Here is a 72089-nt window from a genome sequence, read left to right on the forward strand (position 1 = left end):
ACTCTTTTTATCTTGTTGGTTCTCTAGAGATTTTGCAGTTGAATCTGCCAACTTTCATATCAGACAACAAGTGGAGTTCCTGACAACAAGTAGAAAACCAAGCTATTAAAAATTTCCTGGTGAGTTTTGTAAATTTTGCTTTACTATAACCCTTATCCTGGCTGATCTGCAGTCAGAATGTTTTTTCTTTCTTTCATTTGTTGCTACACTGATTGGTGTGATGTGTTAGTCTTATATTTTTTAATTTTGCAGATTTATAAAAAGCAAATTTTTGAATGCTAATGTGGTATTATTGATTTCAGAATTAATAATTGTTAGCATTATATCACAGCTGTTTCATATTCTTTCTATTTTCTTCAAAGAAATTGAATATTAAATAGTATTTTTCATTTGAATACTATTATTTTTTTCTCTTTCTAGTGGTTATCACTTTAGCATATTTAAACATGAATAACTATAAGCTTAAATGCATTCCCACAAGGCACACAGGTAACTAGTGGCAATGCAGATTCCAGAGCATGGATCTCTAGAGTCTTGATGTACTGTTCTGTTTATAGGACCATTGGTCTTTTACTGATTGAATTAAAAATGAAATCGTATTAATAAGTATCATGATTTTATAATCTTTCAGTTAAAACCACATGATACTTGTGTTTTTAGTGCAGATTTAGAAAGCGGCAAGAGATTTTAAAAACCAAAATAAGCCAGATAACTTACAGAATCTGGCTTTTAAAACCCGTCAGAGATCTGAGTACACAAAAAACATAAAAAGAACTAAGCTCCAAGAGCAATATGTACTTAGTATGGAGGGAGACTAACATAGCTGCTCTCATCTCTGATGTAGTGGCAGGATGAAGAGGAATCTGCAGTATAAAAAAATGGAAATACTAGAATGAAGACAGCATGATAAGAAACTGTTAATTCACCAAACAGATTTAGGAGCTTAGAAACAGTAGAGAAAAGGATAAATGAACTTAAAGACAGGTCAATTGAAAATATTAGAAGAATGTTTGTGACTCTGCCCAACCTCCCTGCAAATTCATATATTAAAATTCTAATCTCCAGTGTGGTGAGAAGGAGATGGGGCTTGTGGTAGGTGATTAGATCATGAAGACAGAGCCTTCATGAATGGGATTAGTGGCCTTATAAAGGAGCCTCCTGGAAGCCGTTATAAAGGGCTTCCCTGGTGGCTCAGAGGATAAAGTGTCTGCCTGCAATGCGGGAGACCTGGGTTCAATCCCTGGGTTGGGAAGATCCCCTGGAGAAGGAAATGGCAACCCACCCCAGTATTCTTGCCTGGAGAATCCCATGGACAGAGGAACGTGGTGGGCTACAGTCCATGGGGTCACAAAGAGTCAGGCATGACTGAGCGACACACTTCAAAGGAACCTCTGGAGAGCTCCCTTATCCTTTCTGCCTTTTGAGGCCATAGTGAGATGATGCTTTTCTATGAATTAGGAAGCAGGCTCTCACCAGATATCAAATCTGACTGTTTCTTGAGCTTGGACTTTCCAGACTCTAAAACTGTGAGAAATAAATTTGTTGTTGATAAGTCATGCTGTGTGTGCTATTCTGTCTTAGCAGCCAGAATATACAGTTGACCCTTGGACAGTTTGGGAATTAGGAGTGTTGATCCTCTGTCCAGTCAAAAATCCTAGTATAATTTATAGTTAGCTCTTTGTATGCCCCGTCCCTTCTTATCTGTAGTTCTGCATCACTGGATTCAGCCAACCACAGGTCATGTAGTACTGTAGTATTTACTGTGGGAAAAAGAAACCCCATGCGTAAATGGAATCACATATTTCAAATCCCTGTTGTTCAGGGATCAACTGTACTAAGACTTATGTATGTGTTTATGTGTGTGTAAACATGTTAATTTATACACACACATATATATCCCCCTCACTCCAATATGATAACAAGTTTGTTAAGTGGCTAGAAACAACCGGGATGTAGAAAAACTAAGAGGGGCATAACATTTTTTATGTGTTAAAAAGACTACATTACAATTAAATGATAATCCATCAGGGTTCATTTGGACTGTCTTCTGGAAGTGGAGGGGCACGTTCATAAAAAAGTCCAGTGCAATTTTTAAATCCTTGCACATTTTCTAAATCCTTACCAACTCTTTAGTCTTTTTCTTTATTATAATTTTGCCTTACTGTTCATTTTGAAATAAAACAGACTTATTTTGATGACAGAGGATAATTATTACCACTCAGCAGTCAAAAGAAAATAATTGCTGAAAAGATTAAGACTTTGATATGCCCATGTAATAAGTTCAAGGATAGGCAATCCAGTGATGATGTTTCGTACAGGCTTGTGATCTTTCTGACTTTGTTCAGCCATCTTCCTTGTATGTGAATATCTATGGATATCAGTATTTTAGGCAGAAAAAGGAAGAGACAGTGCAAAAAGCAGGTACCTACTGAAATAATGTCTCTCACCAATGTCCCAGTGAAAGGATTTCTTTTATTTCTTTTTAACCAGCACTGTGTCTCATGACCACCTCCATAAAGGACATAGGAAAATGTGAAATATTTGCTTACAGGACTTGTTGCCAAATATAATAAAGTGGGAGTTCTTTCAGCAAGTAAGAAAAGTTAGGTATCCTCTTAGGCAATTGTTAGTAACTTGAAACTAACAATCTTGGTCACAGCCAGTTTTAGACATTTTGACTTCTCAGCACAAAAATGGCATTATGAAAATCACAATTCCTTTTAAAATTTTTTAAAAATCATAATTTACTAAATTAGAAAACATAGTAGCACAGTGTGGGTTGGTTAAAAAGAAAATAGAAGTGATATCTCTGAATAGATAGCATCACTTCTCAGCGTTTTGGCTAAAATCAAGTGTGAATAAAGACAGCAGGAATTTTAAATGCAACTAGCAATGGATGGTTTACCTGAAGAGACATGGAAGCAACAAATTATTATCTAGAGAGAAATGGAAATGATACTATTAAAGTACACAAGATTTGCAGTAAGCTAGTAGTCAGCACTCTAATTTGAATAAAAATGAAGCTCACCTATACATTTTGACTAATTGTGAAAGATGCTATCTTGGGAGATGAATTTTTTTGTCACTGAAAGTGATCAAGAGTAGGATAATGACCAGTTGAATGGAATTTAAGCCTGGAATATATTGTTAAACTAGACAATTACTGTGATCATTGGGATCTATTCCTTGATTACAGAGAAAGAGGACAAACGATGACAATCAGCCTAGTATGTGATTTGCTTTTTGACCTTTTAAGCAAATTAGAAAAATATATTTTCTCTTTAAATTACTCAGTAGATAATCTAAGATAATGTAATTAAAATTTAAAAATCATGAGGCAGAATACTTCTAGCAACAGAAATATTTGTTAGAACTATCCTTATGAGTTAAGGAGATGTATAGTTCTGACTGTTTAACTTAGATAAAATCTATCTACAATGACAAATTATAAGGGAATTTTTCATATAGCTTAGGAGTTTCAGACAAATAACTTCTCTAGATATGGTTTGAGCACGTCTCTGGTCTACTCTGTGTTGCAGTTATATCTTCAAATTGGTGCTTCTCAAGGTGGCAGGCAGCCTGATGAAACATCCACAGATCACATCATTAAATGGGGATTGATACGTGTCTCCAGAGTTCTTTTCATAAATACCAATTTGTGTAATGATTGCTCTAATCTTCAACTAACCCCAGTGGCCAGAAAATTGATAGAATTTGTCTGAGATGTCTAGAATCATTTGCTCTGTTGATTACTGTGGCAAAAGGGGCAGTGAAGAATTTGAGAATACCTCAGTGATTACAGAACACTCAAGATATACCCAGTTCCAACCAACCCTCATAGCTACTTCATGATGAAGAATTTTGGAATGATTGTTGAGGAGATAACCGCAATGTCCATTCTTACAGTGAAAAACATTCCAAATAGTTTGAAGTATATGCAAAAACACATTATTTTATGGTCTCAATTTCAAAGGTTATAAAAGATATTAAAAGTTCAGAAATGGACATTGTCAGTTCTAGAAATGTTTGTTGGCAAGCACCTTATAATTATTGCATTCAAAGTTTTGAAATTTTCAGTGATAGAGATCACTGACACATTTATTGTGCATTTGTGAACAAAGGTAGCCAATTTCATTGTAATTTCAAAATAAGTTATGAAACTACCAAAGACTCAGTCTGATTTTTATGCACCTTGGAAAACAGATTCAAATGTCCACTGCTGTCTATGGCCACAGTAGCTTCCAAAGCTACTAGGAAAATAAACAAACCTTTTTTTTTTTTGACCAAGAATTATCTTTCGATAAGACGCTGTTAATCCTTAAAGACAAATACCTTATTTGGGATTTCTGTCACTGCAGAACATGAGTTTAATTTCAAATGAATGACTTTAACTGACACACACTTTCAGAACCCTTCTTGAAGAAATTACCATTGGTTCTTCCTCTGTCTTTCTTGAGTCACACACAGATTGCTGCCAAGCGACAAGAAGAGAAATACAGGAACTCAAGCACCTTTGTACAGAATATATTTTGTATATAAATTAGCTTTGGAGAAGGAATTATTATACCCTATTCCAGTAATAGCCCAGAAAATTTAACTTTCGTTATCAAATGGTAGAAAGCCATAAATTGTGTCCTGTGATGACACAGTTCTTAGAGGAAGTGTCAGTGTTTCATCTCAGCATACATCTGTGTTCATCTAGTGGTTTGAAATTTAGAAGCATATATAGTTGTATCATTCCATAGTATTATTTTCTCTTTTACCAATATTTTAGATTTTATTCAAATGATTATATATGTATATATAAAATACATATTTCAGATATGACGTGTAAAAGTTATGATGGTAGTAGAAAAGAGTAGGAAGCTCTAGATTAGATTTTAGCTGTAGCATTTAAGGTCAAGTAAACTTAAGTAATCCACTTAAGTCATTGTGGAACCTCAGGCTTCTCATGTGGAAAATTGGGCAGTTCTCTGTATGCATAATGTTGCAGTGAGAATCAGTGAGATAAGTAATGAATCACAGGGTTTATTAGTTTTCAACATGTCAGTTCTACTCTTGGCGTAACTTAAGAGGGTTACTGTAAGAACACAGAAGGAAACTGGGTGTCCCAGGTGATGCTCAGTTCAGTTCAGTCGCTCAGTCGTGTCCGATTCTTTGCGACGCCATGAATCACAGTACGCCAGACTTCCCTGTCCATCAGCAACTCCTAGAGTTTACTCAAAGTCATGTCCATCAAGTCTGTGATGCCATCCAGCCATCTCATCCTCTGTCAACTCTGAGTCAACTCTTCGCATGAGGTGGCCAAAGTACTGGAGTTTCAGCTTCAGCATCAGTCCTTCCAGTGAATACCCAGGCCTGATCTCCTTTAGGATGGACTGGTTGGATCTCCTTGCAGTGCAAGGGACTCTCAAGAGTCTTCTCCAACACCACAGTTCAAAAGCATCAATTTTTCAGCACTCAGCTTTCTTCACAGTCCAACTCTCATATCCATACACGCCCCCTGGAAAAACCATAGCTTTGACTAGACGAAACTTTGTTGGCAAAGTAATGTCTCTGCTTTTTAATATGCTGTCTAGGTTGGCCATAACTTTCCTTCCAAGGAGTAAGCATCTTTTAATTTCATGGCTGCAATCACCATCTGTGGTGATTTTGGAGCCCCAAAAATAAAGTCTGACACTGTTTCCACGGTTTCCCCATCTGTATGCCATGAAGTGATGGGACCGGATGCCATGATCTTAGTTTTCTGAATGTTGAGCTATAAGCCAACTTTTTACTGTCCTCTTTCACTTTCATCAAGAGGCTCTTTAGTTTCTCTTCACTTTCTGTCTTAAGGGTGGTGTCATCAGCATATCTGAGGTTATTGATATTTCTCCCGGCAATCTTGATTCCAGCTTGTGCTTCTTCCAGGCCAGCGTTTCTCATGATGTACTCTGCATATAAGTTAAATAAGCAGGGTGACAATATACAGCCTTGACATACTCCTTTTCCTATTTGGAACCAGTCTATTGTTTCATGTCCAGTTCTAACTGTTGCTTCCTGACCTGCATGTAGGTTTCTCAAGAGGCAGGTCAGGTAGTCTGGTATTCCTATCTCTTTCAGAATTTTCCACAGTTTATTGTGATCCACACAAAGTTCACATATTGCTGAAGCCTGGCTTGGAGAATTTTGAGCATTATTTTACTAGCGTGTGAAATGAGTGCAATTGTGCGGTAGTTTGAACATTCTTTGGCCTTGCCTTTCTTTGGACTTGGAATGAAAACTGACTTTTTCCAGTCCTGTGGCCACTGCTGAGTTTTCCAAATTTGCTGGCATATTGAGTGCAGCGCTTACACAGCATCATCTTTCCGGATTTGAAATAGCTCAATTGGAATTCCATCACATCCACTAGCTTCATTTGTAGTGATGCTTCCTAAGGCCCACGTGACTTCACATTCCAGAATGTCTGGCTCTAGGTGAGTGATCACACCATCATGATTATCTGGGTCATGAAGATCATTTTGTACAATTCTTCCATGTATTCTTGCCACCTCTTCTTAATATCTTCTGCTTCTGTTAGGTCCCTACCATTTCTGTCCTTTATCAAGCCCATCTTTGCATGGAATGTTAGCTTGGTATCTCTAATTTTCTGTAGGAGATCTCTAGTCTTTCCCATTCTGTTGTTTTCCTCTACTTCTTTGCATTGATCGCTGAGGAGGGCTTTCTTGTCTTTCCTTGCTACCCTTGAACTCTGCATTCAGATGGGAATATCTTTTCTTTTCTCTTTTGCTTTTCTCTTCTTTTCACAGCTATTTCTAAGGCCTTCTCAGATGGCCATTTTGCCTTATTACATTTCTTTTCCATGGGGATGGTCTTGATCCCTGTCTCCTATACAATGTCACGAACCTCCATCCATAGTTCATCAGGCACTGTCTATCAGATCTAGTACCTTAAATCTATTTCTCACTTCCAAGTATGGGCATAAGGGATTTGATTTAGGTCATACCTGAATGTTCTAGTCGTTTTCCCTACTTTCTTCAATTTAAGTCTGAATTTGGCAACAAGGAGTTCATGATCTGAGCCACAGTCAGGCTCCCAGTCTTGTTTTTGCTGACTGTGTAGAACTTCTCCATCTTTGGCTGCAAAGAATATAATCAGTCTGATTTCAGTGTTGACCATCTGGGGATGTCCACGTGTAGAGTCTTCTCTTGTGTTGTTGGAAGAGGGTGTTGCTATGACCAGTGCGTTCTCTTGGCAAAACTCTATTAGCTTTTTCCCTGCTTCATTCTGTACTCCAAGGCCAAATTTGCCTGTTACTCCAGGTGTTTCTTGACTTCCTAGAAGTCAAGCCGGATGCTTGACCTAGAAGTGCGCTGGCTGGGACGAACCGCCCAGAAGCGTGCCGGTGAGGAGCTACCCCTCGCCTGAGGCCAGGGACGACGGCCGAGAGGAGCTACCCCGCACTCGAGGTCAGGGGCAGCGGCCTAGAAGAGCAGCCCCATGTCCAAGGTAAAGAGCAGCGGCTGCACTTTACTGGAGCAGCCGTAAAGAGATACCCTGATGTCCAATGTAAGAGAAACCCAAGTGAGATGGTAGGTGTTGCCAGAGGGCATCAGAGGGCAGGCACACTGAAACCATAATCACAGAAAATGAGCCAATCTGATCACAGGCCACAGCCTTGTCTAACTCAATGAAACTAAGCTATGCCGTGTGGGGCCACCCAGGACGGTCGGTTCATGGTGGAGAGGTCTGCCAGAATGTGGTCCACTGGAGAAGGGAATCGCAAACCACTTCAGAATTCTTGCCTTAAGAACCCCATGAATAGTATGAAAGGGCAAAAATGATATGATACTGAAAGAGGAACTCAACAGGTTGGTAGGTGCCCAATATGCTACTGGAGATCAGTGGAGAAATAACTACAGAAAGAATGAAGGAATGGAGCCAAAGCAAAAAAAATACCCAGTTGTGGATGTGACTGGTGATAGAAGCCAGGTCCGATGCTGTAAAGAGCAGTATTGCATAGGAACCTGGAATGTTAGGTCCATGAATCAAGGCAAATTGGAAGTAATCAAACAGGAGATGGCAAGAGTGAATGTTGACATTCTAGGAATCAGCGAACTAAAATGGACAGGAATGGGATAATTTAACTCAGATGACCATTATATCTACTACTGTGGGCAGGAATCCCTTAGAAGAAATGGAGTATCCATCATGGTCAACTAGAGTCCAAACTGCAGTACTTGGATGCAATTTCAAAAATGACAGAATGATCTCTGTTCGTTTCCAAGGCAAACCATTCAATATCATGGTAATCCAAGCCTATGCCCCAACCAGTAACGCTGAAGAAGCTGAAGTTGAATGTTTCTATGATGACCTACAACCTTCTAGACCTTCTAGAACTAACACCCAAAAAAGATGTTGTTTTCATTATAGGGGACTGGAATACAAAAGTAGGAAGTTAAGAAACACCTAGCCATCTGTATGTCTTCTTTGGAGAAATGTCTGTTTAGTTCTTTGGCCCATTTTTTGATTGGGTCATTTATTTTTCTGGAATTGAGCTTCAGGAGTTGCTTATATATTTTTTGAGATTAATCCTTTGTCTGTTTTCTCATTTGCTATTATTTTTTCCCAATCTGAGGGCTGTCTTTTCACCTTACTTATAGTTTCCTTTGTTGTGCAAAAGCTTTTAAGTTTCATTAGGTCCCATTTGTTTATTTTTGCTTTTATTTCCCATATTCTGGGAGGTGGGTCATAGAAGATCTTGCTGTGATTTATGTCGGAGAGTGTTTTGCCTATGTTCTCCTCTAGGAGTTTTATAGTTTCTGGTCTTACATTTAGATCTTTAATCCATTTTGAGTTTATTTTTGTGTATGGTGTTAGAAAGTGTTCCAGTTTCATTCTTTTACAAGTGGTTGACCAGTTTTCCCAGCACCACTTGTTAAAGAGGTTGTCTTTTTTCCATTGTATATCCTTGCCTCCTTTGTCAAAGATAAGGTGTCCATAGGTTTGTGGATTTATCTCTGGGCTTTCTATTCTGTTCCATTGATTTATATTTCTGTCTTTGTGCCAGTACCATACTGTCTTGATGACTGTGGCTTTGTAGTATAGTCTGAAGTCAGGCAGGTTGATTCCTCCAGTTCCATTCTTCTTTCTCAAGATTACTTTGGCTTATTCGAGGTTTTTTGTATATCCATACAAATTGTGAAATTATTTGTTCTAGTTCTGTGAGAAATACCGTTGGTAGCTTGATAGGGATTGCATTGAATCTATAGATTGCTTTGGGTAGGATAGCCATTTTGACAATATTGATTCTTCCAATCCACGAACACGGTATGTTTCTCCATCTGTTTGTGTCCTCTTTGATTTCTTTCATCAGTGTTTTATAGTTTTCTATGTATAGAAGACATACAGATGGCTAACAAACACATGAAAAGATGCTCAACATCACTCATTATCAGAGAAATGCAAATCAAAACCACAATGAGGTACCATTACACGCCAGTCAGGATGGCTGCTATCCAAAAGCCTACAAGCAATAAATGCTGGAGAGGGTGTGGAGAAAAGGGAACCCTCTTACACTGTTGGTGGGAATGCAAACTAATACAGCCACTATGGAACAGTGTGGAGATTTCTTAAAAAACTGGAAATAGAACTGCCATATGATCCAGCAATACCACTTCTGGGCATACACACCGAGGAAACCAGATCTGAAAGAGACACGTGCACCCCAGTGTTCATCGCAGCACTGTTTATAATAGCCAGGACATGGAAGCAACCTAGATGCCCATCAGCAGACGAATGGATAAGGAAGCTGTGGTACATATACACCATGGAATATTACTCAGCTGTTAAAAAGAATTCATTTGAATCAGTTCTAATGAGATGGATGAAACTGGAGCCCATTATACAGAGTGAAGTAAGCCAGAAAGATAAAGAACAGTACGGCATACTAACACATATATGTGGAATTTAGAAAGATGGTAACAATAACCCAATATGCAAAACAGAAAAAGAGAAATAGAAGTACAGAACAGACTTTTGAACTCTGTGGGAGAAGGTGAGGGTGGGATGTTTCAAAAGAACAGCATGTATATTATCTATGGTGAAACAGATCACCAGCCCAGGTGAGATGCATGAGTCAAGCGCTCGGGCCTGGTGCACTGGGAAGACCCAGAGGAGTCGGGTGGAGAGGGAGGTGGGAGGGGGGGGGATTGGGATGGGGAATACGTGTAACTCTATGGCCGATTCATATCAATGTATGACAAAACCCACTGGAAAAAAAAAAAAAAGAAACACCTACAGTAAAAGGCAAATTTGTCCTTGGAGTACGGAATGAAGCAGGTGACGCTAGAACCTGGTAAAGAGCCTGCCTTCCACTGCAGGAGACATAAGAGATGCCTCCTTGATCTCTGGGTTGGGAGGATGCCATGGAGAAGGGCCTGGCAATTCACTGTAGTATTCTTGCCTCGAGAATTCCATGGACAAAGAAGCCTGGCGGGTTGCAGTCAATAGGAACACCAAGAGTCAGCCATGACTAAAGCAACATAGCATGTGTGCAAGAAAGAAACTATGTAAATAAGAGTATATGAAGATAATTAACATTTTATTAATAATATTGCTCTACCACTATTCTCTAAATCAGTAGTCTCCATTACAGTGAAAGGTGATTTGTTTCTAAAAAGATAGTTATTTGAACTTTTGTATGGTTTTTGATTTCGGATGAGAAGAAAGTGTCCATATTGACTTGTTTAATTTTTAAAATTCCCTCAATTTGGTTTTGAGTGTGGAGAGCAACATTTGACAAACTCAGAGCTAATATTTGTATCATAAACAAAAGAATGACGAAAAATGAATGAAAAAGATATACACATTGTACACAGAAAGTAAATTTTATTTCTACATCAAAAAGGATAACTATTTCTGAGCTAAGGGGGTGTAATAGGGATGAGTGAGGGAGGAAACAGAATTTAACCACCAGCGTGGAACTCTATTCCTATCAGCCTCGACCACCACCACCCAGCAGTTACCCAGTAGGAAGGATGGAAACTCCTAGTTGTGAGAGTCTGTGGACAGATGTGATATTTACCCCAGACCCTGTCTGGAACCTCAGGAAAATTCATCATTGTGGAATGTTCTAGCATGGAATCATTGCAATGGAGAAAAAATGTTAGCAGTGTATAGGTAAATAGAAAAAGTCCAGAGATAAGTCCCCCTCACTCTTCAGATTTTCCTACTGAATATAAAAGAGATATGAAAATGTCCACAGTAGAGTCAAGTATGAGATAAAAAGCAGTAAAGAGCTGAAGACACTGTGCTCGCCAAGGAGTTGGCATAGTAAGGGATGAAGAGCTTTATGGTCGCGTTTGTGGTTCTGGAAGCCTAATTGGCTTCTGCAGGGAGGATGTGGGACATCAGGAAAGAGATGAGCTGATAGGGTGAGCCTGCTAGGATCCTCTGAGTGTTGCACTGCCATCCCTGCCAGGTAGAATGGAAAAATTAATCAGTGATGGATTCCTGAGTGTAATAGTGGGATTCAGAACATGCTACCCCCAAATGTGGCATCTTGGCATATGAAATACCATACACGAAGGAGTTCTTAAAAGGTGGCAGAAGCAGGAAGGTCACTCTGACTCCTCACCCTCTCATCCTTCTTCTCTGAAACAAATTATAAAACTCTCATGTGAAAGATACCTCACTGTACCAGAAGGGGGAAGATAATCTTGTCATAAGGATTGGGAATTTGGGGTCAAACAATGCTTGTTAAATCAGCTCTTACCTTCCTAGTTACTTCTTCATTTGCTATCCTTGACCCAAACCCCTTTGTCTTGTCAGTTCTTCACAAATATATTGTTTTTGTTGTAAAGGTATAAAAGCTTCCCATTCTTGTCATTTCTTCAGAATCTTTATTCTTTTGTGAACACCCGTGTATATGTAAAAATTCAATAAAATTATATGCCTTTCTCCTGTTACTCTTTCTTTTTCAGTTTAATTTTCAGACTCAACTCTGGACCCTAGGTTGGGAAGATCCCCTGGAGAAGGGCATGGCAACCCACTCTAGTATTCTTGCCTGGAGAACTCCATGGACAGAGAAGCCTGGTGGGCTACAGTCCATTGGGTTGCAAAGAGTTGGACAGGACAGAGTGACTAGCAACAGGGACCCTAAGAGGGTTGAGGATCTTCTTCCTCCCCTATAATAAGTATATGCACAGTGAACCCTCCTTCCTCAAAGTCACAACAGTCAGACTTTTAAAAACTTTTTTACTTAATTGTATCATTTATTCCCAGGCCATAAGTTTTTGTTGCTTCAGTTTCTTCTGGTATATCTTTTTCTTCTGTGCAGCCTCCTCTTACTAGATTAGGAACAATCTGTTCTTTTTCAGTAAGGATCATGTCATTGTGACAGGGAGTGCTCATGTATGGGTTGACTGGACCACGAGCTCTGTAATTTCTGTGCCACGTCTTTGGGGGCTTTGTCTTACCTGGATGTGTTCAATGACTAGAGAATCTGCCTCTAAGCCTTTAAATTCAGTATTACTCTCTGCACTTTTGAGCATGTGCAGTAGAAATTCAGCACTCTTTGGGCCACTGACCCTGTGTCCAGCCCCGCTGTTTGGCCAGTGCACACCTCCCAGCTTCACCGTTGTAATGATGGAGTGGTACACCTTGCTTCCGTAAAGGGCCATCCTTCAGATACTTTGGTGGCTTTTCAGATATGCAGACCCGTGATGATCTGGGCGGTTTCACGAGTGTTCCTAAAATGAAAACGAAGATTTCAGCTTTGTGGTTTGCATGATTTTGTGGAGTTTTCTGGGTCAGGTGAATAGTGAACCACTTTTAGAGGTCATGTCAGGCCACTTATCAGACAAGCAACAGTAAGACGAAGTTTTGATTACTAAAAGGAGAGTGGAGAGAGAGAGGACTCTGAATTTGATTGACTATCTCATCAAATTTTATACAAACAGGAAGTGAATATGTTTATTATCTAAATTACTTCCTTCTGCTATAAGAAATGAGCTTTTGAGAATTATGTTGAATTTATTAAAAGGAAGAAAGTTCTATTTTTCAACGTTTAAGTTGTTTGAACTACTGATAGGGCAAATTTAAAGCTGCTATTATCAAATTATGTTTATTAAATAATTATCAGTTTTATTAAATAAAAGTATATTTAATAGCATTTATGACTTTTGGTCACCATGGAGTAATCAGTAATTTTTGTGAGCTTATAATGTGTCAACCTTTAAAATCTAAAAAAGTAAAGATAACTGATTTGTTTAATTACATTTATTAACCACTCCTATCCACTTCTCTAGGCTGAGTAATACGAAATTGCTGATCTTTGATAATTTTGAGTTACTAAAAGAGCAATTGCATTTAGTGGAACTTAACGCCTTCCAGGATATATAGAATGAATGCCTTTTGTTCACTCCAGATTGGAAGCACCCAGAATAAATGATAAACAATGGTTGATAAGGTTTACAGGAAGATGCATTTAGCAAGAAACTTATTTTTATGATGAGCATAAAATTGAAAATAATTTTTTAAAAGTCATTGGATCTGGAAGACATGTTTATGCTTCTTACAATTTAATCCAGTTTTTTTCCAGTGTGGTCCAGAGAACCACAAAGAATTTTTTTCTGGTATTGACATTTGATTAAAGAAGACTATGAAATTATTTTTGGAAAGTCTTTTCAGATTTTTAATCATGTACTACTTATGATCAATCAAAATTTTCTGGTTATTTTTCTACTATTATTTATTATAAATGTTGAAAACACTGTTCAAGTCAACCTTAAACCTGATATATCCATATATTCTTAACAGTAACTTTTAAAGACTCATCTATTGGAAATTAGTGTTTATTAATACAAACTAGGTGGAGTTTTGGCTTTCCTGGTGGTTTAGCTGGTAAAGAATCCGCCTACAGTGCTGGAGACCTGAGTTCAATCCCTGGGTTGGGAAGATCCCCTGGAGAAGGGAATAGCTACCCACTCCAGTATTCTGGCCTGGATGGAGTATGTAAAGAGTTGGACATGACTGAGTGAGTTTGACTTTCAGTGCAAATAAGGTGGAGTTTTAGGATGTACACGAATGGAAGTGACAGTTTAGGTGAAAGGAGAATGTTTTGGGCAGGTGCACTTAGCCCTGTCTTCTTATATCATTCTGTGCACTTCTGCTTTTTTGTGTTAACTCCAATTTCAAATGATTGCACTTTGTATATGGTAAAGTTTGCCTTTCTGAGGTGTATAGGGAAGTAAATCAGAAATAATTGCAATAATTCATTTCTTACCCTGTGTTTACTCAAAAAGCTTCCGTAGTGCACAAGATAAGAAAAGTTATGATCACAAATGTAAGCCTGCTCTAACGGAAAACAAGTTGGAAAAGCAATATGTTTTCTAATGGAGATTATTGAAATATATAGCCTATTAGCAGCTGAAAACAACTTTTTTCGTTCTCTTTTTTCTGAATACCCCTTCTGCAAAGGCCTCTCCTGACCCCCACAGTGCTCTAGGCTAAGACCCTTTTTGGAGCAATCACAGCATTGAGCTTAGGGTGACTCTTCTCTGTGAACTTCAGAAATCCCGAGGACTGGTTGCCTCCCAAATCTGGAAAAGGGAATCAGATTCCATTTATTCTTTCCATCTGTGATGTGCTAAGAACAGAAATGTGTATGATCAATCTTGAAAACATTCCAGGAAAGTCATTTGGTGATGCAGTATTCATGATCTGTTGACATTCAAGATGAATCTGAGATGCCACAGTGATTCTCAAAGCCAAATTTATTAATATCTGTCAACCGGGATAATTTAGTATTTAAATCTATATCGTTCTTGTCTATGTTTCTATACAAGAGACCTTCCATTTCCTTTCCTTACAAAACATTCCTAAACACAGCATCATGCTTCTGTTAACAATCCAAAGAAACAACTGTTTCACGTTTACTCAGAAACAGAATACCTCAGCATTTAATTATTTGGAAATAATGAGCAATGACATCAACATTTCTCAGTCTTCAGGTATATGTTTAGTTTTGAAAATCTGGTTCATTCAAATTGTGACCAAGAAATCTGGTTGTTTAAAACCTTGTGTTATTTTGGTCTTTCTATGAGTTTTTATGGAAATTATGTTTGCCATGGGAAACGAGATTATGTTAAGGTCTTCTCACAGCTAAAGCATCTTCCTTAAATTATTGTGGATTCTATTCACTATGAGTTTTGTCACAGACAAGATTATCACTTCTAAAGGAGTGAATGTTTTAAAGGCTAATGGCAGAAGTGGTGAACTGGAGAAAAGCAAAACTTGCTAAGGTAATTTTCTTGCAATTTGTGATAAAGGCCAGAGTCTGAGATGGGAAGAAAGGAAGAAGCATTTGGAAAAATGAAAGGATTTGGAAATGAAATGTAGGGGAAAATGGGTGGTTAGAGAAAGAGTACCAGTTGTTTAGAGTTTGCAGGGTTTCAGAGTCTTACCCTGAGGAATGCTGGTCAAGTAGAAATAGAAAAGGTGGTACTCATACAGATAATTGTGAGATTCTGCTCGTAAAGGTGTGTTCTAATTCAGAACAAAGTCAGGGAGACATTTGTTGGCATTAAAAAGGTATATTTAGTTTTCTACTTTAAATTTTAAAAAATTTGAAAAACAATATAATAAAAAATGCCATTGGTGATCTGAGGTAACTGAGAGGAAATTGCTTCTCTTTGGACTGAGAAGAGATTCAGGGAGGAGAAATGAAGATTGAAAGTTGGAGAGAAGAGGCAGGCAGGGAGTGAAGTGTGGAAGGAAAATTCCTTGAGTACTGAGCATATGTTGGATACATAAGTGAATTGTTTTATTCACGCTTATCTTCTAATCTTCACAACAGTGGTTCTATTAGTAGATAATTTTTTCCCTAAAAAAGTTAAGTGCCCCAAAGGGTGGGGATATATGTGCATATATAGCTGATTCACTTTGTTGTACAACAGGAACTAACACAGCACTACAAAGCAGTTATACTCCAATAAAAATAAAAGAAAAGAAGTTGACTTCTCTGGTGGCTCAGACGGTAAAGAATCCGCCTGCAATGCCAGAGACCCAGGTTTGATCCCTGGTTGGGAAGATCCCCTGGAGAAGGAAATGGCAACCCACTCCAGTACCCTTGCCTGGAAAATCCCATGGATGGAGGAGCCTGGTAGGCTACAGTCCATGGGGTTGCAAAGAGTTGGACATGACTTCACTTTCACTTTCTCAACTTAGGAATTCAACTTCCAGGCTAAGCTCCTGGTTCTTCTGACTCACTGGCCACCTCTCAGTCTCCTTTGCTGACTCCCCCTTCACATCCCCAAACTCAATTCTCTGGGCTCCCCAGGACCTATCGTCGGTATTTGTGGCAGAAGACCCTTAATAAAAACAATGTCCACTATTTTTTAGATTCCTTTTCTGTGTTGGGTGTACTGAGTTCCCCTTTTTTAGTCTTAAGAGTCTGTACATGCAATGGCCTTGCATTTGAAGACGGCCTTGAGTGAGAGGAATAGTGACCAATGTGAGGATAATACAAGTGTCAGCAGTTGTATTTCGGAGTAAGAGGTGACCAAGAGAATGACCATAATTCCCTAGGGGAATCATAAGACATCTTGGAATTCTGAATGTCCCTCAATATGGGGGACATGAACCTGAAATTCTATATGTGATTTAAGGAGAACAAATTAAATGTATTTGCCCCTTAAAATTCTATTTTAAATTGATTTTATTTTTGAAGGTTAGAAACAGAGGATTATAAATAGTGATAACTAGCAGGGTAAAATCACATGAGAGGTCTTGAAACCTGTTAGCCATTATGTTGTTTATTATTTGGGTTGCTAAGTCATGTCCAACTCTTCTGCAGCCCCATGGACTATAGTCCGCCAGGCTCCTCTATCCATGGAATTCTCCAGGCAAGAACACTGGAGTGGGTTGCCATTTCTTTCTCCAGGGGATCTTCCCGATACAGGGATTAAACACATGGCTTCCGTCATGTCTCCTGCATTGTAGGCAGATTTTTTACTGCTGAGCCACCAGAGAAGCCCCTGTTAGCCATATACGGATGCATATAATTCAAGTAACAACTAAAATAGATAGTCTCTATTCATTTGCGAGGTTCACCTAACCTGTATATAGCTCATGATAACGATGAATAGCTCTTTGCCCACTGAAACAGTGTTCCATTCACTAGATGTAATCTGTAACATTATATCTGCTCTGAACAGTGTTTTAAAACTTTAAAAAATAGTTTCCAATATTTAAGTGCTGGGAGATTTCATAGAATCATCTGAAGTTTTGACCTTTCCTGGAACGTGGTCAACACTGGCAGAGGCAGTTTAAGTTCGCAGAAGGCAATAAGCTGGGGCTTAGGAGCTGGCTGATGGACTGTCTGTTCCAGGTGGAGCCAGCATGCTCTGGTTCTTTGCAGGCCGGCCCACACATTTGTGTCCCTGTTTGTCTCCTTTTGGGCTTTCCTGGTGGCTCAGCTGGTAAAGAATTTACCTGCAATGAGGCAGACCTGGCTTTGAGGGTTTGGATGATCCCCTGGAGAAGGGAACAGCTACAAACTCCAGTATTCTGGTCTGGAGAATTCCATGGACTGTATATGTATAGTCCATGGGGTCCCAAAAAGTTGGACGTGACTGAGCAACTTTCCCTTTCACTTTGTCTCCTGTGTAACCTAATTGTTCTTAGGAGCAATTCTTTATATTTAGCCCAATATCTTGAAACAGACTCTGTTGATTACAGAAGTACTGTGCTACCTTCCCTCCTTTCTCGGGCTTCAGTTCAGTTCAGTTCAGTTCAGTCTCTCAATCATGTCCACTGTTTGAGACATCATGAACCGCAGCACGCCAGGCCTCCCTGTCCATCACCAACTCCCGGGGTCTACCCAAACCCATGTCCATCGAGTCGGTGATGCCATCCAACCATCTCATCCTCTGTCGTCCCCTTCTCCTCCTGCCCTCAATCCTTCCCTGAATCAGGGTCGTTTCAAATGAGTCAGCTCTTCACATCAGGTGGCCAAAGTATTGGAGTTTCAGCTTCAGCATCAGTCCTTCCAATGAACACCCAGGACTGATCGCCTTTAGGATGAACTGGTTAGATCTCCTTGCAGTCCAAGGGACTCTCAAGAGTACTTCTCCAATACCACAGTTCAAAAGCATTAATTCTTCAGTGCTCATCTTTCTTTAGAGTCCAACTCTCACATCCATACATGACCACTGGAAAAACCATAGGCTTGACTAGACCGACCTTTGTTGGCAAAGTAATGTCTCTGCTTTTTAGTATGTTGTCTAGGTTGGTCATAACTTTCCTTCCAAGGAGTAAGTGTCTTTTAATTTCATGGCTGCAATCACCATCTGCAGTGAGTTTAGAGCCCCCCAAAATAAACAGCCACTGTTTCCACGGTTTCCCCATCTGTTTGCCATGAAGTGATGGGACTGGATGCCATGATCTTAGTTTTCTGAATGTTGAGTTTTAAGCCAACTTTTTCACTCTCCTCTTTCACTTTCATCAAGAAGCTCTTTAGTTCTTCACTTTCTGCCATAAGGGTGGTGTCATCTGCATATCTGAGGTTATTGATATTTCTCCCAGCAATCTTGATTCCAGCTTGTGCTTCCTCCAGCCCAGCATTTCTCATGATGTACTCTGCATATAAGTTAAATAAGCAGGGTAAAAATATACAGCCTTGATATAACTCCTTTTCCTATTTGGAACCAGTCTATTGTTCCATGTCCAGTTCTAACTATTGCTTCCTGACCTGCATAGAGGTTTCTCAAGAGGCAGGTCAGGTGGTCTGGGATTCCCATCTCCTTCAGAATTTCCCACAGTTTGTGGTGATCCACACAGTTAAAGGCTTTGGCATAGTCAATAAAGCAGAAAGAGATGCTGTTCTGAAACTCTTGCTTTTTTACTGATCCAGCGGATGTTGGCAATTTGATCTCTGGTTCCTCTGCCTTTTCTAAAACCAGCTTGAACATCTGGAAGTTCACAGTTAACGTGTTGCTGAAGCCCGGCTTAGAGAATTTTGAGCATGACTTTATTAGTGTGTGAGATGACTGCAATTGTGTGGTAGTTTGATATTCTTTGGCATTGCCTTTCTTTGGGATTGGAATGAAAACTGACCTTTTCCAGTCCTGTGGCCACTGCCGAGTTTTCCAAATTTGCTGACATATTGAGTGCAGAACTTTCACAGCATCATCTTTTAGGATTTGAAATAGCTCAGCTGGAATTCCATCACCTCCACTGACTTTGTTCTTGGGCTTATTAGGCCCCAAGAAATGGCTGGTAGCTGTGATACACAGAGGCGGAAGACATTCCTTGTAGAAGAATCAGGAGACAGATTTAAAGTTGGAGGAGCAGCGGGAGGGCAGGGGAGAGGAAAATGGGATTCTAGATATGAGGTAGATGAAATCACTAGTGAAAGTTCTTTCAGATGGAACTCATTTTTGGGAGTCTGACGAATTAACAGTAGTTCAAACAGTCTGTTGAGGAGCTTCTTTAACTTGAGACTGTTGGAAGAGTTGTTTTCCAAATTTTAACAGCAAGCAATTTGTCAGAAATAATATCTGACGAGAAAAAAGAAACACTTTCAATCAGTTGAGATGTTAAATGTAAGCACCAGAAATTCTATTTAAATACTTTAAGGTAAATACATACTATGGTAGAATCACATCTAATGAGAAAGTTCTGTTTTAAAATAAGAACATGAGACAAACATCACATATAAAAATTATCGTTGAAAAATTCCTATATTGCCCTTATATCTCCAGAGTCGGGCTTTTGCATTAAGCTTGTTGCCTCATAAGCTGGAGAAATGGGTAACAAGATTGTGACCCCATAGACAGTAGCCCGCAGACTCCTCTGTCTGTGGAATTTTCCAGGTTGGAAATAATAATACTGGGTTGCCCTTTCATTCTCCAGGGGATCTTTCTGACCCAGGGATCAAACACATGTCTCTTGCATCAGCAGGCAGACTTTTTATCACTGAGCCACCTGGGAAACCTGTTGCACACCCTGGGGAAATGTTTAACAAGATAAATTAGAGGATATCTTCCCATTCCCTCCATCCATTCCCACCTGTCAGAGTCAAAGCCCACTGAATAAGAAATCGAATTTGTATAAATGCCACTCCATGTGTGTGTGCTCATCCCCACTCCACTATGGATTAAATAGGTTGACTTTGAGGTTTTATGGTGGGGTGAGTTTTGGTACTCTTTTTAAAAGTGCTCTGAAGTTTGATCTGTTTTTATTTTCGTCATGCTGTGTCTAACATTTAAGTGAAAGAATGTTTTTATAAGACATTTAATAATTATGGCTTACTTTACAATCTCATTCTTTTGGGTAACCGTGAACTTTTTTTTTTTTTTTTGAAGGGACAAGCTGTGTTGCATCTCAATGTTAAAACTAATGTTATGTTTTTTAAAGCACTGGTTACCCCTTGTATGTGGGATGTGTTAATGTGTAAATAACAGCCTGATAAAGCATACTGTATGGCCTCAATTTTCTTTCCGAGCTTGCATGTAAGGGAGTCTGAATCAGCCAAAGGAGGATTAATCAACCCAAATGCTGCCTACACATTATGACACATCACACATCTCTTCACAGTTTGTTAGACACTAGTAACTCTCCTGCTTTTAAAACCACAACAGACAGCTGTTTTCCCACACTTTTTAACAGGGTTGAGCAAAAGAAAGGGGAAAGGCTTGGAGCTGGAAAAGTTTATGACTTAAAATAATTAAGACTGACCTTATTCTAAGACCTTTAACTTCCTTTTATATTCTCATCTCACATATATTTACATTTCTCTTCTTATAATTCACATGTACTTCTTATCTATGGCCTTGTTAACATTAAGTGAATCAGAAAAATACTGAGGATTTAACTAAAACATCATTGCTTTCTTTAGGATCCCCAAACAAAATCTTATGAAGAATTTATAAATGTTTTGAATAGAGCTAAAATCAACACATCTGTTTTTTGATTAGTGACAACTTTTAAGGTGTGTTGGGGACAGGATTCATCCATCTTTGGCTTTGTTCAAGTTTGCCAAACTGGAACTTACATACCAGCATGTCTGTGTCTCTATAAAATTGTTGTATTCTTAGCATGACCCTGGGAAAAGATTTTTTGTTTTTCTTTTCTTCTTCCCAAATTGTATTTTACTTCTACTCATCCAACAAAGATGGAAACAAATTGTGATATATATATCTGGAGTGCATTTCTCTTGCAAGAAAAGGCTGCAGTAGAATCAACCCAAATAAAATTAATTTGTTAAAATATTTTATTCTCAAGGGCATGTCACGTTTAGAATTAGCTTATAGTGTAGCTGAATAGTGTACTGAAAAGTACTCTGAATTTGATTTGTATTTGTTGCACTAATATTTGCCAGTACTTGCACTGTTGAAAATTGCATGTGTGTAATTTGCATTTTTGTCATCCCAAGGAGAATCTCAGTGATTCAGCTAGGTTGTTCCTGTTCATTTGGAAGATTCATATACCATGTACAAATAGGCATGATAACTCCGTGAGCTTATCTGCCACCTGCTTGCTGAGTACTAGTGATTCTTTATGCCCAGAAAACTAGCTTTTAAAGGATTCTGTTTGCATTTTAGACAAGAAAGCATCAAATATAGATGTACATTGTAGATTATTTTGGCCATGTCAAAGTAAAGAATATAGAAAAAGTACAACTTAAACACCATGATGCAGATGGAGGTACTCGAGCAAAAAAGAAATGGCACTGAAATATATTTACATCTATATAATTACTGCATCATAAATAGAAGCAAGAACTACAGTCTATGCTCTTTATATTTAATCCCTAATGGGCAATTTACCAGGCTTCCTCAAAAGTATAAAATGACAATAATCAGTGTTCTCAGACCCTTAGCCATCTTTCCTGCATATATAATTAAAGGAACGAGTTCCTTCTTTGAGCATTATATTCATGAGGACTTCTTGGACTGTAATTAGATACATTATCACAGCTCAGGCTACATATTTTATGCAGCTATTTTGCCATTAATTTTGCTACTATTTCTCTTTAGTCACAGGGAGGAGGTGGTAAAATAAAGTCACTAGTGGGTCATTGAGTCACACAAGCCAAAATGCATGGCCCTCCTAGGTTATGTAAGTCACCACATGCTTTGACTGAGACGGGATTTATGAGCCAGATATTCTAATGTCTGTTCTAAATATCTCGACTGTTGATATGAGTAATAGAGAGTTACTGGAAGTATGGGATTGTTATTGTTGTTGTTCAGTCACTCAGTTGTATCCGACTCTTTGCGACCCCATAACCCAGAAGGATGGTATAGAGTTAACAGATCAGCCTGTGAGGGTTCAGAGTTGCCTACTGAGGTGTTCATTTGAAATTTATTTATGGCTGATCTACTTGGGTTGCTGGGAAGTGTTTCTGTTCTGCGAAACAATTTCATTTTGTAGGAAGTTTCCCTTCCCTTTCTTTCCACTGTCTCTCTCCCCCACCATTTACACCATTTATACACACACACACACACACACTCCCACACAATGATGAGCTTCCTCTTATAAACATATCCTTTGAAATTATTAACCATTGTTACAGAGTTTATCTTTCAAATCTGAACTGGTGAATTTATGATGGCGAGGAGACTGTTTATGTTAAAACCATTAAAATGAAAGTTATGAATGAGTTCCTTTGCGCAACAGGAAATGAACCAGATTGTGATTGGGTTTGAAGTTTATATCATTTCCAGGGATGAAGGGGCTCTTTGATGAGCAGAGAAGCTGATTTGACTGCAAGGTTTCCTTGTCAGTTCCTCACACCCGTGAGTTGTGAAGCTTTATTCTGACAGCACAAAATTAACTCACTCTGTTGTCTTGATTGCTTTCCCGCAGTGTCTCCTCCATGGCTCGGTCCCAACAGTTGTTGCAGCGGGAGAACGAGAGTGGCCTTGCCTCATGGTGGGTTGGCCCCATCCCCCGTGAGGGAAAGGAATCTGAGATGGGGAAAGCCAGCCAGGAGGGAAATAGCTCTCATTACTTCAGTAGTCAATGGCAAAATTTTAGGTACAGAGTTTTATTCATTTAGAGATGTGATGGTTGCTTTGCCCAGCATGGGAGGAAAGGGCTAACCAGTTTTATCACCATTTTCTTCCTAATTAAAGTTTAGGGTAAAATTATTTCTCCCTTATAGAGGCCAATGGGAACATCTACAGTGGGAAGTTTTTGGCCCAAAGCCCAGTACACGATGTAGTACAGAAATCCTTTCCAGTGGTGGGACATTTAATGGTTACTGAACAAACACTGGAGCACTATCTTGATTTCAAATTGAAATGCTTGGGAAGGTGGAATGTTTTAGCTCTGAATAATGTGCCCTTATTCACACACTCAGGAGGATTAGAAAAGTCTCAGACTCACCAGGAGCTAGGAATGTCTATGAAGAAAAAAGGCATTGTTTGTGAGTGATGATTTTCACACCCTTTATGATTTCTTGGAGATTTGATTATTTTGATAAATTTTACATCAGTTAATAGAGGATATGCACAGATGAGTAAATAAGCAAGAGTTTAAATTTCCTTTGAAAGCTTTATAATGTAGATTGTCACTTCTTGGGTCCCTTCCATTCCACTGTTGGATAACATGAAGAGTCTTGACTTGGAGACTAGCAAAAAGGGACTGACTACTAATAGAAAAATTTGTTGAGTCAGATCATTACTTCATATATATTTATATATATATGTGTGTATACTTGATATATGTATATGTCATTACTTCATTCATATATATACATTTTTTTTCCTGTTCAAGTCACTCTAATGAGGGATGGGTGGCTGAAGGAATGGCCGTTTCTTGGAACCTGGGTACTTAATCTGAAGAAATTAATTCAAAACACAAAAGCTCTTAGAAATATCATGTTATCTTAACATTTTATGACACCTTTTTATTCTTCTTTGTGTACTTATCAGCTGGCTTTTAATTAAAGATAATAATTTATTATAAGAAATAAAAACAATAGTTTAACTTGACTTGATTTATTCAGTATCTTGCTATGTGTATGTATACATGTCCATATAAACATATATAGTTTATATATCCATAATCTCTGTTCTTTAACAAAAATGAAATTTATTTTCATGTGAGAAAGTTGAATTTTGTTTAGTTTGCACACATTCTGTTTTAAAAGCAATGTCAAGGCATTAGAAGGTCTCAAGAAGAGTTATGCCATCAGACACAGACTAAATGGACAATGCGTTGACTGTGGATAAGGGGAGAAGCAAAGGCACCAGTAGGGCGGCTATAGCTAAAATCAAGTTAGAAAAAGAGTGGCCTGCGCTGAAGTGATATAGTTGATACAGAGAGAAATGAGCAAGATTATAATCTCAGTACAAAGCCAAATTGACTTAGCTGGTGAACTAGATATGAGATGTGAAGGAAAGAGAACAGTCATAGGTGACTGCTTGGCTTTTGGTTTGAATAACCTCATAGGAAGGGGTGTCATTTACTTGGATGGAGACGACTAGGGAAAAATGGCTTATCCGTTGATAAAAATGAACCTTGTTTTTGTTGTGTTAAATTTGAGGTGCCTAGTATACATTTTTCATGAAAATCTTAAGTAGCAGCTGGCTTTGCAAGTGTGGACCTCAGGAAAAGCTAGAGACCTACTATATGAATTTACTATTCATCTACACTTACATTTTCTTTAAAGCCATAATAGTAGGTGAAGTATGTGTACTTGGAGAAGAAAACGGATATAAGATACAATCAAGGGAGTCTGTGTAAACAGAGAAGAGAAAGAATATGAGGTCAACCTCTTGGCTAGTCTAACATTTAGGTTGGGGAAAAAGTTCAACAAAGAAGACTTAAGAAAGTGCAGTTAAAATATCAGAAAGTACATCAGAAGAGTGGGGTTTCTCAGAAACTTAAGAGACAAGAGATTTTGAAGAAGAAAGTAACCATCAATTGTGAAAATACTGTTTGAGTAAGGGAATCATTTGAGAAATGTGAGGACATAGAAAGCACTTATCTGATCTTGCAAGATGGAAGTCATTGTTAGTCAGGACAGGATATTTGGTGTGGTAGGAATTTCAGCCAGGCTAGGGTAGGTTCAGGAGAGTGTATGAGAGGAGATACATTAAGCACTGGCAGCAGTTTAGAAGAGAAGCAGATGAGACTAATGGGGCAGAAAAGGAAAAGGAGTCGTGGTCAAAAAAGGGACTCAGATGTGGGGAGAATTCAGCCGCTTTGCCTGCTGGTGGGCACAGTTCAGGAGAGAAGAGGAAATGGTGACGTAGGCGGGCATGGGGGTTGCTTTCAGGACAGAAGTCACTGGATGGGTCAGTAATTGGTTTTGGGAAATAGGGTTATTTTCATTTTCTCAGTTAATTAAATAAGTGAGATTATCGACTAAAAGGGAGAAAGCAGAGATGTTGGAGTTTTGAAGAGAGGTGTGATTAAAAACAGGGAAATTGAACTAATAAGGAAATTGTTCATGGTGAGCTGTTAGATATGGTAGTAGACTTTGGCACTGAAGATTCAATGGTCAGGACTTTAGAGATTTTAGGATGTATTAGATGATATTTGTCATTTTGCAAAGGCTTGAATTTGAGTCATCCACCAGAGAATGAAATTGTCTCACCTAGGTAATATATAAACTTCCATAATAATTCTTTTAAAAAGATTTTAAAAAACTGTAACAAATAAAAGCAAACATTTTCTTTTATATTCCCCCTAAAAAGAAAGCATAATATTGAGGTTGAATGTGAAGCAGATATCAAGGAATTTAAAAGAACAATGGCTCCTACTGAGATACTAATAGAAGTTTAGGGACATTAAAGAGTAAAATGTCTAGTTTAGTGATGATTTGACCCAGACATGAACAAGAATACCCCACTCCTTGTGATAAAGTATGACTGGAATGTTCTAGTCAGTGTTTCAACTACTCACATGGGGATAGTCTCAGGGATATGGCATGTGGCCTGACTAAAATGTGATTTGAGAGAAAATCAAGAGCTTAGCCAGTCAGTAGATTCACAAAGATCTTAGAATGTATCCCTCACTACATTCAGGATCTGCTTTAATTTCTGGCCCTCAGTTTTAATACCCATCATGTTTCTGGTTGTATTACAGGCTTGTACATTTAGGTAATAATCACAAAGTTACTGTGTCATCACCATTCTGAATAAGTAGAAAAATAATTGTTTTCTTTCTAGATTACTGAATATATTTAAAGTTAACAATCAACATTCATTTCATACTATAAATACCACTATCAAAATTTCTGTCATACGATCCTCAAATCAGCCCTGTCAATTATTATTATTATTTTGCTTGTATTCTTTTTTTTATTTTTTTATTTTTATTAGTTGGAGGCTAGTTACTTTACAATATTATTATTATTATTACTACTACTAATTGCCAAATTCAGACTTAAATTGAAGAAAGTAGGGAAAACCACTAGACCATTCAGGTATGCCCTAAATCAAATCCCTACACAGTGGAAGTGACAAATAGAGTCAAGGGATTAGATCTGATAGAGTGCCTGAAGAACTATGGATGGAGGTTCGTGATGTTGTACAGGAGGCAGTGATCAAGACCAGCCTCAAGAAAAAGAAATATGGAAAAGGCAAAATGGTTGTCCCAGGAGGCCTTACAAATAGCTGAGAGAGGAAAAGACACAAAAGGCAAAAGAGAAAAGGAAAGATGTAACTATTTGAGTGCAGAGTTCCAAAGAATAGCAAGAAGAGATAAGAAAGTCTTCCACAAGGATCAATGCAAAGAAATAGAGGAAAACAATAGAATGGGAAAGACTACAGATCTCTTCAAGATATTTTAGAGATACCAACGGAACATTTCATGCAAAGATGGGCACAATAAAGAACAGAGATGGTATGGATCTAACAGAAGCAGAAGATATCAGGAAGAGGTGGGAAGAATACACAGAAGAACTGTACAAAAAAGATCCTCATGACCCAGATAACCATGATGGCATGATGGCTCACCTAGAGCCAGGCATCCTGGAATGCGAAGTCAAGTGGGCCTTAGGAAGCCTCACTACGAACAAAGCTAGTGGAGGTGATAGAATTCCATTCGAGCTATTTCAAATCCTAAAAGATGATGCTATAAAAGTGCTGCACTCAATATGCCAACAAATTTGGAAAACTCAGCAGTGGCCACAGGACTGGAAAAGGTCAGTTTTCATTCCAGTCCCAAAGAAAGGCAATGCCAAAGAATGCTCAAACTACCACACAGTTGCACTCATCTCACATGCTAGCAAAGTAATGCTCAAAATTCTCTAAGCCAGGCTTAAATAGTATATGAACTGTGAACTTCCAGATGTTCAAGCTGGATTTAGAAAAGGCAGAGGAACCAGATATCAAAATTGCCAAAATCTGCTGGTTCATTGAAAAAGCAAGAGAGTTCCAGAGAAACATCTATTTTTGCTTTATTGACTATATCAAATCTTTGACTGTGTGGATCACCACAATCTGTGGAAAATTCTGAAAGAGATGGGAATACCAGACCACCCAACCTGCCTTCTGAGAAATCTGTAAGCAGGTCAGGTTCCTGACCTGGACATGGTACAACAGACTGGTTCTAAATAGGGAAAGGAGTACGTCAAGGCTGTATATTGTCACCCTGCTTATTTAACTTATATGCAGAGTGAAAGTGAAGTCACTCAGTCATGTCCTACTCTTTGTGACTCCATGGACTGTAGCCTACCAGGCTTCTCTGTCCATGGGATTTTCCAGGAGAGAGTACTGGAGTAGATTGCCATTTCCTTCTCCAGGGGATCTTCCTGACCCCCAGGGATCGAACCCTGGTCTTCCGGATTGCAGGTAGACGCTTTACCCTCTGAGCTACTGGGGAAGTTCCATGTGAAAGTCACTCAGTCCTATCTGACTTTTTGCGACACCATGGATTAGTTCTCGAGGCCAGATTACTGAAGTGGGTAGCTTTTCCCCTTTTCTAGCAGATCTTCCCAACCCAGGAATCGTACCGGGGTATCCTGCATTGCAGGCAGTTTCTTTACCAACTGAGCTCTCAGGGAAGCACCCATGTATATGTATGGGGAGAGTACATATGAAGTAGATCATGTGAAGTGTCGAACTGGATGAAACACAAACTGGAAATCAAGATTGCTGGGAGAAATATCAATTACCTCAGATATGCAGATGATATCACTCTTACGGCAGAAAGCTCAGAGGAACTAAAGAGACTCTTGATGAAAGTGAAAGAGGAGAGTAAAAATGTTGGCTTAAAACTGAACATTCAGAAGACTAAGACCCCCATCACTTCATGGCAAATAGATGGGGGAACAATGGAAACAGTGAGAGACTTTATTTTGGGGGGCTCTAAAATCACTGCCGATGATGACTGCAGTCATGAAATTAACAGACGCTTGCTCTTTGGAAAGAAAGTTATGACCAACCTAGACAGCATATTAAAAAGCAGAGACATTACTTTGCCAACAAAGGTCCGTCTAGTCAAAGCTATGGTTTTTCCAGTAGTCATGTATGGATGTGAGAGTTGGACTATAAAGAAAGCTGAGCACCGAAAAATTGATGCTTTTGAACTGTGGTGTTGGCAAAGACTCTTGAGAGACCCTTGGAAGCAAGGAGATTGAACCAGTCCATCCTAAAGGAAATCAACCCTGAATATTCATTGGAAGAACTGATGCTGAAGCTGAAACTCCAATACTTTGGCCACCTGATGAGAAGAACTGACTCATTGGAAAAGACACTGATGCTGAGAATGATTGAAGGCAGGAGGAGAAGGGACGACAGAGGATGAGATGGTTGGATGGCATCACCGACTGGATGGACTTGAGTTTGAATAAACTCTGGGAGTTGGTGATGGACAAGGAAGCCTGGCGTGCTGCAGTCCATGGGGTCTCAGAGATGGACACGACTGAGTGACTGAACTGTACTACTACTAATAATGGTAGTGAAATTTAAAGAGATTTGGTGATTCATCTTTGCTTATGCAGCTGGGGAAGAAGCAAAAGTAGAACCAGAAACCAAGTTTTCAGATTCCAAAGATGCCCACTGTGTAGCCTTCCAAAATATTAATGATCTTAAATATTGCATCCTTTATTAAGATTTTTCGGGCCAGGAAATTTCTCAGCTAAGTTTTGTGCTTAGTTGTGATATTTTTCCTGTTTTAAAATCTTATTTTGTAAGTGATGAAATAAGGGTTTATAATAGAGGGAATCTTCAGAAACCGTAAATAATCTCTGAGTGAGATTCTTACAAGTCATCCAGTACCCACTCCCCCGTTGCATGTTAGAAAACTAAGTCCCAGAAAAATTAGAAGACTTTTACAATGTCATTGAAATGGTTGCTTAGATTACAGCGGGGATTATATTTCTTGACAGCCATCTCAGTGTGTTTTCCATTGTGTTACACTGTCTGTAGAATCTTAACTTCAAAAACCTCAAGTCTGAGAGCTGGAAAGGGCTCTAGATATTGAGCTTCACCCTTCTCTTTTTATGAAGGAGAAAATACAGATCCAGAAGATTAAATTGTTACTGCAAAGTTATCTACTGAGTGTAATAAGTTAGTATGGAACCGTGCCTGCTTCAGTTTCCACTGAGGTACCCTAAGGAAAAGTATTGGATGACAGATAGTGTGGACAACTTATGTCCTTGTCTTCATATCCTAATTTTTTAAAGGAAATAGAACCCAAAAACCGTGACTCTTGCACCCCTCTGCCAAATCAAGGGCATAAAAACAATACCAGAGACCTTGGAAAGGGACTGTAAGGAGATCTCTTTGTAGAAAGTTGATGATTTGCTTTGAGCCCTCAAAGTTAAATTTTGGAGCACGCTAATTTCGAAGCCCAAGCCTTGGGTGATCTTTGAGAGAACCTCTTGATGTGATACCACTAGATGCAGAAGAACACTGCCTTGGCTCTGCTTAAACTTTCAGAGTTCTCACAGAACATACCACCACTTCTTGTGAATCAGATATGGTCCATTTAAAGCAAAGGAGCCAACATGAGACTTTTGGCTCCTGCCCCACAGCGCCACACAAGGGGCAGAAGACCTCGGCAGCGGAAGAAAGAAGATGCACTGTGGAATGTCCCTCTGCCCACCAGCATAGAGGTCCATTTCCCCAGGGATTTGGGCTCTTTGGGACTCAGGAGCCCACGAGGGAAACTCCGCAAGGCCCAATAGAAGCTGACTTCTGTCTTCCTTCAAGGCCAGAGAAAACTGTCAGCCTGAGATGGCACCAGTCCAAATAAGAACCATCTGATCTCTTCATTCACTGCAGCTAGTGAGTGTAGGAAAATCTTGACCAGGACAGGTGGAGGGCAGAACACCCAACTCCGTGAAGCAGATCTGGGTTGAAGTTTTAGTGATCAGAATGTATCAGTAGATACTCTGTATACTGAAATGAAACTGTTTTTTGACTTACCAATATTTTAAGATGTTGTGTTATCTAAGAATGAGTGGGAACAAAAGCCCTGTGACTGTCAGAATTTTCATCAGGAGTAGGGAATTTCTGGCCAGAGGAATCTGGTGGGCTAGATTCCTAGCCCTACAGTTCGCAGGATTGCAAAGAGTCAGGCACAACTGAGTGGACTAAACCTTACTTTCTTGGGGAAGGATACATCTAGGAGAAGACAGAACTGAAATTGCATTTTGTTCACAGTCTGTGGGTCAGCATGCTGGGACTACAGGAATCATCACACAGTCTTCCTTGCGCTCAGCTGTCTCCAAATGAAAGATGTGAGAACTGAAAGAAGAACAGATTTGTTTGGCTTTTATGACTACTTGTCACAGAAAATTAAGAAAATATTCTTATCTTGAGAGTTTTTTTTTTTTTTTTTTAATTTCACTGCAGAGCAGATTTTCAGGAATGTTTGATGAAGAATGAATGGATGACATAAAGCGGTGCTATCACCGAGAGGCCTGAGATGGGGAGACGAGCAGAAACAGCTGCAGATGCTAATGCCAATCAGAAATGAAGCTAACGTCTGGGGCACCAAGGGAAGAAAAACACAAACATTGCGCTGTGTGCCAAGACCAGCCACTGGGCGCATCCTAGTTGTGTTTAGGACTCCAGCAGCGAAATGTAAATATGGGTCAGCCGAGCTATTTTACCTAGGCCAACTTAGATACACAGTGTGTATCCAGGCTTTCAATCAGAGAAAGAACACATGGAGCTTGCTGGCCTGTTTTGAAGGCTGTGGAACCCACCATAAATCTTGTCCTTTCCATCTCAGAAGGATCAACAGTGGCAGCAGGAGCCCTGCCTTTTTCCCACCACAACTGGCTCTAGCATATGCTCAAAATCATCACCCCTGCCTTGCACTCTCAGAACTGGACTGCAGCCACCAGCAAGGCTTCTTTCGGACTTTGAGTCCAATTACAGCACTTCTGCCAGCCTGAAGGGCTGGAGGCTTACAATGAGTGACTCTTAGCGAAGGTCCAAGTGTCAGCAGATTGATCCGTCTCACAGACTGGCTGAAGAACTTGTTTGGGGATGCAGGTTTTTATTCTTAGGCAGAACCCAGTATCCTTATGACACAGGCAGCATTAATGCCACATCCCTTGTGCCACGTCATGGTGTCTTTCAGTAATAAAATTGGACAGAAACATATAGAAAAGATATGACGACAAATCATAAAGAAAGCAACCAACCTGACTTGATGGTCCAGTGGTTGAGAATCCTTCTGCTAATGCAGGGGACATGCGTTCAATCCCTGGTCTGGGAAGATCTGACATGCCACAGAGAAACTAAGCCCATACACCACACCTGCTGCACCCCACGAGAGAGTAGCCCCCACTCCCTGCACAAGGCAAGGAAGACCCAACCCAGCCACAAATAATACATAAATAAAAGCAAACAACCATGTTTTGGAATTGGATTGAAGGATATTAGAAAGAGAAACTATTCTTTACATATTTATAGATCAGCCATAGGATGGTGTTATAAAATCTTACGCATGATGAACACAGTGGAGCCTAAAGAATAGTTAGGTTTCAAATGATTCCTTTTAGACTTTCATGGAAACTCTTCAATCATATGGATTGTTGCAAAAGTTGTATTTCTTTCCTTGATGAATTTAGTCACCCTTTAACTATATTTCAAGCATGTTTTTAGTTAATCTACCCTCAGCCAATGCCCTTCCTTGTCACACTGCCAGCCATTTCAGGTTTTGTTATATTGAAATATGAGCACTTAACAATTGATGCTTTTGAATTGTGGTGTTGGAGAAGACTCTTGAGAGGCCCCTTGGACTGCAAGGAGATCAAACCAGTCAATCCTAATGGAAATCAACCCTGAATATTCACTGGAAGGATTGTTGTTGAAGCTGAAACTCCAATACTTTGACTATGATAAGAAGAGCCAACTCATTAGAAAAGACCCTGATGCTGGGGAAGATTGAAGGCAGGAGGGGAAGGGGACGGCAGAGGATGAGATGGCTGGATGGCATCACCGACTCAATGGACATGGGTTTGGGCAAACTCTTGGAGATAGTGAAGGACATGCTGCAATCCATGGAGTTGCAAAGAGTCAGACACAACTGAATAATAAACAATGTATTACTATAAAACATATATGGTGGGAAAAAATGTAGAAATGTGCAGTGCTATTTAAAAATTTTTCTCAATCCTTTTATTTGGTAGTCTGCAAATATGACCACAGTTCTCCTCTCATTCCTGTATCCAGAGTCTTCACAATGTGACTTTACAGCATCTGTTTCCCCACTTTTGAAATCTCAGCTGACTGTGTAGCTTTCTTTGGCCAGTAGAATGCATAGTGTGCCTGCTCTAAGTCTAAGGGCCTCAGAGGCTGTTTCTGTCACCCTGGCCAATAATATGTCAGTTGGCACACATGTGAATAAGGCCATCCAAATTTGGTGAGTGGCTGACCCACCCGCCAACTGTAGCAGCATGAGTGAGCCAAGTGGAGATTAGCTAACTAGCCACCTTACACACAGAACTGTGAGCCAAGAGAAGTTACTGCTCTGAACCACTAAGTGTTGTGTGGTTTATTATGTAGTAATAATTGGTATATCTTGTTATGTCATTTGTGGAGTTCTTTTTTCCCTCATTTTTATAAGCCCACATTCCTGGCAGAAAGCTCTGATGTTGTCTAGACGCTGACTGTTGGAAGAGACCACAGCTAATGGTGGAGATTGTCTCTCTGTACTGTTGCTCTGCTTTACTATAACTTTGAGAATCTTCTGCCTCTTACATATGATTATTTCTGTAACTACAACAGAGAAAGGAAAGAGCAGAAAAGAATCCCTTGTTCCTCTAGTTTCCAGCTATTATATCACTGGCCATTGGGGGTTAAGCATACAAGTGTACCATCTAACCTAGTTCGGGCTCATGACCTTTGAGGGTAGTGAAGTGTCCGTTTTCAACCTTGTATTCCACCTAGCCCTTAGCCCGTGTGTTAATACACGGTAGTGGCTCAGACACAGTTCCATGAAATTAAACTGAAATCATTTGAATCCTTAACTATAATAAGGGAGGACATAGTACCTTATTCGTCCAGCAGATGCGTTCTAGTTTCACACACATTATCCAGCTTTCTGAACAGTCTGAAATATTTAGGATTGCCTGACAGATTTGGTCAGGACTGTGCAAGATACATTAACTCTTGTGGAATGTTCAGTCTAAGTTTAGGAAAAATTCCCAAATCCCAGAGAATGGTATCTGCAGATACTCTTGAGTAGACCCAGATAAACCCAGGGGGCTCCTAGAAGGGTCTGGACTGAAGAAGAAAGCTGTCAGCCACTGCTCATTTGTTAAGCCCTAAATGTGTGAATTAAAATTTTGGGGGGTCCAGGATCTATGATCTGAGAACGTATTATTTCCCAGACCTTATGAACTCAGTATCCTAGAGAGCAGACAGCTTTTCCAGGCTAGCACAGGAGAGCTACTCCATAGTATGATAATCAATATCTTTATTCAGGAAGTAGCCTATGAGATTCCCCCCTGATGAGAGCCCTCTCACCTCATTATTCATCACAGCCTCCTCCATATGCCTCAGCTCTTCTGAGCACTTCCTTCTGTTTCCTACTTCTGTTCTTTGTGCTTTATTCCTGCCTAGACTATAAAAATTCTTTTAAAAGTTCTGATGGTGGTCACCTTTTCAACTTTTAAAACTCAAGTGCATCCTCTTTTGTAAAACCCTTCCCAACTGTATCTCTTCACATTCTTCTCTTAAATAAGACTTCTCTCTCTCATGATGATTTTTTTCTGTGAGTGTGTGTGCAATATTTTGTCATTGCCTTTGGATATTTTTGCAAGAGTCTGTGACCAGATTTTCACCTCTTTAAAGGCAGAAACAATTACTTACCTATATTTATATAAACTTTCACATTAGTGACTGCTTCATACTGATATTCAATGAATATCTATTGAAAAATGTGTAAAGAAATATTATTGTCTAGCATTCTGCTTTTTTGAAGTGGTTAGTAAATCATTCTAAACATATACCCTTTCAAGTTTGATGGGTTTAAATAAGTATTATTTGATTATTTTTTGTTTGATTATTTTGTTTGTTACTTAACATCTCCATAGTGGAAGGACAAAGTCTTATGAGCAGCAGTGTTTTATATCTAAGGGAATATATTTTTTTCTTTAGTCAGAAGTTTGTGCTTTAAGCCAATAATGAAACAGAAGATCAGTTACATTGCTGACTCATGGTTTATTCACTTGGAAATTTTATTAATGGAGTGCAATTGTATATGTAAGAAATTGTGAGCAGTATGTAAGCAGCGTATATAATTATGCATATATATGAAACTAAGAGTAGGAATAAATAATAATTTTTAAAAATTATATAGGAAAAATAACTTATTTAAAAAAGCACACTGAAACAGGAAAAAAATATACCATATGGCTTATATCAGTAAGTTACTAAATCACTGTGATCAAGTTTAAATTTTCTTCATTTTAGTTTTTTAATATAAAAAATAAGGGCAATAATAAATAGTTACAGTCCTCCAGAGACTGCAAACTGGAATGAGAAAATACAGAGTAATCATTTTGATCACTTTAGGAAAATACCAAGCAGCAATCACAGTATAAATAATATATTTTAGCTTAAAAATCAATGTGTGATGAATTGAGCTGACACTCAGACATTAATACTTTAGGATATCTCAAAGCCTCTCATGCATACGATCCATGTAATAAAAGCTGATTCATTCTCACTCTTGGCAAACCTGAGAAACATGTCAGTATCTTAAACAGAGAGTAAAGGAAGTGACCGAAATATTTTAGGTATAGAAACCTTCTCAAGAGGAATAAGAAAAATTCTTGTGTCTGAATTATTTAGTTTGGCTTTTTAACATTGGTCAGATTTCCTGAATAACTTTTCAACTCCTACTACATGTATATTAATACATGTATCAACATATAGGAGTGGCCAGAAACACTGGGGGTAGAACAGAGAGTAGAAAGAAGGGAGAAGCCATGCTGTTCCTAGCTCGCTTTTCCCATCTTCCAGAGGCTTTTCTGCAGAATCTACACTATCTTGTGGCTCCCCTAGGACCGACTCAGCTGCACCCTTGAAAGTTTCACTACCCACCAGATGGATCGTGGATGTGCAATCACCAATGAGAGCTTAAATTAAAAAGAAAATCACCAGAATCAGATGAAAAAATGATTTCTCCTCTTGCCAGCCAAACATGTTGCACTGTTGTCTGAACTGCCAGTACTTCTACCCACATGTGACTTTCCTGTCACAGCTTTCAAGATATAAAACCAGTTTACTGTTGATTTCTTACAAGATAAGGGAAGAAATCTCTCAGAATTTCAATGTCTAGGAGATATTAGTACATCTTTTTATCTCTTCCTAAACTGAGGTGAAGGTGCTTGAAGACAAGCACTCTGTCTTTACTATCACACTGTATACCCTTGTACATGGCAGTACAAAAAGCAGATTATCACCACCCATGGAGGGTTAATATACCTCGTGTCCTTTTTAATTATATGGGCCCTATAAAGAAAGATTACCATATTAAAAAGCAGAGACATTACTTTGTCAACAAAGGCCCGTCTGGTCAAGGCTATGGTTCTTCCAGTAGTCATGTATGGATGTGAGAGTTGGACTGTGAAGAAACCTGAGCGCCAAAGAATTGATGCTTTTGAACTGTGCTGTTGGAGAAGACTCTTGAGAGTCCATTGGACTGCAAGGAGATCCAACCTAAAGGAAATCAGTCCTGGGTGTTCATTGGAAGGACTGATGTTGAAGGTGAAACTCCAGTATTTTGGCCACCTGATGCAAATAGCTGACTCATTTGAAAAGACCCTGATGCTGGGAAAGATTGAGGGCAGGAGGAGAAGGGGATGACAGAGGATGAGATGGATGGCATCCCCGGACCCAGTGGACATGAGTTTGGGTAAACTCTGGGAGTTGGTGATGGACAGGGAGGCCTGGCGTGCTGTGGTTCATGGGGTCACAAAGAGTCAGACATGAATGAGCAACTGAACTGAACTGATAAAGAAAGAAGAAAGATACCTCCTCAAGATTCTGTAGCACTTCATAACCATGGCTCCATGAAATAAAGAGATCAGATAAGTATTGAAAAAGGTTAACTTTTGATAGGGTTGATTATAACAGTATGACAAACTCAGAAAAAAAATTAGATTATTTATAACTTTTATCATGTACATAGTTTTTGTATATTCATCAGTATAGTTGCATTTAAGCAAAATTTAATTGTAGTATCTGCTATTTCAAGAGCGTTTCTTAATTGCTAAGATTCCGCAAGCTCTTGAATCTTATTTTTTTTAAATGTATTTTATTGAAGTATAGTTGATTTACAAAACTGTGTTAATTTCTGATATACAGCAAAATGATTTGGTTATATGTATATTTATTCTTTCTTATATTGTTTTCTATTATGGTTTATTGCAGGATATTAAATAGAGTTCTTTGTGCTATACCGAAGGATCATGTTGTTTATTCTTTCTCTATATAATAGTTTACATCTGCTAATCACAAAATTCCAGTCCGTTCTGTCTCCAACTCTCCCTTCCCCTTGGCAACCACAGTCTCTTCTTTGTATCTGTGAGTCTGTTTCTATTTCATAGATAAGTTCATTTGTGTCATATTTTAGATTCCATATATAAGTGATGACATACAGTATTTTTCTTTCTTTTTCTGACTTCACTTAGTAAGATAACCTCTAGGTTCATTCATGTTGCTGCAAATGGCATTATATTATTCTTTTTTTATGGCTGAGTAGTATTCTGTTGTATATACATGTACTACATCTTTTTATCCATTTATCTGTTAATGGACGTTTTAGGTTGCTTCCATATCTTCGCTATTGTACATAATGCTGCTGTAAACCCTGGAGTGCATGTACCCTTCCAAATTATAATTTTCTCTGGATATATGTCCAGAGTGGGGTTGCTGGATTATATGGCAACTCATTTTTTTGTTTGATAAGGAACCTCCATAATGTTTTCCATAGAGGCTGTGCCAGTTTACTGAATGTTGCCTTTTACATATATACAAAAGATACTCAACTCCACTTAGACATTTTGTCATGTTGTTATTTTTCTGTGAAATTAAGAGCCATTTCAATAGTGCAGGTTTTCATAATCTCTGCCTATTTCCTTTTCTCTGTTTGTGGGAGATCCAGTAGTCCATTCAGGCATCCTTCCCTCTCAGAATGGCACTTTTCAGAGGATGATAATCTCTAGATCTGTTGACCATTAAATATTTCCTATAGGCCCTTAGTTTGAAGCACAGAAATAGTAGTAATTATCGGAAAGGATCATTTAAAATTCAGTGGCACTAAATATCAGTTGATCAACAGAAAGAAATAATATTTGTGATGTATTTCCTGATGCCTGCTGCAGGTCTCATCTCTAGATCTTCATTGCTCTTATGGGAGCCCCTAGCCATGTGTGGCAGTTAAGCATGTGCAGTGTGGCAAGTCCAAACTGAAATGCACTGCAGGTATTACATACTAGACTTCAAAAATTTAGTACCAAAAAATGTAAAGCTGCTCATCAATCATTTTTATATTGATTACAATTTGAACTAACAATATTTTGGATATATTGTGCTAAGTAGACTATATTAAAATTGCTTTCACCTAATTTTTAATGTGGATACTATAAAATTAAAATTACCTATGTTATTCACATTTGTGACTCATTGTATTTATGTTACTGTCACAATTCTAAAAAAGATTCCTTTTAAGTCTCGGACACCTTCTAAAATCAACAGTAGAGTGCACATTCCTGTTAATCCTGTCCATGGTTTACAGGTTAAGAATTTCATGCTACAAATAATATTCAGTCAAACACAAACGAAATGCCATTTGGTTCTCCTAACTCAGCATTTTGCTCTGCTAACTCGGCAACTTGCTTCTCTGAATTGCATTTGGATTACAATAGACATGGGTTTTGGAATGATATCAGAAATATTTTAAGTTCTTTATTGTATTTACCGAGGGTATTGTTAAGATGTTGATCACTGCCTTATGATGTTCCAGAGACATACCTCATTTCATATTACAGATGCATTCCTAAGAGGTTGTGGACAAATAATCTTGTAACTTTTAAGTATGTTCTAACTTGACAAACTAATATTTAAAGGTAACCTCTAATAAATCATTTGGTCAATTAAATGAGAAAATTAATTACTTTGTTGCCCATTATTTGACCAAAACTTTCATTTAATCTTGAAAAAAATTAGGATAATTCCCAAATATCTCAAATATAACATGTCTTTTGAAAAAAGTAAAGTTGATTCTTGCCTCATCTAAATTCCTTTCTGATGACTAATAACTTCTACAACTCGGTTGAATCAAGAATGCTGAAGTACAGAAAGTTTTCAGGTTTCATTGATTTTCATTTATTTGTCATAGTAGTAGCAGCTTGTAGTCAATGATCTTTGAAGTTCCTCTTACTTCTAATTTTCTTTGACATTTTCTTCTGAATCCCAATGTTTAATATATTGAGTATTCTTAAAGCAGAATACGTAATAGTTAGTGTTGTTTGTGATTCAAGAGTAAACTGTACTCCTCAGTATTGTTTCTCTGTTGCATTGAAATAATTATGTAATCCTCTTCGTATTAAGGAGTGTTTGGTTTCATATTTTATTTTGAACACTGACACTTGCAACATGTCTGTAGTGTTAGCAGAGTACTCAAGTCTTAAAAGTAAGGAATCCGAAGCATATGGTGATTAAAAACTTTTCATTTATTCCACTTCTATTTTTTTAAATATTTATTGCTATCTTTTATCTTTCTCCTCCCATTATCAATTCTGAATCTCTCCAAGGAATTTATTTAAATTTTTAGAACTACAAAACATCTTTTCTAACCTCTATTGTAGAGTATTCACTGCTTTCAAAGGAAGAGTGATTAAAAATTTTTTTAATAGAGTAATCATTATAAAACATTGTACTTTAAAACTTTTAAGAGTTGTCTTTTAGAAAAAAAATTATAGCCAGCAGTGAGTTCTCCCCAAGAGCGAAGGTTTGGAACACACCAGTAAGTGGTAGCATATTGTCTCAATCATGAAGCCTCATTTGACTTGACTTGTGTAGTAACTTCTGGATTTGCTGGCATGGTGGTAGCAGTGATGGTGCTGATGACAGTGGTAGCGACAGTTCCTCTAGGTTCGCAAGGACCTCAGAGTTCACCTGGCTAGAGAGAGACTGCCCCTGAAAGCCTCACAGACTGTGGGTTTCACCATAAATTTGTATGCAGGGTACAGGATTGCTTTTGATGGGAAGGGTACCTGTGAGGACTTCCCAGAGCCGATGATGAAACATGACAAAACATTCTTTTACATTTGAGTTTTTAAGACATAAATGATTCTTAAAGTCTGACAAATGTTTAATTTTCTTCAGATATTTTTTTTGTTGTTGGTTGAGAGTAAATTTAGCATAACAAGCTTTCAAGAATATCTGAGAGTTTATAGTTGTGGGTGAAAAGAGTCTGTTAATACTAAGAGGAGAAGATTTTACAAGTTCAGAATCAAGGAAGCATTGGCCATCATTTGTGATGTGCCACAAGGAGCAGTCACAGAACTATATCTGCTTCCTGCCCTAAGAAGTCCCAACCTGTCCTCTAACCTGAAAGGAGCTTCTAATTCCAGATGAGAATCAGGCACAATTGTTTGGTACTTGTCCATAGTCAACAGATCAGTAAAAACTGCATTGTTCTAGTGATTAAAGAGAAACAGTACCATTTCCCGGCTTTCCGACCCGAACAGGCAACACAGAAACATCAGTCTGCGGTCTCACGTGATGTTCCAGCACACTGAAAGTGGCCTTACTTGCATGTTTGAGAAACCAAGTCATGCTGCATTTACTGATATTAATTGTCAAAAGATATGGTGAATGGCCAGGGGATTCAGTATGGTTTTGCATCAATTATTGCATAAATCATACAGCTGTTACATATTGGTTTTCTGCCAGTGAAGAAAGTAAAAATTAGCTGGGGAAAGAAAAAAAGAAGAAAACAGTGTTGTATAACATTGTGTTCCCATGATGACTTCTGAAACGTGTTTGCTACAAAGAGCTTTTGAAACCACAGCAACGTGATTTTTTTTTTCTTAGAAATACCAAAGATAGTGATCTAAACACAAGTTTCAAAATGTGGTTCCCTAATTTCTCTCCCCCCTCCAAACATCATAATGTCTTTCTTAGGTATAGCTTTCTGGTTTGGGGAAGAGGGACACTGGAATATGTCAGCCATAAAGAACAATTCTTGACTTAACTAATAGGTTGAATTTGAGGCAGGATGGAATTACTCCCTCCTGAGTGTACTCATCCTGAAACTAATCCCTGTGATTCAAGTGGTAAGAAGTGCAGTATATGAAAATGGCAAACAGTCCATATATTATGCCTCTAAGGAATGCTCAGGTATTCTTTATTCCAATGCATTCTATCCCACTACTAAGATTTCAGAATTTATAAGGGGATGTTCTTTTTTTTTCCCATTTGGGAGAGTTCGAAATATCTTGAGTTCAGAAGATTTTATTGGCATTGATTCATTGCTGTCTATACTATACCAAAAAATAAATGATGCTTTAAAAAATATTTCTCATTTACAATCAGATTAATAATTGTCAGCCTCAACAGTTGAATGTTAAAATATTTTAAAATAATGTGGGGAATGTGCAGAGTCACCATAAGGGGTAGTATCTTCATTGAGATCAAAGATTTTTGTTGATTACTTTAGTCATAAGAAAGACTTTGTTGGTAAATATAAGGTGGCATCAATTAGATTTTAAGCGTCCATTTCACAATCTTAGGTTTCCAAAGTAAATATGCATTGTAAATATATGTTCACTTATTTGGAGTATTTTATTTAGCATGTGATTCAAATACTCTGTTATAGAATTTTCTATAATAACTAACTTATAATAGTGGTTATGGATGTAAATAATGGAGAAGAGATAGTACAATTACATGATACAATATCAAAGTCTGTGCTAAAATGCTCTAAGGGAAAAAAATCAGACATACATGTATGAAAAATAACTTGTTCTTAGTCTAAAACCAATTATCTAGACTACAATAGAAATATGTTTCACATTTAAAACATTATTGATATAGCTTTTATAATATTTCTCATTATCTTTTAAACTAGGAGGGTCCCTTGAACTTAAGACATGTTCATCAAAATCAGAGTAATGCAATCAAATTGAATTTTAAAAATCTAGAAGAACCAGAAAATCATACCAATTAGTAATCAAGCTCAAATTATATTTAGAAGCAAAATATCATTAGACCAGAAATGTAATTAGTTTCCCAATAAAAAAAGCTTTTTTTGGAAAGCAAAGACTAAAATTAGTATGAAAATCTGTTCAAGGATCTATTTATTTTTTTGCGAGAGAATCATTACTTTGATATACTTCATAGCCACAATTATGTATAAACTCAGTATTTTATTATGAAAATAATGATTCTCTGTCTGTATCATTCAGACATTATACTCCCCATCTACCTCTGTCACTTTGCTCTGTGTTCCCAACTGGTTTTATATTCCCATTTTCTTGTTATACTCTTTTTGTTTTGGGGTTTTATAGTCATTCCAGAAGTTAAACTCACAGTGGTATGCTGATTGGAAGAAATGTTTCAGACTCTGCCTTATGATAATACTGTATTGTACTGTTGTAAAAATAAAATAGATTTGCCTTATTTTAATCATCTAACAAACCAGGAAGGCCCAAACATGAAAGTACAGCACTAAACTGGAATTGCATTAAACTTGGGACTAATAAATTTCTCATGTACTTTTATTGTCTTGACTTTCCAGTATCTTCCCTCCTTCTTCTATCACTATTTAGTAACCCAAGTTTCTGTGGCCATTTACTTTTTTTTTTTCTGTACATTTAAACAAATAAAATAATTACAAGTTCATCTCTACTAAGGATTCTCTAACTTCCTCTTCTGACTCACCATTTAGGCTGACCGTGGACGACATTGGTATTGTCCGAGACGGCGGAATAGAAGGACAAGCGCTCATCTTCTCCTGCAAGAACTTCAAAATTGCAACTCACTGCTAAACAACCATCAACAGGAGAATGTTGGATCCCACCAAAAAAAGATGCCACACATCCAAGGGCAAAGGAGAAGCCCAGACAATACGATAGGAGGTGCGAATTAGCGTTTAGAATCAAACCTTGTATCTGCCGGAGATGCTCAGAGGGCTCAAACAAAACCTTCTGCACACGAGGACCCGGAGACCCCATAGACTGAGCCAGACCTACCTCCGAGTGTTTGCATGTCTCCTGCAGAGGCAGGGGTCAGCAGTGGCTGCCGTGGGGACAGGGACTCTCGCTGCAGCAGACCTGGGAAGACTTATGCCATGGTGTGTGGCGTAAGTCCTCTTGGAGGCGATCGCCATTAGACCCACCATAGAGCTACTGAGCAGACAACCCAAGGAGGACTGTTATACCAAAGAAGTTCTTGCACTGTTACGGAAGTTCTAGGACCCAATCTGGGATCCAACAAAGGTACTGAGAACCCCCAGGGAATTTGACTTTGGAGACCAGTGGGATTTGATTACAGAACTTCCACAAGACTGGAGAAACAGGTTCTTGGACCTCACAAAAAAACCCTTGTGTGCACCAGGACCCAGGAGAAAGGAGCAGTGATCCCACAAGAGACTGACCCAGACTTGCTGTGAGTGTCCAGGAGTCTCCAGCAGAGGTGTGGGTTGACAGTGGCCTGCCGCGGAGTCAGGGACACTGAATACAAAGGTGCTGGCATAAGTCCTTTAGAAGAAGGTCACAATTACTGCCATTAACCCTACCATAGTTCGGCCTCAGGCTAAACAACAGGGAGGGAAAACAGCCCCGCCCATTAACAAAAAACTGGGTTAAAGATTTACTGAGTGTGCCCTGCCCAGGAGAATAAAACCCAGATTCCCCCACAGCTAGTTCCTTCCATCAGGAAGCTTCCAAGCCTCTTATCCTTATCCATCAGAAGGCAGAAAGAATGAAAACCACAATCACAGGAAACTAACCAATCTGATCACATGGATCACAGCCTTGTCTAACTCAATGAAACTGTGAGCCATGCCATGTTGGGCCACCCAAGATGGACAGGTCATGGTAGAGAGTTATGACAGAACGTGGTCCACTGGAGAATCCCATGAACAATATGGAAAGGCAAAAAGATATAACACTGAAAGATAAACTCCCCAGGTCAGTAGGTGCCCAATATGCTCCTGGAGAAGAGTAGAGAAATAGCTCCAGAAAGAATGAAGAGATGGAGCCAGGGCAGAAACAATAACCGGTGGATGTGATTGGTGATCAAAGTAAAGTCTGATGCTGTAAAGAACAGTATTGCATAGGAACCTGGAATGTTAGGTCCATGAATCAAGGCAAATTGGAAGTGGTCAAGAGTGAACATTGACATTTTAGGAATCACTGAACTAAAATGGATGGGAATGGGTAAATTTAATTCAGATGACTATCTACTATTATGGGCAAGAATCCCTTGGAGGAAATGGAGTGGCCCTCGTAGTCAAAAAGAGTCTGAATTGTAGTACTTGGGTGCAATCTCAGAAATGACAGGATGAGCTCTGTTTGTTTCCAAGGCAAATCATTCAGTATCACAGTAATCTATGTCTGTGCTCCAGCCATTAATGCCGAAAAAGCTGAATGGTTCAATGATGGCCTACAAGACCTTCTAAAACTAACACCCAAAAAAAAAGATGTCCTTTCATCGTAGGGGACTGGAATGCAATAGTAGGAAGTCAAGAGATACCTAGAGTAACAGGCAAGGTTGGCCTTGGAGTAGAAAGTGAAACAGGGCAAAGGCTAACAGAATTTTGCCAAGAGAATGCACTGGTCACAGCAAACACCCTTTTCCAACAGCACAAGAGATGACTCTACACATGGACATTGACAGATGGTCAATACCAAAATCAGATTGGTTATATTCTTTGCAGCCAGGGTAGAGAGGATCTATACAGTTAGCAAAAATAAGACCAGGAGCTGACTGTGGCTCAGATCATGAACTCCTTATTGCCAAATTCAGACTTAAATTGAAGAAAGTAGGGAAAACCACTAGACCATTTAGGTATGACCTAAATCAAATCCCTTACAATTATACAGTGGAAGTAACAAATTTAAGGGATTAGGTCTGAAAGAGTGCCTGAAGAACTATGTACACAGGTTCCTGACATTGTAAAGGAGGTGGTGATTAAAACTATCCCCAAGAAAAAGAAACGCAGAAGGCAAAATGGTTGTCTGAGGAGGCTTTACAAACAGCTGAGAAGGAAGAGAAGCTAAAGGCAAAGGACAAAAGGAAGGATACACCCATCTGAATGCAGAGTTCCGAAGAATAGCAGGGAGAGATAAGCAAGCCTTCCTAAGTGGTCAATGCAAAGAAATAGAGGAAAACAATACAGTGGAAAAGGCTAGAGATCTCATCAAGAAAATCAGAGATACGAAAGGAACATTTCGTGCAAAGGCAGGCACAATAAATTACAGAAACAGTATGGACATAACAGAAGCAGAAGATATTAAGAAGAGGTGGCAAGAATACACAGAAGAACTATACAAAAAAGATCGTAATGGCCCAGATAACAACTATGGTTGATCATTCACCTAGAGTCAGACATCCTAGAGTGCAAAAGTCAAGTGGGCCTTAGGAAGCATCACTACGAACAAAGCTAGTGGAGATGATGGAATTCCAGCTCAGCTATTTCAAATCCTAAGCGATGATGCCATCAAAGTACTGTGCTCAGTATACCAGAAAATTTGGAAAACTCTACAGTGGCCACAGGTCTCCAAAAGATCACTTTTTATTCCAATCCCAAAGACAATGCCAAAGAATGTTCAAACTGCCGCATGATTGCACCCTTCTCATATGCTAGCAATATAATGCTGAAAATTCTCCAAGCTAGGCTTCAATAACCTGCGAACTGAGAACTTCCAGATGTTCAAGCTGGAAATAGAAAAGACAGAGGGACCAGAGATCAAATTGCCAACATTTTCTGAATCATGGAAAAAGCAAGAGTTCCAGAAAAGCGTCTGCTTCTGCTTTATTGACTATGCCAACAGCTTGGACTGTGTGGATCATAACAAACTGTGGAAAATTCTTAAAGAGATGGGAATACCAGACCACCTGACCTGCCTCCTGAGAAATCTCTATGCAGGTCAAGAAGCAACAGTTAGAACTAGATATGGAACAATAGACTGGTTCAAAATTGGGAAAGGAATACATAAAGGTGGTATATTGTCACCTTGCTTATTTAACTTTTATGCAAAGTACATCATGTGAAATGCCGGGCTGGATGAGGCACAAGCTGGAATCAAGGTTGCTGAGAGAAATATCAATAATCTCAGATATGCAGATGACACCACCCTTATGGCAGAAAGCTCAGAGGAACTAAAGAGATTCTTGAACGTGAAAGAGGACAGTGAAAAAACTGGCTTAAAACTCAACGTTCAAAAAACGAAGAATACCTCCAGTCCCATCACTTCATGGCAAATAGATGGGGAAACAACAGAAACAATGATAGACTTCATTTTCTTGGGCTTCAAAAACGTTGCATATGGTGACCACGACCATGAAATTATAAGATGCTTACTCCTTTGAAGAAAAGTTATGACCAACCTAGACAGCATATTAAGATGCAGAGACATTACTTTGCCAACAAAGGTCTGTCTAGTCAAAGCTATGGTTTTTTTCTGGTAGTCATGTATGGATGTGAGAGTTGGACCATAATGAAAGGTGAGTGCCAAAGAAATGATGCTTTTGTTGGAGAAGACTCTTGAGAGTCCCTTGGACTGCAAGGAGATCCAACCAGTCAATCCTAAACAAAATCATTCTTGAATATTCATTGGAATGACTATTGCTGAAACTGAAGCTTCAGTACTTTGACCACCTGATGCAAAGAACTGACTCTTTAGAAAAGGCCCTGATGCTGGGAAATATTGAAGGCAGTAGGAGAAAGGGATGACCGAAAATGAGATGTTTGGATGGTGTCACCTGCTTGCTGGTCATGAGATTGAGCAAGCCCCGGTAGTTGTTGATGGACATGAAAGTCTGGCATGCTGCAGTCCATGGGCTTGCAAAGATTCAGATGTGACTGAGCAGTTGAACTGATGTATAATACTGACTCCCCATCAGAAAACAAGGTTTGTATGCTATCAGATGGTTGGACATCTGATGACTGTAAGAACGCCGCGGCAAGACAAAGTGAGCGCCGGAGTATCAAGAGGCTTTTATTGGGCAATCGCTCCTGGGCAGAGCTCCCAGGCGCGAGCAGGGGGAAAGCGGGAGTCTGCAACCTGCGGGAAGGGGGGGCGACACCTATATACCCTGGCGGATGCGGAAGTGGCGGGACCTTTCCATATACGGTTAGGATCAGGCTCTAGGGTGCTGGTTGGACTGTCTGGTCTCGTGTCAGTTTTTGTTTGGCCGAAGTCTTGGCGCCTTTGTGTCCATCAGTCTGCCTGGCAACGGGCCATTGATTGGTGGATGTCTGTCCCTGGGACTTATCTGGGACTTTTGGCGGGGGCTTCTCTGTCGGCATTTTCCGGTGGGCGCTTTCCCGCCTGCGGTCAGCGTGACCTTTCATCCTGGCCTTTTTGGTATAGGACAAGGGGCGACGTTTGTCTTCTGGCTACTTCCTGCTGAACGGGGGCGACGTGGGGGTCAGGGCCGGTCGAGATGAAAGGTCAGCTTATGCAGGATTGTGAGGTGGGTCTATGTCTTCTTGATTGAGTGTAAGCTGTTAGTATCATGGCCCGTCCGGTTGCGGCCTGTGCTATTTCTTGGACCCTGCGAAAAACAAGTTGGAGGAGGCAGGGGCCTATGGTGAGGCTCATAACCAGCAGGAGTATAGTGCCTAGAAAGGGCAAGAGGTACGGGAGTAAACCATCGAGTCCGCTCCAGAGGGGGCTTTCCTGGAACTGTCTGTGCCTTTGTTCCAGGTCGTCCTGTAGTTCTTTAATCTTAGTCCGGACTATTCCAGAGCGGTTGGCGTAGAAACAGCATCTTTCCTGTAAGAAAAGGCATATGCCGCCCTCTTGGGCGGTGAGGAGGTCTAGCCCACGTCTATTTTGGAGGACAACTTCTGCTAGAGAATCTATTTGCCCCCGAAGTTCTAACATGGTGTCAGCCACATGTTGGACATCTGATAAGATCTGTTGGGAGAGCTTGGCGTATGTGTGCTGTGAGAGGCTGATCCCTGCTGCCCCTGCCGCTAAACTGGTGGATAAGCCCAGTCCCACCAGCAGGGGTACCATTTGGATAGCTCGCTTTTTTCTCCCGACCACATGGTCTAGAGTGGGTATGGGAACTGGTTCTTTTCCTGATATCAGGTCAATGTCTGGGAACAGGACTGCGAGTACGCAGGTTCCAGTGCAGTTTGTAGGGAGGAAAGTATAGGCCAGGTTTCCTCCACAGACAAAGACCAGGGGATGAGGCGCGCATATTGAGGTGGTGATGTTCTGTATTGTGGTGCAGCTGGCAAAGTCTCCCACCCCCACGTCTAGAGCTGTCTCATTGTCTGTTATTTGGCTTCTTAGGCAGCATCCTATTGAGGCCTCTATTGGTTGTACCCGCAAGGGTGGTATCACTTTACACGCTGCTGGGTCTACAGAGGTGTTGACCGGCTGGGAGAGGTTGGCCGGCACGGCTAGCAGGCGAGGGGTTCCTACGGCTAGGCATATCCAGCAAGCTTGGGCCCACTCGGGGCTGGACTGATTTAGGGTGTTCCATGTTAGCTGTATTAAGTTTGTAGTTGCTGGGTCTAGTTGTAGAGGGCCCCGCTGATCAGGCAGGGCCAGGGGATGGTAATGAACTTTTGGAAAGTAATGGTCCATTACTTCTTGGAGTCTTTGTTGGGCTTGTTCCCTTCGTGCCATATCCTGGACCCCTCCTCCGTCTGAGACGTGTGGGTGCCTTTAGGTTCCAGCAGACCTTTTTACCTGCCTTATTTGGGCATGCAGGTGAGGAAGGGCCTGGGCTCGATGTACTCGGGAAGTGTCCTGTTTGTGTTGCAGTCCAATAAGTCTTATTTTTTGGGCCCTTGTATTGGCGTGCCTGTTCTTTAAGGTAGCACAGAGAGTGGAGAGTTTCCTGGTATTCTAAGCAAGAGCAGTTCTTGAGCTGACCTGGGGGCAGGGGTTCTGGGGTCTGGATAGCATTAATGCATTGCCATGAATTGGCTTTTCCAATGTGTGAGTATCCATTTGAGGAAGACTTGTATCCTGACCCTATAAAGTTGTAAGCCATTTTGTCCCCACAGTTGACTGATTGGACGTGTCTGACCCTTCCCTCGGGATATTGGGAGAGAGTCCCCCCGGCGCAGTCGCAAGGCTTTCCCATTTGCCTGGCCAGGATTTGCCTCGCCTTAGCCGGGTCATCAAATCCCCCGTAGGTCTGACCGAGGAGAACAAGCAATAGGAGGGTACCTGGCATTCTTTGGCTGCTGGCGGGAAGGGGGTCTGGGAGACTTTTAGTTTTGTGGGCCCCGTTAGAGAGGACTGGTATGTGTGTCCTGGCGAAGCCTTTGGACCCGAATCTAAGCCTGGATCTCTTTCTGGAAGGCCGGGATGGGGGGGGATCATTTGAGCCTGGTCATGTGGTACCAGGGTTCGAGGCCTGAGAGCTTGGCTGCGGTGGGGGTGGTCAGGACTACTGTGTAAGGACCCATCCAACGAGCTTGGAAGGGCCCAGGAGACAGGGTCCTGAGTAGCACTTGGTCCCCGGGCGACAGCGGTCTGATGGAGCTGTCACCTTCTCCAGGTTGTGGCAGGACCCGATCTGCGTGTTCCCTGAGTAAGGCGCGCAGGCAGGTGAAGAGGGGCAGATAATTGGCCAGGGGAGGTGGTTTTTCTGGGGGCAGATGGGTCAGCAGGTAGGGCCTGCCGTATAGCAATTCGAAGGGGGTCAAACCTGTCTTTGAGTGCGGTGTTGTGCAGATGCGGGTGAGAGCCAAGGGGAGGAGGTAGACCCAGGAGAGCCACACTTCTGAGGCGAGCTTGGCGACGTGGGCTTTGAGGACCCCGTTGGCCCGTTCTACCTTACCTGATGACTGTGGTCGGTATGGGATGTGAGGATGCCAGATGATGTTGAGGGCTGCAGCTAGCTGCTGGGTTATCTGCGAAACAAAAGCAGGTCCGTTATCAGATTGGAGGGAGCTAGGGAGTCCGAACCGGGGGATGATGTGTTTGACCAGCGCTTCGGATACTATTGTGGCCGTTTCGCGGGAGGTGGGGAAGGCCTCGACCCATCCTCAGAATGTGTCCACGAGTACCAGCAGATAACGATAAGCCCGGTGTCTGGGCATGTGAGAGAAGTCCACCTGCCAATCTTGACCAGGAAGATGTCCTCTCAGCTGGTGGGTTTCCTGGGGGGGCCGGAGCCCTCCTTGAGGAGAGATTGTTGTGCAGGTCAGACAGGAGTGATGTACGGTCTGGAGTCACTGAGGTCAAAGAGGAATCTGGAAGCCAAGAGGTCACTGAGGCGGTGAGGGGAAAAAATGGTTAGAGGTTGATTTTGAAGTAACTTTTTTGCGTCCATGTAAACGGCTGCTGCCACTGCCAGTGCCCGTAGGCAGGGGAACCATCCCCTGGCAGTGGGGTCTAGTTGTTTGGAGATGAAGGCGACAGGCAGCAACTCAGAGCCCACCGGCTGTACCAGGGCCCCAAAGGCTATTCTATTCCCCCCTTCTCATCAGTATAGAGATGATATGGGTAGTTTGGATTAGGCAGGGAGAGGGGAGCGGCGGATGTCAGGGCAGACTGTAACGTGAGGAAGGCTCGGGTGACCTCGTTCTGTGAGGAGAGTGGCCCCTCTGGGGTTTTCTTCGGTGCTGTATAGAGGGGTCTTGCCAGTGTTTGGATCAGGCAGGGAGAGGGGAGCGGCGGACGTCAGGGCAGACTGTGACGTGAGGAAGGCTCGGGTGACCTCGTTCTGTGAGGAGAGTGGGCCCTGTGGGGTTTCTTTTGCTGCTGTATAGAGGGGTCTTGCCAGTGAGGCATAGTTGGGAACCCAATGGCGGAAGAATCCTGCCAGGCCCAGGAAAGACAGGATTTGGTCTCCGTTAGTTGGAAGCTGGATAGACCGGAGGAGTTGGCAACGGTCGGTTGTGAGGGCCCTGGTGGTGGGGGTAATTTGTAATCCCAGGTAAGTAACTGAGGACTGGGTGAGTTGGGCCTTTGCCTGTGAGGCCCGGTATCCTTTGGAGGCCAGGAAGTTAAGGAGAGCTGTGGTGTGTTGTTTTGAGAGATCTTCGGAAGGGCTACATAGTAAGAGGTCATCTACATATTGGAGCAGGGTACTAGAGCTAAGAGGGCAGAGGGCCAGGTCCTGGGCCAGGGCCTGGCCGAAGTAAGGAGGGCTATCTTGAAACCCCTGAGGCAGGATCGTCCACGTGAGTTGAGTGGCCTGTCTGGTGTCAGGATCAGTCCAGGTGAAGGCGAACAGAAATTGACAGTCGGGGTGGATTGGGATGGGAAAGAATGCATCTTTGAGATCGATTACCGTGAAGTGGGTGGTGCCCGTGGGTATTTGGGACAATAAAGTACAGCGGGTGTGCAGGGACAACAGCCTCGTTGATAAGCCGGAGGTGTTGGACTAGTCGGTAGGCTCCTGAGGCCTTACGGACCAGAAGGATGGGGGTATTACATGGGGACGAGATGGGGACCAGTAGGCCCTGTCCCAGGAGGCGGTCAATGATTGGCTTAAGCCCTCGAAGGTTGGGCTGGGACATGGGGAACTGGGCCCGAGCCGGAAAACAGGTGGGGTCTTTTAGGTGGATGAGGACTGGGGGTTGGTGTTGGGCAGTTGTTGGGATCTTGGTGTCCCAAACCTGGGGATCTATTTGGGAGCTAGAGGACCTGGTGAGTAGCAGTAGGAATCTGCCTGTGGAAGGGAAAGGCCCTGGGGCTAGGTGAAGTGTGGCCTTGAGTTTTGTTAGAATATCTCTCCCTAGCAGAGGAGTCGGACAGGAGGGAATAACTAGAAAGGAGTGGGTGAATAGACAGTTGTCTAATTGGCAGTTTAAGGGCTTGGTCTCTAAAGGCTGTGACGGCTGGCAGTCAATTCCCATTGCCAAGACCCGGATAGGACGCAAGGTGCCTCCGAAAGAGGGAAGGACGGAATAGGTAGCCCCCGTGTCAACCAAGAAGTCGATCGACTTACCCGCCACCTGGAGCATTACCCTGGGCTCGGCTTGGGTTATCGGGGTTCCCGAGTCTGGGCGGCTTCAGTCTTCATCAAAGGTCAGCAGTTGTAGGGCGGGGTCTGGGCTTGGAGTCATCCTGGGTTGCTCTGGTCCCTTACCCCCTGGGGTCAGGGCCCGAGAGGCCGAGGGACAGTCACTTGCCCAGTGTCCGCGTTGCCTGCAATTTGGGCAGGGCCTTGTGGGCGGTCTTGGGTTAGGACACATTTTGGCCCAGTGTCCCTCTTTGCCGCATTTGAAGCAGGCCCCTGGTGGGGGTTTTTGTGGGCCCGAGCCTGTTGCCGGCCGCAGGGCGGCTACCAGAGCCTGGGTTTGTTGGTTGAGGAGACTGGCCTGGAGTTCGGCCTTTTGTCTCAGTCTGGCTTTACGACTAGCCTCTGCAGTCTCTTCCCGGGCATTGTAAACTTTAAAGGCCATTTTTACCAGGTCTCGTATGGGAGTCTGAGGGCCGCCCTCAGCCTTGGCCAGTTTTTTTCGGATGTCAGGGGCGGATTGAGAGATAAAACAATTGGTCAGAGTGACTGCTCCGGCTGGGGAGTCTGGAGCCAGTCGGGTATATTGGATAAGGGCCTCTGTCAGCCTATTTAAGAACATAGCGGGGTTTTCGTCAGGGCCCTGGGTGATCTCATCTAGCTTGAGGAAGTTGACCACTTTATTAGAAGTGGCTTCCATGCCATCCAGGAGGCACTCTATCATATACCTGACCCTGAGTTCACTTCCCCCAGTCTCCTGATAGTCCCAGTTAGCGTCTGTGTTGGGGAATGCCTGGGCCCCTGGGGGGTGCTCGGGAGAGGGGTTAGAGAAGTGTCTCTGGTTGGCCTGGGTCTTAGCAGCCATCCAGATGGCTTGTCGCTCTTCTGGGGTGGTGGTGGAACCTAAGACCACATAGATCTATCTTTCCAGGTTAAGGCATATGAGTGGGTCAGTTGGGTGAACTGCTTGATGTAATGGGTAGGGTTGGATGAGAATGACCCAAGCTTGGCCTCAATTTGAGACAGGTCTTGGAGGGAGAAGGGGACGTGGACCTGTGCTAAGCCCTCGGCTCCGGCTACTTGTCTCAGAGGGAGTAGGGGGGCCAGGGCACGGGGAAAGAATCTCGGGACATCTGTCCTTGGGACCAGGTGTGTGAGCTGACCGGTGATGGGGAGGGTGTTAGGGGAGGTAACGGAGGATAGAGAATGGGAGTAGGAGGGGGTGTATAGTTTCAGTCAGTTGTGATTGAGGAAGTGTGGGGAGGTGTTGTTGGGGCAGCTAGGGCAGTGGGAGTGGGGGAGGGAGCTGCCGGAGTCAGAGGAGCATAGGGCGGGGGGGGGGAGGGCAACCAGGTCTTCTGGGGGAATAGAGAAGGCAGAGGACTCAGGGCCTGGTGATTCTTTGGGCAGGCGGGCCGTTTAGGAGCCATGGTGAGCATAATTTGGGTCAGGGAGCAGGTTGTGCAAAGGGTAGGGCGGGAGTGCAGTGTCCAGAAAGCCTGTACGTAGGGGACCTCGGACCATTTTCCCGTTCTCTGACAGTAATTATCTAGATCATGGAGGACATCAAAGTCTAGCATCCCTGTGGGGGGCCAGTGGGAATCATTGTCTAGGGGGTATTGAGGCCAAGCCTCTGAGCACAAAAAAGTGAGCCATTTTGGCCGGACGTAGCCCGTTAACCTCAGATTTTTTAGGTTGGCTAGCAGGCATTCTAGTGGAGTAGACCAATTGGACTTGGGTTTGGAGGCCGTCAACCCCATGGCGACCACGTGGGATTAGCCTCTATTGTCTGGGCATCCCTGGGCGAACAGAGGCAGCTGGATCGGAGGTCTCGAGAGAGACTGGGGGTTACTCAGCCGATTAGGACGTCTCCGGCACGAGCTGAGAATGGGGAGAAGGCACAGCTGCCGGATGAGGGCCCGATAAGTGCACACCGGTTATCTGGCCCTAGGAAGTGGTTGCCCAGGGTGGCGGGACCCAAAGCCGGAGGGACTTACCCCGTTGTCTGCCGTCTGGGAGGTTGGTCCGTGGCTGGGGCGCATATGGCTGCGGTGGTGGAGCTTGAGGGGGCCCGCACGGCGTGAGCTGGGGCCCTCACCTCGAGCCCCACGTTGGGCGCCAAATGTAAGAATGCCGCGGCAAGATAAAGAGAGCGCCGGAGTATCAAGAGGCTTTTATTGGGCAATCACTCCTGGGCAGAGCTCTTAGGCGCGAGCAGGGGGAAAGCGGGAGTCTGCAACCTGCGGGAAGGGGGGCGACACCTATATACCCTGGCGGATGCCGAAGTGGCGGGACCTACCCATATACGGTTAGGATCGGGCTCTAGGGTGCTGGTTGGACTGTCTGGTCTCGTGTCAGTTTTTGATTGGCCGGAGTCTTGGCGCCTTCATGTCCATCAGTCTGCCTGGCAACGGGCCATTGATTGGTGGATGTCTGTCCCTGGGACTTATCTGGGACTTTTTGGCGGGGGGCTTCTCTGTCAGCATTTTCCGGCGGGCGCTTTCCTGCCTGCGGTCAGCGTGACCTTTCAATGACATATTATGGTCTATGGTTACTTTTCATTCTTTTCATATTTTAAGTTTATTAGTATATCAGTTTCTTATCTACCATTGTGTTTTAAAAATTATTCTGAGTGCTATGGATACTAGATCAAAGAAGAGAAATTCCTGTCTTCATAGAAATTACATTTTACTGTGTGTATGGAAGGTGGAGCTTACATTGAAGTGGAGGGAATATCAAGTCACAGTTGCCTTCTGGACTATAGCTTTCAGTTGTATAGTAAGAATTCTGTGTGTTCATATTTATATTACTCCTGCATTTTACATAAAAAGGCAATAAAATAATTAAAATGGTAAAAAAGAATATAGGTTCATGATAAACCTTCTTAAAAATCTACATGTATTTTCATTCATAAATAATAATAAATTTAATTTTAAGGCCAATAAGGCATAGGAAAGAAAGCATGTATTTATTTATACATAGGAACATTTTAACTTGTCTTTTTCTAAGGATATAAAGCTGTTCCATGTATTTTTAAAAACCATGGTTCCAAATTCTAAAATTACATTTCAGAGCTTACCACAAAAACATTCTAATAAGACTTATTAATTTGTCCATCCATTCTCAAGTTTATTGGTCATCTTTTATATGCCAATATTGAGGAATAATTTTCTCATTTTATGTTCAATGATTGCATGTACACAGATCTAATATTATTTAAAATTAAGTAATTTAATTAATTGTCTAGTCACTAAGTTGTGCCTGATTCTTTTGCGACCACATGAATTCTAGCCCGCCAGGCTCCTCTGTCCACAGGACTCTTCAGACAAGAATCCTGAAGTGGGTTGCCATTTCCTTCTCCAGAGGATCTTCCTGACCCAGGGATAGAACCTGTGTCTCCTGCATTGGCAGGTGAATTCTTTACCACTGAGCAACCAGGGAAGCCTGGCTAGTGCCTATGGTATTGCTTAGCTGTTTAGCTCAGCCCACAGTCCTGATTTTATACCTAACTGTGGAAAGCAATCAAAACCTTTGTAGGTGTGAAGGGAAGAAATGAGCTTTCAGGGCTGTTCCCTGATAGCCCATTTCTTTCTCTCAGTCAGGACCACCGGGTGAATGGTACAGAGTAAAAGCTTTTACAATAAGGCCTTTTCATTGAACAAGTCAGATTACTGTGATGCAGGCAGTTCCCAGGTTGGGTGATTTGGATCCTGGAGAAATCCGTTTTGGCTAGCTCATGTAGAGTCAATGTTGTCAATGGCAAATGGAAACCTTAGGAAAACTGCAGCAGATGCTAGCTGAGATCTTTTCAGCAGGAGCTAGGTCATGTCCACACTGAAACTACCAGGGGTTAGGAAATGAGGATCCCCAGTGGGTTCATATCAGTCATGATTCCCTCTAAGAAATAGGAGATAGAGTGTCACTCAGCCTCACCTGAGTACCCTGGGGTAAGAGACACATGGTATATGGTCTGGCTACTGGTAGCAGGGCAACAGTTTCTGCAACAGACACTGGCAATAATACACGTCAGCCAAGAGAAGGTCCTGCAAAGGTTTGAAAATATAAAGTAGCTCCTGAAAGCTTCCCACATACCTGGTACTTGAAGTTATCTCCCCCGTGTGGGTACTGGTTGTATGAAGTTCAACTGCTGTTTGTTGGTTCCATTACAAAGGCTACTTTCAGAGTTTTTCTCATGATTTTATGAGTCATACTACCTTAAGCAAGGAGAAAGCACATTCTCTCTTAAGGCCTCTCTCTAGTGTGAAGGTTCTGGTGCTAAATGAACTTAATAAATGCAGGCAGAGGGGCACCAAAACTTCTACCCTCATAAGGCCTTTCTTCATGTGAACTCTCATGGGCCAAGGAAGGTGGGAGAGTCTTCTGTAGGCTCTACCATATTTTCTGAACACACAAGACCTTGTTCCATTGTGAAGTCTCTAGTGTCAAAGAGGCTGGAGTTATCAGTGAATTTCCTGCCTGCACTTCGTCCACAGGCTTTCCTGTGGTGTGAACTTCCATGTGTTGACTAAGGTGGGGGCTACTGATACACACTTTCCCATATTCACTGCATACATAAGGCTTTGTTCTCCTATGAATTCTCTTATGTGTCTTAATGTAGGAACTTTGGCTAAAGAATTTTCCACATTCATTACACTCATAAGACTCTCTAGTGTGGCATTTTCTGGCGCTCAGCAAGTGTATCTTTATGGATAAAGGTTCTCTCACAACTGCCTCGCATAGAAATCTTTTCTCCACTGTGAACTCTGATGCTGAGTAAGTCTGTCTTTGTAGCTGAAAGCTCTCCCACAGGCATTGCACTCGTAAGTTTTTGCTCCATTGTGAACTTTCTGGTGCTGAACAAAGTGTGATTTTCTCTCAAAGGATTTCCCAGATTCAGCACCCTTAAAAGGCTTTGAACCTGTGTGAATTCTCTGGTGTGTTTTGAGGCTGGAGTTGCTGCTAAAAACTTTTCCCATGATCATTGCACTTGTAAGGCATTGCTCTGCTGTGAAATCCTTGTGTGATAGAAAGTAGTACCTGTGGCTAAAGAATATCCCACATTCTCTGCACTCATAAGGCTTCCGTATCTTGTGGATTTCCTGGTGCTGAACACATTCCTCCTGATGGCTACAAGCTTCCTCACTTCCACCACACTGGTGATCACTTTATCCAGTGTGAAAGGCCTCTTCACAGCACTCCTGCATGGCATCTCTCTATTGTGAGTGGCACAGGTGCTAGACAAGTCCGGAGCTGGTCAGGAAGTCTTCCTCACCCTTTCTGCAGGTACAGACTTTCAGGTACACGTGGCATCTTCAGCCATTCACAGAGGAGTCCTGACCCTTTCTCCTTCTAGTGATCGTCCCTCCACTGCTGCCTCTGCATTTGGTCAAGGTTTGCACTGAACCAAAGGGCTCTTCCACATGATCTCCCTGGATGTGCTTGCTGCCCAAGAGATGTTTCCTGCCATCTAGGCAGCTGCAAAATGCCTTTCAAGATTGGGTCACACATGTCACATGAGATAGATGCACCCCCCCCCCCCCCCCCCGCCACCATAGAGTTTGAACATGTGCTATTTTTATAGAAACACCTTGCTCAGAATATGCATCTCTATCCTCCACACCATGGCTATAACAAGGGCCAGGGTATTCTTTGCTTACCTCTGCCTTTGCTGCACTTATGCCTCAATTCAGTTCAGTTGAGTCACTCAGTTGTGTCTGACTCTTTGCGACCCCGTGAATGGCTGCACACCAGGCCTCCCTGTCCATCACCAACTCCCAGAGTTTACTCAAACCATGTCCATCGAGTCGGTGATGCCATCCAGCCATTTCATCCTCTGTCGTCCCCTTCTCCTCCTGCCCCCAATCCTTCCCAGCATCAGGGTCTTTTCCAATGAGTCAACTCTTTGCACGAGGTGGCCAAAGTATTGGAATTTCAGCTTCAGCATTAGTCCCTCCAATGAACACCCAGGACTGATCTCCTTTAGGATGGACTAGTTGGATCTCCTTGCAGTCCACGGGACTCTCAAGAGTCTTCTCTAACGCCACAGTTCAAAAGCATCAATTTTTCGGCGCTCAGCTTTCTTCTGTGCCTACCCCTTCAAAAACCCTGGGCTCTCTTTCTGACTGAAATTGAGAAGTCAGATGGTATCTGGAAAATTAAATTCAAAATAAATTCAAAATAAGACATTAGAAGAAAAAAATTGTTTTGCTTTCTTCTTTACATTTTTGTTTTTGAAATAACAAGATGTAAAAGTTATCTTTCTTTCGATAAGTCCAGATGTTAGCTTTCTGTTATCCTGCATACCTAACTTGAACACTTTCAGTTTTTGGAACCCTTACAGCAGTTGAGGCTTATTGTATTAATTGCCATCTCCATCATTACTATATTCTCTTGCTACATTCTGTTTGAATCACAAAACACTCCTTGCTTTACCCCTCTCCATTATCACCCCCCCCCCCCATAATTTGCCATCATCTTTTAAGTTCCAGTCAGTTTCTTAATTACAGTAGGATTATCTTCCTTGTACACTGTGTCCATGCATAGTTTCCCAACTTAAAAAACTATTCTGGACTTCCTTGGAGACCTACTGGTAAGACTCCACACTGCCAATGCAGGGGGTATGGGTTTGATACCTTGTCCCATAACTAAGATCCCACATGCCGAGTGGTGTGACCAAAAGACAAAAAAACAAAAATCCACTTACCTCACTTAGTGTTTGATACTTTACTGTTGTTTAGTCACTCACTCCCCTCTGACTCTTTGTGACACCATGGAGTGCAGCACACCAGGCTTCCCTGTCTGTCTTTTCATCTTCTGGAGTTTGGTCAGACTCATGTCCCTTGAGTTGGTGATGCTATCTAATCGTCTAATCCTCTTCTGCCCTCTTCTCCTTTTGCCTTCAGTCTTTCCCAGCATCAGTGTTTTTTACAGTGAGTTGGTTCTTCTCATCAAAAGGCCAAAGTATTGGAGCTTCAGCATCAGACTTTCCAATGAATATTCAGGGTTGATTTCCTTTAGGATTTACTGGTTTGATCTCCTTGCAGTTCAAGGGACTCTCAAGAGTCTTCTCCAGCACTACAATTCAAAAGCTTAAATTCTTCAGTACTCAGCCTTCTTTCTGGTCCTACTCTCACATCCGTACATGACTGGAAAAACCATAGCTTTGACTATACTGACCTTTGTTGGCAAAGTGATATCCTTGCTTTTTAATATGCTGTCTAGGTTTATCATAGCTTTCCTTCCAAGGAGAAACCATCTTTTCATTTTATGGCTGCAGTCACCATCTGCAGTGATTTTGGAGCTGAAGAAAATAAAGTCTGTCACTGTTTTTGTTTTTTCCCCATCTATTTGCCATTAAGTGATGGGACCAGATGCCATGATCTTAGTTTTTTGAATGTTGAGTTTTAAGCCAACTTTTTCAATGTTCTCTTTCACCCTCATCAAGAGGCTCTTTGGTTCCTCTTCAATTTCTGCCATTAGATTGGTATCATCTGTGTATCTGAGGTTATTGATATTTCCCCCAGCAGTCTTGATTCCAGCTTGTGATTCATCCAGCCCAGCATTTTGCATGATATAGTCTCCATATAAGTTAAATAAATAGGGTAATAATATATAGCTGTTTATGTCCTTTCATGATTTAAAGTCACTCAGTTGTTCCATGTAAGGTTCTAGCTATTGCTTCTTGACCCAAATACAGGTTTCTCAGGAGCCAGATAAGGTTGTCTGATATTCCCATCTCTTTAAGAATTTTCCACAGTTTGTTGTGATCCACACAGTCAAGGGCTTTAACATAGTCAATGAAGCAGAAGTAGATATTTCTGGAATCCTCTTGCTTTCTCCCTGAGCCAGTGAATGTAGGCAGTTGTATCTGTGGTTTCTCTACCTTTTCTAAACTCAGCTTGTACATCTGGAAGTTTTCGGTTCACATACTACTGAAGCCTAGCTTGAAGGAGTTTGACCATAATGTTACTAGCATACAAAATGAGCACACTTGTATGGTAGGTTGAACGTTCTTTGGCATTCCCTTCTTTGAGATTAGAATGAAAACTGACCTTTTCCAGTCCTGTGTCCGTTGCTGAGTTTTCCAAATTTGCTGATATATTTAGTGTAGCACTATAACTGCATCTTCTCTTAATAATTTATGTAGCTCAACTGAATTCCATCACGTCCACTATCTTTGTTCATGGTAACACTTCATAAGGCCCTCTTGACTTCACCTTCCAGGATATCTGCCTTAGATGAGTGACCACACTATTGTGGTTACCTGGGTCATTAAGGCACTTTTTGTATAGTTGTTCTGTGTATTCTTGCCACTTCTTAATCTTTTCTGCTTCTGCTAGGTCCTTACCATTTCTGTCCTTTATTGTGCCCATCCTTACATGAAATGTTCCCTTGTTATCTCCATTTTCTTGAAGAGATCTCTGTTCTGTTGTTTCCCTCTATTTGTTTGCATTGTTCGCTTAAGAAGTCTCTTATCTCGCCTTGCTGTCTCTGAAACTCTGCCCTCAGTTGGGTGTATCTTTCCCAATCTCCTTGCCTTTTGCTTCTCTCCTAAGCGATTTGTGAAGCCTCCTCAGACAACTGCTCAGTCTTCTTGCAGTTCCTTTTCTTCTGAGATGGTTTTGGTCACTGTGTCCTGTACAGTGTTATGGACCTTCACTGTATAATCATAAAGGATTTGACTTAGGTCATATGTGAATGGCCTAGTGGTCTTCCCTACTTTCTTCAATTTAAGCCTCACTTTTGCAGTTAGGAGCTCATTATCTGAGCCAGTCATTTCCAGGTCTTGCTTTTGCCTTTGCGGTGCTTCATTTCATCCTCCAAGGCCAAACTTACCAGTTACTCCATGTATCGTTTGGCTTTCTGCTTTTTCTTTCTAGTACTCTGTGATGAAAAGGACATCTTTTTTTTGGTGTTAGTTATAGAAGTTTTAATATTAGGATTATCATGAAAGTTTTCTCCTTTAGCTATTAATGTGGTCAGTTACATTGGTCAGTTTTTAAAAATTGAATAAATTTTGCTTTCATAATGAACTTTACTTGATTTGGAAGTATTATCTTTCTAATGAATTGCTGAATTTGTTTTGCTAGTATTTTCTTAAGGATTTTTGCCTTTATGTTCCTAATTGGTATCATTAATTGACTTTCTTTAAATGTTTGTGAAGTTTTGTTTGCCTTTTAAAACAAGCTAGTAAATATTACTGCTTCTTGGATTTTCAAAAATTATTATCTGAAAGTTTGTGTAAGATTAATATTTCTTCCTTAAATGTGTGATAGAATATATTAGTGAAGCCATCTTGTGCTAAAGGTTTCTTTCAACAAAGACTTTTTGTTAGTTATGGTAAATTGCTTTCTCAAGGAGTTTTCTTATTTTCTACATTGTTGAATTTATTACCATAAATTTTATTTATCATATTCACTTCTCTTTTAATGTCCATATTATTTTTAATGATGTCACTTCTGTCATTTTTGATAGGGACAATTTTTTAATTTCTCTTTTTGATTAGGCTGTCTAGATATTTATCAATTAATTAATATCTTCAAAGAACCAGTATTTGATTTGTTGATTTTCTCTTGTCTCTTTTCAATTTTATTATTTTTCTCTTATTACTTTTGTTTTTCCACCTTCTACTTATTTTGAGTTTAGTTTGCTTTTTTTTTTTAAAGCTTTCTAAGATAGAAACTTGGTCATGATTTTAAAATATTTTCTTTCCAAGTATAGAATTTTTAAGTTGTAATTTTTCCTGCTTTAGTAGACTTTCATCATTTCTGATGTGTTGTCTCTTTATTATCATTCAGTTCAAAATATTTTGTAATTTCTCTTGTAATTTTGGCTTTGTTCTTTGGATTATTTAGAATTGTGCTGCTTGCCTCCAAATATTTGAAGGTTTTATTCTTGTTATAAAATACCAATTTAATTGTATATTTCTTTTTTAAGTTTATATTCTGAATATATTCCAGACATTGTAAGCGATAGACTGAAGAAAGTTTTTTCTATTTTACTTTTGGTATGAAATCCATCTCGGTAATTGTTTGCTAAATCTTGGTGGAGGCAGCCAGTCAGTGGTGCATCCTCCTGTTCATTACAGACACATCACTTTCTAATACTTTTCCTTAAGTTTATTTAACTCTTTAATGCCCTCAACTTTGTTCCTTATAGGCTTTTTATTCTGGCATCCCTCATTGAGCATTTCACATATGGTCATTCTAAAGTCATACAATTTTTTTAGTATTTTGTTAAGTCCTGAGTTTGCCATTTATTCTCAATAGATCAGACACAGATGCCTCTGAAAATTAGTAATATGATTTTTCCCTTAATATTTCTGTATATTTCAGACAGAATTTGTATTACCCTAAAACCAAATATAATTTCTCATCCACCAAAGAATAAATCACAGACTTCTCAAGAATCTTGCTAAAAGTTGATCAGAAAGTCAGCTTGGTTCATATTTAGTACTAGATAGTAGCCAGTCCTAAAGTACTTCTTTCACTTCCTACTGAATCTGGGACCCTTGACAAGAACTTCATGAGGAAAGGATTGGATGCATTACTGCGGTTAATGAAACATTCCCGAAAGTTTGGAAAATAATTTTCTTGAGACCATTAGAGTCACAAAAAAGGAAGCATCACATTTTCTTATCCTTAAGTATCATAGACATGTGACCAACTCAGCCATTTTTAGATTGAATGAGGAATGTAGTTTTATGTACTCCTTGTTCTACATTACTTTGCTTTCTTTCTAGTGTTTGTCTCCTTGCTTTAAAATAATTATTATTTTTGTTATAATCTGGGTTTCTTCAGTCATTGTTTTGCCCTTGAAATATTTTCTGGAATAAGATAGCTATATAAATAAAATATATATAAATAAATAAAATGTATATAAATAAATACATTTGCTTGCCTTAAGTCACCTTCCTTATGTAATAGGGAAAATAATTTCTATTTCATAAGACTTCTCTGAAGGTTAAGTGAGAAAACATATGTAAAACATCTCACAAAGCATTCAGGCCATAATAGCTATTTAATATATATCAACTTTCTCCCCTGTCCCATTTGATTTTTTCCTTTGGTCATATGAGTTCTGTGAACATATCTGTCTTCCATATTGGCAGACTAAATGATGCCAGGAAAACTTCTAATACTTAACATCTATGATTTTAAACTAGCTTCATCTATTTAATTATTTTTCCCTAGACTCTTAAAAATGAAGTGACATTTTTCTTCCTAACAAGTCCTTTTACTTTACCCAAAGGTCCCTGAAGAAAAACCTTTAGGGAAAGCTGATTTTTTAAAATAAATTTATAAATTCAATGTTTCATTCTTTTGCTTCCATTTTCCAACCTGTCAAACACATCTGTTTTGCTTTTGCCTCAGTGGGTTCTCTGCAGGAGCCCACTTCTTGACATGATTATCCCAGCAATCTCATTTTTAGCTCCTAACCTGGCAGCTACCTCCTGAAATGCTTTAAGATATTTTACAGATTTTTCTGTTAGTGACCCTGGAGAGAGTACTTTTTTGTGTGGGTAAGATTCCTGAATTAAATCATCTGCTTGATTGTCTTTCTAATTTCTGTGTTCAGTCTTGTTCTTCAATGAATAATTTATGTTTTGTGGCTCAGAAGGAAGGTGCAAACTTGCATCTCCTTTCAGGAGAGAACTCTGCCCGATCCTCTTGGCAGTTTAGCTGATAGTGGTACCCCCAAGCTCTCAAGCATTTTCAAATGTGTTGTGGTCATAGGGTGCCTTTAAGAAAGTGATGAGATGTCAGAGTTCCTTTGGGTCTGAGAATTTCACAAGAGACTACATTCTTTCTCCATGAAGATTTTTTTCTCTAGAAATCAAGAATTTCAGCTTCACAGTTGTTTTACCACCTGCAAGCTTCACCTTCTCCATCAATCCATTATCCTAGTGACACCTGACATTTCCCACTTCAGAACAGCTTCATCACACTCTCTCCTGTACCTCTCTAATATCATCCAGAATGGCAGTCATTCTCTTTGATAATTCCACTGAATTATAAATTTTCCTGGAGTCTGTGACTTCCCCGTTGAACCCATCCTTTCCCCAGCAACAGAATCCATGAGCCTGTCTTCTGTGTTCTTTATGTATATCGCACATACCTCTGTTCTTCCCCCACACACCCCCCCCCCCCCCGCCCCGGGCATTTTGATCTATTTCCTGTGTTTGGATTCTGCCATAGTTAAGATTCTCATCATGACATAATTGGATGTATGTAACTGTTGCCTAACACCTTTTTCCTGACTTCTGTCTTTTCCTCTCTCCAATCCATCCTCTCTACACTGTCACCAACATACCTTTTTAAACACTTATAGCTGATAACATTATTTCTGTTTTAAAAATCTTTGAGTAGGTCCCTGCTACCCATAGATAAATGATTTGGCTTTACCTACCAGTTCCAAAGATGTACCTATAGTCCAACCATCCATCAAAAAATCATAATACTATTTTGTATTCTGTGACTTTATATAGCGGGAAACTTCTCTCTGGAATACCAGTGTTTATTATCTCCGATTTTACCTTTAAGTTCGGTTCAAATACTAGACCTCCTAACACCGCATTCACGTTCACCTTACCTTTTCTGTGTTTCTTATTTTGCATTGTCTATCAGTTACTTATACAACAATTTGTATTTATATTTCTCTTCAAATCAGAGAAAGGTACCTTGGGAAAAAAATCTCCAAAAGATGTCTAAGATGTTTTGTTCCCAGTGCACAGCATGGCTTCTGCTCTTAATAACATAGTAAATATTTGCTGACTCAGTGATCAGAGGAAGAAGCATACCAGGAAGCAGATAAATAATACAGTATATTAGTGTATGAAGTTGTTTTATATTTTAGAAACATTACAAACAGATCCCTGTGAGAAAACAAGGATCAAAATTGTAAGGAAGGTGGAAAGATAAGATTCGGAGGGACTAGTGGGAACTTAGGGAGAATAAAAAAGGAAAAAACTTGGGGGAAGCATATAATTTTTCATAGATAGGTCTAAGCAAGACAGAGGCCTTTAGAATTTAAGATTGCTCCCTGTCACTGGTGCCTATTTTCTTAGGGAAAATGTAATTTGTGTAGTCAGGTAGCTGCTTGCCAGGCATTCTATGGCATTCTTAGTTACTTAACATAAAATGTATTAAGGACTTTATAAACAGCAGTACAGGCTTCAACAGTACTTGAACTGTGGACCAGGAACTGTGAACTTCAAGATGTTCAAGCTGGATTTAGAAAAGGCAGAGGAACCAGAGATCAAATTGCCAACATCCATTGGATCATTGAAAAAGAACGAGAGTTCCAAAAACACATCTACTTGTACTTTATTGACTACACCTAAGCCTTTGACTGTGTGGATCACAGCAAACTATGAAAAATTCTTAAAGAGATGGGAATACCAGACCACCTGACCTGCCTCCTGAGAAATCTGTATGCAGGTCAAGAAGCAACAGTTAGAACTGGACATGGAACAACAGACTGGTTCCAAATAGGAAAAGGAGTACATCAAGGCTGTAAATTGTCACCTTGCTTATTTAACTTATATGCAGAGTACATCATGAGAAACGCTGGGCTGGATGAAGCACAAGCTCGAATCAAGATTGCAGAGAGAAATATCAGTAACCTCAGATATGCAGATGACATCACCCTTACGGAAGAAAGTGAAGAGGAACTAAAGAGCCTCTTGATGAAAGTGAAAGAGGAGAGTTAAAAAGTTGGCTTAAAACTCAGCATTCAGAAAACTAAGATCATGGCATCTGGTCCCATCATTTCATGGCAAACAGAAGGGGAAAGAGTGGAAACAGTGTCAAACTTTATTTTTGTGGGCTCCAAAATCACTGCAGATGGTGACTGCAGCCATGAAATTAAAAGACGCTTGCTCCTTGGAAGAAAAGCTATGACCACCCTAGACAGCACATTAAAAAGCAGAGACATTACTTTGCCAACAAAAGTCCATCTAGTCAAAGCTATAAATTTTTCCAGTAGTCATGTATGGATGTGAGAGTTGGACTCTAAAGAAAGCTGAGCGCTGAGGAATTGATGCTTTTAAGCTGTGGTGTTGGAGAAGACTCTTGAGAGTCCCTTGGAATGCAAGGAGATCCAACCAGTCAATCCTAAACGAAATCAACCTAGAATATTCATTGGAAGGACTGATGCTGAAGCTGAAACTCCAATACTTTGGCCACCTGATGCCAACAAATGACTAATGGGAAAAGACCCTGACGCTGGGAACAATTGAAGGCCGGAGGAGAAGGGGACAACATAGGATGAGATGGTTGGATGGCATCACCAACTCGATAGACATGAGTTTGAGCACACTTTGGAAGTTGGTGATGGACAGGGAAGCCTGGTGTGCTGCAGTCCATGGGGTCACAAAGAGTCAGACATGACTGAGCGACTGAACTGAACTGAAAGATACAGGTTTCCTCTAGTAGTTTTGTATTTGAATTGGCCATGGGTCAGAATGTTCTACGTAATAACTTGTTACTTAGATGACTGCAACGATTGTAGAAAAAACTGAGTTAACAAAATCACTGCTTGCTTTAAAGGGGGTGTAGAAAAGAAGTAAAAAAGAGGACATGGTACATATTTGTGGTGGAAGAGGAGTACTGAACGTACAATCATGAGGCCTGAATTGTGTCCCAAATTTGCTACTCTCTAATTACCCAAATGGGCAAATCATTTAATCTCGTCTGTTCTCATCAGTAAAAATTAGACATTGATACCAACTTACGCAGTGATTAGAGCTATATTATGCATATAAAAGTCAACAAATGTTAACATACTTTATTGATATAATTAGTTTTTCACAATTTTGCCCCAGTAAGTCTGTGCTTTATTTTTTTAAAAGTAGAAAAGAACCCACATTACATATATAACAGCAAAAAACCCCACCTCAGATTCCTCTTGCTTTGGATAATTTTGTATTCGTCAATACAGTGAGGCAATTTTATTCAGAATACTAAAATAAAATGAGTGAAGGCTCAGGCTTTCCCCTAGTTTAGGAATTACTTTAATTTCTCTTTGGTTTTATGCTTTCCCACAGGCAGTTTAGAATGTCACATACACTTAGAGTAGACACGTAGTTCAGTGAAATTGTGCAAAACGTTTATGACAATCCTCATCTGAGACATAAACACTTCTTGTTTCCTGCTCGTGTTTTCAATAAAGCCGTATTATTTCAAGCAAAATTACTCAGAATATGACTAAACACATGCTCTGCAGAACAACATTTAATAGAGGCATTTCCTTTTCTTGCATGAGAGAGAAAAAATATGTACTAAGTTTCTCTATTTAACTGATGGTCTCTGGGATTGAGATAATTAAGTTACCATTGAGCTCATATCTACCAACTCTTATGATCTGTCCCAAGCATTCTCTGCTACCAGATTTCCTGCCTTTTTTTTTCCCATTTAAAATGTCTGAGGTGCCTACTCTCTTTCCAATAATGATTTCCTTTCTCACTCTTCTCATTTTTCTTGTCTCCTCCATTGAGGGAGAAGAAGGCACAAAGCAGGAAGTTATTTTGGCAAGTCATGCTCAGGCCAGGGAAGACAATTGCTTTCAAATCAATTGAACAATATCCTAACCTTGACTGTTTTCTCCGCTCTTGGACCCTAGTGTACAAAGATGTCTGAACAGATTCATTGTCTCTTTGGACAGATTTGTACCTCATCACAGGGGAATCAATTTCCTAATGTATCAACAAGAAAGATACATTCCCTCATATCTGTTTAATATATAGCATTCAGAAAGCTAATTTTTTAAAGGCTTATTATCATGAAATTCATGAGCAAAATAAGCATCCTTTAAAGGCTCAATGGGTTTAGATGTCTTGATTGGTAAATAACACATATTACCTACTAACATTTTAAGTTCCTTTTGGACAGAGGCCATTTTTGTACTTTTGAGTATCTCAGAGTTCCAAGCATTCATAATGGATGTTTGATAAATACACATTGAATTAAATTTAACTTATCTCTTCAACATACCGTTTTTGGTGAGAGAATGAAATTATCTGAAGGGAAGAAAAATCAGCCTGTTTCTGTCCTGTTTGAAGTGTAATTGATAGGTCATTCCCTAAATCAGAGGGAAATAAAGTAATATAAGTGTAGCAAATAGGTCAATATACATCCTTATTTTCCACCTTGGGGTTTTGACAGAATCAAAGGTAGAAATATGCAATAGCTGCAGCTTTTGATTTGCTAAATTTTATGACATGTTTCTATATACCAGAGGTGTGGCAAGACAATGAAATTGCTGTCATCTCTATTATGTTTTTAGTATGATTGAAAGTAATACTTAGTTGTAGAATAACTCCTTAATTTGTTATTATTGTTTTCTCTTTATTATAACTTTAGTTTCATTGACCAAATTAACATGTATTGTTATCCATGAAGTGACAATCTTCGGGGAAGAGAATATCATTGGTCCTTGCATTGATGTCATTGGGGGTTATGCCATTGCTATACATTTCAGCATTATGTAGTTAACACTGTGTCAGTACATAGCCCATACAAATGAGCTAGAGTTATGTAATATTGCTTGAAAGTTTTAAACAGATGGCAAGATACTGTGACAAAACACTTTTTAATTGAAAACTAAAAAACCCTTTTGGGTAAATAATGTGTGTTGCACAGTTAGGTTTCAGTGTGATTTTCCCGGAGTCCAGCCAGCAGAAGGGTGTATAGCTCTGAATTACACTCGCTGATCATTCGTGCATATTTACAGATTCCCGCTCCCTTCGCACCACAGCTGGTGCTTGTTTCCACCACTGAGTTTTAAATAATTCAGTGAAATTCTTGAGAAACAGGGAATGTTTTGCATAATTTTGAAGCTTGATTACTATTTGCACCAAATGCTGCTGATCAGCAAGATTGCCTCAATGGGAATAGAGAAGATTCCCTTTGAATTGAAATTCAAAACAAATTCATTATACTAAAAACTTCAAAAGGAAGACTCATTGTAATATCATTTTGCATTTACTACAGGAAAATTACGAAGGTAGATCACAATACAATATGGGAAAGAGATCTGTTTGGTAGACTTTGCTTCAGAACCATTAATAGGGAATAACACTCCCTATGGCAGTTGTATTAAAACTTAGCATTTATATATGATGAGGGTGTGTCATGAAGCAAGGATTGATAATAAAACTGTGTGAAATTATGATCTTGTATATATACAAATCCACAATGAAAATATATGAGACTGTGTTGAATATCCCAGACTGAGCAAATAATTTGATGTGCTGAATTAAAAAAAAATAGGTAATACAAAAAAAAACCTTAGTATTTATTTTTCTTATGGCCTTACTCATTGACTTGTGAGATTTTTCTCTATCTCCCTATCCCACCCCAAGAATTGTTATTAATTTAAAATTTTTATTATTATGCAAAAAATAATAAGCACCCCATTTGAATGGTTTTTGTATAAATTTTTGTTTATGCAGAGCTCAATTCTTTAAAGAAAGGAAACACAAATAAAGCACAAGACTCATAAATGGTATAGGAGAGTACTTGGTTTAGAAATAGATGATTTCTTCCTTTTTTTTTCAGTTGAAGTATAATTGATTCAGTGTTATGTTAATGCTGTACAGAAAAGTGGTCCAATTATACACACATAGATATATATATTCTTTCTTAACATATTCTGTTCCATGGTGGTTTATCATAGGATGGTGAATATAGTTCTCTGTGCCATAAAATGGGACCTTCTTGTTTCTTCATTCTGTGTATAGAAGCTGACATACGCTAACCCCAGCCTCCCACTCCATTCCTCCTCCAGTTCCTTCCCCCGGCAACCACAAGGCTGTTCTGTGTGTCCGTGAGTCTGTTTCTGGTTTGCAGATAGGTTCGTTTGTGTCATATTTTAGATCCAACATATAAGTAATATCACACGGTATTTGTCTTTCTCTGACTTACTTCACTTAGAAGGATAGTCTCTAGTGGACCCATGCTGTTGCAAATGGCGTCATCTCATTTTTTATGGCTGAGTTGTGTTCCGTTGTATCACGTACTGCATCTTCTTTACCCATTTATCTGAGGATGGACGTTTAGATTGTTTCCGTGTCTTGGCTAATGTGAATAGTAGATGCTGTGACCATAAGGGAGAATATATCTTTTTTATTTATAGTTTTGTCTGGGTAAATGCCCAGGAGTGGGATTGCTCGATCATATAGTAATTCTGTTTTTAGTTTTCTGAGGAACCCCCATACAGTTTTCTACAGTGGCTGCAACAACTTACATTCCAAACAGTGGTTAGGAGGGTTTCTTTTCTCCACGCCTTCTTCAGCATTTGTTATTTGTAGACTTTTTAATGATGGCCATGCTGACTGGTGTGAGGTGGTACCTCATTGTAGTTTTGAGTTGCATTTCTCTAATAATTGGTGATGTTGAGCATCTTTTCATGTGCCTATTCATCTTTATGTCTTCTTTGGAGAAAGATCTCTTTAGATCTTTTGCCTCTTTTTGGATTGGGTTTATTTTGTTGTTGTTGAGTTGTATGGGCTGTTGGTATATGTTGAAAATTAAACTCTTGTCAGTCACATTGTTTGCAAATGTTTTCTTCCTTTCTGAGGGTTGTCTTTTCATTTTGTTTATTATTTATTTTGCTGTACAAAAGCCTGTAAGTTTGATTTGGTCCCATTTGTTTATTTTTGTTTTTATTTCTATTGCCTTATGAGACTCACCTAAGAAAACAGTGCAGTTTATGTCAGAGAAATGTTTTTCCTGTGTTCTCTTCTTGTCTCGTATTTAAGTCTTTAAGCTGTTCTGAGTTTATTTTTGTGTATGGTGAGTGGGTATGTTCTAACTTCCTTGAGTTACATGTGGCATTTCAACTTTCCCAGCACCATTTGGTCAAGAGAGAGTCTTTTCTCCATTGTGCATTTTTGCCTCATTTATCAAAGATTAATTTACCATAGGTGTGTAAGTTTGTATCTGGGCTCTCTATTATGTTCTTTTAATCCATATGTCTGTTTTTGTGCCAGTACCATGCTGTCTTGATTACTGTAGATTTGTAGTATTGTTTGAAATCTGGGAGGGTTATGTTTCCTGCTTTGTCCTTCTTCCTAGTATTGTTTTGGCAGTTTTAGATCTTTTATGGTTCCATATGAATTTAAGATTATTTTTTCTAGTTCTCTGAAAAATATAATGAGTAATCGGATAAGGGTCACATTAGATTTGTAGACTGCTTTGGGTAGCATGGTTTTTTAAACAGTATTAATTCTTCCAATCCAAGAGCATGGAATATCTTTCCATTTCTTTGAATCATGTTCAAAGAAATAGATGATTTCTAATATAAAACAATATGAGAAATTATTTGAAGAATACTGAGGGTACTTCAGTTCAGTTCAGTCCAGTCGCTCAGTCGTGTCTGACTCTTTGCGACCCAATGAACTGCAGCACTCCAGGCCTCCCTGTCCATCACCAACTCCCGGAGTCTACCCAAACTCATGTCCACTGAGTCGGTAATGCCATCCAACCATCTCATCCTCCATTGTCCCCTTCTCCTTCTGCCCTCAATCTTTCCCAGCATCAGGGTTTTTTCAGATGAGTCAGCTCTTCGCATCAGGTGGCCAAGGTATTGGAGTTTCAGCTTCAGCATCAGTCCTTCCAATCACACCCAGGACTGATCTCCTTTAGGAGGGACTGGTTGGACCTCCTTGCAGTCCAAGGAGTCTGGATAAATACTTTAGAGTCCAAGACTCTAAAGAGTCTTCTCCAACACCACAGTTCAAAAACATCAATTTTTCGGCACTCAGCTTTCTTTATAGTCCAACTCTTACATCCATACATGACTACTGGAAAAACAATAGCCTTGACTAGACAGACCTTTGTTGGCAAAGTAATGTCTCTGCTTTTTAATATGCTGTCTAGTTACTTCAGTCCCAGAAATTAAAGGCAACTAGAGCAAAGAAATAGGAAAGTTAAGGAAAGAAATAAACTAGACATCCTCTTTAAAGTATTAGAATTGGAGGATGAACTAATTCTGTGTCTTATGTACATAGTCAAAAAAGACTGGGACTGGATTTGAGGATGGTAGAAAAAAATTCCAGACTTAGTTCCACTTACAGGCTTGTCAAGCATCAGAAAGAATATAGCATTCATGAGGGGGAACAGTTTTCTTGGGTCTGCCTTCTGTCTTGCAAACAAATGTGCCAGTAGTCAGCTAGTCACACGAAGTAAGTAGACTGACAAGTTTGAAGAACTCTGAACATGTGGCTGCCTTCATGTTTACTGGGATGGTAAGGTCACCACACATAGAAAAATCTGTGCTGTATAAAGTGATGATTCTGCTATTTAGGAATCTTGTCAAAAGAAAAAAAACACCGCCTAGATATCTGAGGAATTTGTCATGAAATTCATGAAGTTCTATGCTTGGACAGTCCTTCTTATGATGCATCTGAAAGACACTTTATACCACTTCCTGTTATCTAAGCCTCCCCTCCAATAACTATCAGTACCTGATTTAAATCTGTGTAGGACTTTCACTCAATGG

The 72089-nt window shown here is 40.3% G+C and overlaps 1 pseudogene; it reads right to left on the reverse strand.

Moving 5' to 3' along the window:
• Nucleotides 1-12254: 12254 nt before the first annotated feature.
• LOC136152328 (large ribosomal subunit protein uL22-like) lies at nt 12255-40256 on the reverse strand (annotated as a pseudogene).
• Between the last annotated feature and the right edge of the window lie 31833 nt (nt 40257-72089).

This window comes from Muntiacus reevesi, chromosome 21 (assembly GCF_963930625.1).
Source record: "Muntiacus reevesi chromosome 21, mMunRee1.1, whole genome shotgun sequence".
Taxonomy (NCBI): Eukaryota; Metazoa; Chordata; class Mammalia; order Artiodactyla; family Cervidae; genus Muntiacus; species Muntiacus reevesi.